This window comes from Amblyomma mixtum, chromosome 7 (genome assembly GCF_055824585.1).
Source record: "Amblyomma mixtum isolate Tamu chromosome 7, ASM5582458v1, whole genome shotgun sequence".
In the NCBI taxonomy this organism is placed as follows: Eukaryota; Metazoa; Arthropoda; class Arachnida; order Ixodida; family Ixodidae; genus Amblyomma; species Amblyomma mixtum.
In genome coordinates, this window is record NC_143018.1 from 97,103,493 (window position 1) to 97,173,929 (window position 70,437).

General features: G+C 45.0%; 1 protein-coding gene across 1 annotated transcript; it reads left to right on the forward strand.

Moving 5' to 3' along the window:
* The first annotated feature begins 1,291 nt into the window (after window positions 1-1,291).
* LOC149336922 (uncharacterized) lies at window positions 1,292-34,386 on the forward strand. Its single transcript, XM_089554276.1, has 10 exons — window positions 1,292-1,483; window positions 9,884-10,091; window positions 17,680-17,786; window positions 18,810-19,012; window positions 22,950-23,121; window positions 25,037-25,208; window positions 26,760-26,860; window positions 29,447-29,588; window positions 30,715-30,984; window positions 34,155-34,386. Exons 1-10 carry the CDS (start codon window positions 1,292-1,294, stop codon window positions 34,328-34,330), a joined length of 1,743 nt encoding a protein of 580 aa, XP_089410402.1. The 3' UTR covers window positions 34,331-34,386.
* Window positions 34,387-70,437: the final 36,051 nt, after the last annotated feature.

The window sequence follows — 70,437 nt, forward strand, 5'->3', positions numbered from 1 at the left end:
CTGCATAAAACACACTCAACAAGGTTTCCGAATTCGACCAACAATGCGTTGTGAATAGATCTAAATTTGGCGGGTGAGCTAAGTTGTAGACACTGAGTCCAGCTCAGCATATCTGACAAATCTTGGCTACTGGTTCTAATAGAACCCGCCGTGATGGCTCAGTCGCTTTGGCCTTTATCTGCCAATTTTTATGCCGTGAGATCAAATCCGGGTTACGGCAGCATTTCGGGGCTGAAAAAATGAAGAACACCCGTGTGCTGGGCGATATCAGCTCACGGTGAGTAACTACAGGAGATTTAAAATAATGCGTCCCTCCAATGCCATGCACTGATTGTGGACGTTAAATACCACGTACTACACAAACCGCGTTTACAAAGGCATTTGCAGAACTCAGCCTGTACAATCTCTCCGTGCTTGGGCGAAGAGTATATGACGGGTAACACCAGCTGGCTGTGGTCACCTGCGGCCAAGCGGCTCAACCTCAATAGGCAATGAGGAACCAAATTGTATATGTGCGTACTTGTTTTTTTGTCCAACTTTCTTCCGGTATTAGTCGCTGTTCGGTGATTAGCCGCGGTGAGTGATGTCTATAAAGCAGCAAGCGGTCGATAATAGAAATCAAAACGTAGCGTCTCCAAACGTTAACAGCCGCCGCTAAGGTCCTAAAAATAAACAGAAATCGAAATAAAATAAAATACAATGCAAAATCTGAGAGAAACAAACAATAAAATGAAAATGAAACGGAACGCATGATTTAATGAAACAAAGCAAAATTAAAGCAAGAAAAATTCTGGACAATTGGCTTCGGTAAGCAGTCAATGATAAGGTTCGGTCGCCAATCAGCCTACGGTTGGGACGCTTGCTAGAGACTATTGAAAGCCGCGGTCACGTAACCGAACCATAGTGACCAATGCCTGCGGACCAAGTGACGAATTGGAGATTTATAAAATGTGACCCTGGAATAATTCTTCGCAGTTATGACTCATTTCTTTCATAGCATCATTGACTTCTTTTTTTTTATTTCCCAGAAACCTTTATCCTGCAGACGTGTAGACCTAGGCTGGTCGGTTGTTTTCACAGCTGCGGCATAACCTCGACCTGCCAACTCACCATTTTCGAAAGACGTGGCATCCGCACGTCCCTCCGCACTGAATTCCCTCTTTCCACTTTGTCCTCCATGAGCATGCGTGGGACTTCAATTAGAGTAATATCCGGCACTTTCTAACTTTATTCGGTACAGTAGGAGCACTCCGCAACCATCTCTTTCAGAAAAGCGAGATAACTGCGCCCAATGTCTGAAAGCAGCTTCGAGCAAGAGATGCTCTCTGCGTTGGAAAACAAGAGACCCTGTCACTCAAGGGTGTCTGTGGTCATTGAAGACTGCATTGTCAAATCTCTTGTGACAGGAACTGTCCTCCCCAATGTAGATTTCGCAACATTCTTCACCGAGGCCTGGCAAAAGAATGCGGACCGAGCTGCGATGGTGAGTTAAGGGTTCTCATTAGGTCTTGGTGCTGCCGCTACGGGGTATAGAGATTTTTTTATAAGTGTGGTGTAAATAAAGGGACACGAAAATCAGTAGTATGTGCGGCTAAAAAAATATGAAAGAATTTAAAGGGCTTTAAGTTTGCGTACGCGCAGATCACTATATATATTTAACAATTTAAAACTTCCTTCGAGGAATACTGCTCACCGTTGGTGTCTTCTTGTCACTGTCTACAGCTTTCCACAGGGATTCAAGATCATCTGCCTGTTTGATCTCACACTTATACTCGGAACATTTTTTTATTCACGAAGCGACGCCAATTAGCTTTATACCAGAAACTCAAAAAGCGCGAAAAATTGTTATCCGCAAGGAGCGCAGCTTTATACCAGTTGTTTTAAAAGATTTTTAAATCATAGGTATTCGGCCCATTTCGTTTTGATAATAGTTTTCTACGAATGATTAATGTAGTAACAGCGCTAAAACCTAATTTACAATGTGTTACCTTCTGGATCTGGCTGCATTCATAAAACAATCTTATTTTAATATGAATTTCGAACGGCTTCCTTCAAAATGCGTGATAGGTAACTACACTACGACCATTATAGCTCGCATCTGTTCTCGTGTCTATACGAATCTAGTACCGAGTAGTTCAGATTGCTTTTACAGCGAGCATACTTACATTCAATAATTTTACGAGTAGTGAAGTCTTCCTAAGCCAGCGCTTTAGTTAATATTCTGGTAATTTAAGTTGTTTCTCTTAAAAAGTTACACATAAAATTGAATATGTGTTTAACAGAGCAAGGTGGGCAACCTAAGCAAAACCTGTTGTGCCTTCACAGCTCATGACGAAAAACATAGAGCAAAGCATACCGAGTGAAACATGTTTCTGCAAACTGCGTAAAAACTTCCAGTAAGAAGTTTCTCAGAGTGTTTTCATAACATTTAAAGATGTATGTATAAAGGTTTCTCTCATTACATAACATTCTTAAAGTATATGAGCTACAGGCCTGGCCAGATGCATAAAAGACGGATATTTCTCATTGTCGCCTGCACCGAAGACACCAAATATTCGTTTTGGAATCTTGCATGGAAGTGGAAGAATGCTGCTCAGTAAATCGAATGCTAATTTTGTCGGCCATTCAATATATCTATCTAGGCGCCGCACATGGAAGTAGCAGTTCAGCTAACGACCCTCTTCGATCACTTTTCGTAAGCGGAGACGGGTCGGCTCAGCTCCCTTGGATACCTGTCGGAAACGTTAGCGCTGTGAAACCGCTTCAATAGGTGAACATGGGGTACTTCTAGGTGGCTTTAAGCCTCTTGCACTCCTTTTCCGCTCCAGATCGCTGTCATGTGGGGAAACCAAAATATCTAAATTTCATCAGCGAAACTCCCCTGGTGGGCTTCACTCGCTTTGTTGCCGAAAATTGAGGATGTGAAGAGTACAGTAATTTTAACCAGTAAATATTCCATTTTATTTATTCTTATAACAGCGGTACATATTGTATGATGTCCTGTGGCTAGTTCCAAAGCACCTAACGCTGTAGCTGCGACGCGAAGCACGTTAGGCCTAGCAACGCCTAACGAGCGGCGCGCAGCCACCACGCCGGCGAGATCTCATGGTATTCTTCCAGCCCTCTCAATGGACAGCCAGTCTATTGAAAGAAAAGCAATCGTAATGGCATCGAGGCATAAAATTGATCATCATTACGCAGTCACAACATACGGACATACGTGAAACAGCGGGAAAGAAGAATCCCAAGGGCGAAACGAAGAAGCGGCAGCAAATCATATCGATGATTGATTATGCAATCTGAACACAATGATTCTTATATGTTAGCTTCGATGTGTTCGTATTGTGCTTGAAACTATCGCCGGCATTTTCTCTTCAGAGGGAAGAGACATTATTAGCACTGTTCTTGTGGCCACTGGCTGTCTGTGTCCCTGGAGAACCACACAAAATGGAGAACCACACTAGCCGCAGAATCTTTAAGTATTTTAAAACATATCCTAATACATTGTTCGAGTTGAGCGCCTTCAGCTACATCCAGGATGCATTGCCTGCATTCGCTAATCGCACCCACCCCATAGATTGACTCTTGACATGGCTGCAGACCAGCAGCGTCCTTATGTCACGTGCGGAAGTTCTTTTGAGAGTGGGTATTTTTGCCGTACATTACTGTGGTCAAAACAACTTATTTTACTATTGCTGCGAAGAAACATACTGCCCTATTGTGCATTCTTTACAGGATATTTGGTATGGTATAAAGTTTTAATGCACCTCCATGAGGCCTATGTAGAAATACTTTGTACCAGTCACCAACTGTTAGTCCTATATGCATTAAGGAAAATCAACGGCCAGTCCTGCATAGCGTTTTCACTGCCACTTGTATGTGTGCACTTTCAGGGGCATTTTGGCATACGAATCACTGACATTTACCACCGTTTTGTTTATTTTAATGTTGTAGATCAGGTATTTCGCATATCCATAATTCACCTTTATGTATAAAATGCACCGCTCAATACATGCGTATGCTCCCTTCCATGTCATTATTGCATAGAATAAAAACCTGTAAGATGATGGTGTGTTTGGTGTATTAGGGTTTAACGTCCCAAAGCAACTCAGGCTATGAGGGACGCCCTAGTGAAGGGCTCCGGTAATTTAGACCACCTGGGATTCTTTAACGTGCTCTGACATCGCATAGCTCACGGGCGTCTAGAATTTCGCCTCCATCGAAATTCAGCCGTCGCGGCGGTGATCGAACCCGCGTCTTTCGGGTCAGGAGCCGAGCACCGTAACCACTGAACTACCGCGGCGGGGTTCCTGTAAGATGATCGGAGGTAGAATTTCCCTGGTGAACATGGCAATTAAATTTACTCGGACTGTACTTCCGATTTCTCATCATGCGCCATGAAACAAAGGCAAATGAATGTCTTTTTTTTTCCTGCAAAAAAGAATAAATGGAAGGATGAACTAGCACCAATCAAGCGATCACCACCAGGGGGCAAACATGAATCATAAACATCCTCTTCCTCATGCTTTTCTTGCTTACCTTGAACTGAATGGCAGATAAGGAATGTGTTAGGGCAAGTATTAGTAATACATGTTTTATATAAAACACAATATTGGAAGCACAGCGAAGCACCTGGTTTTCTCCTGTTCCAGACAGCTTCAGATCGAAGAGCGTTGGCTACCAGTCATTTTCGCACCCTAGCTTATTCTCTTTACCGTCTTTACCAAAAGTAACAGAGCAGCCGAGTGGTGGCGCTGCTATCTTAGGCGCTGGGCGCTGCTATCTTAGGCGCTGGCCGCTGCTCCCCTGCTGATGGTCTAAACTGCCTGACCTAAGCCTGTACTCTCTCTCAGTCTGACAACACTCCAAAGGAACCAAATCACTCGCCACACTTACTACAAGCTTATTTCCTATCATTCAAGGAAGGACGGTGAGAGAGCGGGCTTACGTAACCCAGTTTACACTCGCAACCAGGGGGCAGGGGCCAGCGTCGGGGACAGCAGCGCCACCGCTCGGCTGAGAGCACGCTCCCGCTGCCGTCGAGGCTGCTCGGTTACCTTTGGTAAAGGCGGTACATGATCGGCAATAATGTATACAACTAACGCTGGAAAAGGCGACCCCTTTGTTGCATTCTGTTAGCCGTTTTAAAACGTTTCTCCCCTGCATCCGGAGTCGCTCCGGCTGTTTTCTGCGTCTCCGGGTGTAATCGCCTAGTTCTTTTTAACCGAATAAGAGCTTAAGTTAAGAACAACGCAGCGAGCTATGTAAAGAAAATGATAGGTGTAACGTTAAGAGATCGGAAAAGGGCGGTGTGGGTGAGGGAACAAACGCGGGTTAATGACATCTTAGTTGAAATCAAGAGGAAGAAATGGGCATGGGCAGGGCATGTAATGCGAAGGCAGGATAACCGCTGGTCCTTAAGGGTAACGGAGTGGATTCCAAGAGAAAGCAAACGTAGCAGGGGACGGCAGAAAGTTAGGTGGGCGGATGAGATTAAGAAGTTTGCGGGGATACAGTGGCGGCAACTGACAAAGGACAGGGTTAGTTGGAGAGACATGGGAGAGGCCTTTGCTCTGCAGTGGGTGTAGTCAGGCTGATGATGATGATGATGATACATGGAGCGTACTGGTAACGTAATAAATATTGGGTGTGCAATCTAAAATCGCCCTCCCTCATATTCTCGTACGAATGTATCCTCTCTAAATTGAGACCAAAATTCTTTCTATGAGCGGCAGAAACACAGCTGTGTTCATTTCACATATGGTCTATAGCATGTTGTGAAAACATTTCAGCTTTGACGTTCTGCGGTCTGTACAAAGAGCTCGGACGGAATCGGCGGCATTTCGAAAGCAATTAGAAAGTGGACACAAAGGTTTTTGTGGCGCATCTAGCGTGACAGATAATTACTTTTTCGGCGAACAAGCCCCTATCCTGTCACTTCATTTTATCATCGTGACAGAGAAGCAAAGATAAGTCTTTGAAACCCGGAATTCTTCGAAACGTCAACAAAGGAAACAGGCGTGGCATGCCGACATGTGACACTTGCGCGATCGATCATAAATTGTGAACTATCCTTTTCTAGTCTTTCTGTGATGTAGACTCTAGCGGTGATTGTTTTTCAAGACCTTCATTCCATTTATTTCATATGACGTAAATAAAAATATTGCTGCTATTGCCATAGAATGTCCCATTCTTCCGGCTATTGAAAACTGCCCAGGTAATTGTCGGAGTTTTCACAGATTTCATTTTATGCCACAACCCTTGCACTGTGGGCAACACTGTGTTATGCAACCAACGCTTTTGTTCTTAGAACCTGATCAAGGGAAGTTAAAGGAAGTGCGAAAAAGAATTTATTTCGTAAATAAACTGAGTCCAAAGGTCCCCATGGCAGCAGTGACGGCCGAATCCAGATGTAGCTCACGCGGCATGGTGAGCAGATGAACAGCGTCCCTGCGAAGTATAAATGAGGTGTTCTCTGCACTGTCGCCGCGTCCTTTTTCTACAGCGTCTTGGTTTACCTTCGTGATGGAAAAACAAAAAATACGGTAAAAAAATTAAAACGTACAAATGCCCAAAACCACACGATCTTCTCGCTATGAAGCTGCGTACAACTCAGCCCCGGATGCGTTGATTTCCGATTCCGAAGAGCTCGATGCCCCACGAGGGAATGCGGCTGCGCAAACAAAAATAAAAGGGAAGTTGGCCTTAGGTGTGAAGAAGTTGAAAAGAGACCGAGTAGTATCCCACTCAGAGGCCAGTACGCCCCGGAACTTGGGAAAGGCCGACAATCAATATCAAACAACGGTAAGTACGACTGACGGAACCGCAGAACACGGAACCCTACAAAGTGGAGGGGGGCTGGGCAGTAACACCATGTGGTAGGGTGAGGTGTGAACTGCGGGCATAAGATAAGACCCCAAGCCGCTGATGATTGGAGGTAGGCATCTCACGTACCATGTAAAGGGCGAACGCCGGTGTTGCGACACAGCGAAAACCGAGTAAGGTCCCCCGCTTAACTGCCCAAACAAACCCAAGCCCCCATGGCAGGGGTCAGGACATCAGGAGCGATCGGAGGCTGCCCTGCGAAGCTCGCTGTCGGAGATACAGCTTCTTGCATGGGCTGGGCCCGAGGGGTCGCCGAAGCACAACGGTGCCAGGCCATCTAGAGTGGCCCGAGGGTCCATCGTCATCCTGCTTCCTCATTTCCCCTCTTCCCCCTCCTCACTTGGTTCCTTCATAAAAAAATAAAGTTGTCACCTACCTACCTACTTCCCGCTAAGAGCGAATACCTTAGAGTAGGAGCTGAAGCACCCAACCGGTGTCACGAAAACTGTTTTCTCAGTACAATCGGGAGGTTCCGCTGGGGGAACCAGGTTTAGTAAGGAACCTTGGCCGACGACACAGTTAGGTTATTCCGTCTTCGATGGTCGGAGACCCCGGCAAACGTTTCCAGTGGCCCTAAGCAGGCTTGGTGGCCAAAGGCCGCGCATCCCGCTAATAGCGAGTGCTTGCCCACAACAAAGGCCTGAAAAGGAGCTCCCCTAAATCTCATTAATTTCGAGAAACCCCCACTCCCCTCATTCCTGCTCCAAGTCACATAACTCTACTCTGATAGCACACCTTTATATTATAGCCCATACCCCACCCATATATCTTTTCCCAAGCCGATCAGGGGAGTCTGCCCGAGCCTGTACTGCGGAATGCGGATTTGCTTCTATATCTAGCATTTCAATTGCTTTCAGCTGGTATACTTCTTTTGAACTACTTAATTCTTGCTATCGAGGTTCCCTTTCATTGCTTATATTGTATATAGTTCTAACGCTACTAGATGGCGCTAGTTTTATCAGCAGTTGAATGTTTTGCTCTCACGTGAACTGCTCAGAATTTGTCTACAGGCTGACTCTTATAAATCCCTGCATCAAAATTATAATTAGGAAAAACTGCTAAATTCCCTACTCCTAGCCGAATGAAAGTTTTACACCCAGTTGCTTGCAAAAGTAGCTACAACTAGCAACCAAATAAGGAAATTGGCATTACTCCCTGCAGCATGAAAAGTGCAAAAAATAAATTTCCATTCGAAAGCTTCTTTTCTGTTGATTTAAACGCATATAGAGTGTTTTAGCCTTCTAGAAGAGTGTGCCTTCTGCCCCAATCCAAATTTACTTACATTTTCCACAATTTTGCTTGTAAATCCCGTATTCAAGACAATAATGTCAAAGGATATGAGAGGAGGAACCCGTCGAACTACCGAAGCTCATGTAAATTTTGTTCATTTCTGGTTCTCGAGTGTGTGGGTTAGCAGTGCGGGTTTATGTACCGCTGGAATGGATACGTCTGTGCTGGTTTGAATATTTCTGTGTCATTTGTTGATGGCAGTGGATTCTGCGCTTTTATGCGAAGCATACTAAAATAGCCCAACCCAGCTCCTCGAGAGCGGCGGTGTCGTTACCATTGACATTTCGTGACCTTCATGTCATACCACGTGATGCGTGACGTCACAGCAGATGAAAAACGGGGGCCCGACTCGCGCCGTCGCGCGAGGCGTCGTGACCAAGGATGACCACGTGGTGCGTGACGTCACAGCAGATGAGAAACGGGGTCCCAGCTCGCGCCGTCGCGCGAGGCGTCGCGACCAAGGAGGACCACGTGATGCGTGACGTAACGACATAGGAGAAACGGGGCCCCAGCTCGCGCCGTCGCGCGAGGCGTCGCGACCAATGTGTTTCCTGCTTCTGCCGCTAGGTGCGCTGTAGTGAACACGTGATGCTGGAGCGGTGGTATACAAGGGGGTGCGCCTGCCTCTGCCAGGCGTACACGGGATAGAGATGCCTCCTGGAGACAGGGCTGCTCGTTGGAATGAGAAGCAAAAGTTGCGGCGTGCTACAGAGACTGATGAAGAGCGTGAAGGACGTCTAGCCAAGCGGCGTGCTCGATATGCAACTCGGCGACAATATGCTTCGCATCTGACTAGGCTTAACCTAAGCTAAGCCTCAGCCATTTTTTCTTTCACCTCTGCGTAAGTAATAGTTGTGTTACAGCAATCTGTGGTCCTGCGGTGTTCATGGCTGTTTGTCCTTTATGCAATCGTTCCCCCAAATTGTGCCATACATTGCTCTCCTCTACTCATTCTCGCCTCATGCCGCCCTTCAAGCAGAATTGGCCTTAAGCTGGGAATTGAGGTGTTCATGTTTTCTCGCCTATGAAGTAAATAGCCTATTCATAATAAAAGAAATTATTATGTTTCCTAATCATCTCACACACAACACTTGCGCTACTGCAGTGTCAAAACACTGTAATGCTTCTGTATTGATGCTAGGGTTTAACAATCAGTAAATGTGGTTCGTGCTGAGACTATTGTTTTCTGAATAGGTCATCGTCAATTTCTGGTACTCCGCTATCATATACGGCTGTAATAAGTTTCAAAATCGCTAAATTGTTTTTAGTTTTCTTCTGAGGGGACGGTGATCCACAAACTTTCAGTACATCGCCAGTCTTCTGAATCAGCGGGCGGACAGTTTTACATCAAAACCTGAACCGGAATAAATTCCACTAGTTCGTGTCAAAAACTAAAGTTGCTTTTCGCCAAATTTGTCCTGTGAGAGCGAACAACATACAAGAGTTTTCGATAGTTTTCGATTCCACCCTTTATAAGAGAAGGACCACTGAATAATTTCTGGAAAGTTCAGCATCAGCCTTATCATGCTGTGTGGAAGAGGCAGAATGTAGCACACGTTGGTGCGGACTGTCTGTGCAAGGAAATGGGCGCTCAGAGAATTCCCTTAAAATTCTAGGCGAGCAAGGCAGAAAGCTTGAGAGCGCCTATTTGCCCTGTGTCGTGCGGGCGCATCCCATGCCTTCAGCTATCGTCACTGCCTTCTCGCAGGTTGACACAAAGTCGGGCTCTCGCTACACCTTCGGCGAGATGTTGGATGCGTGTCGTCGGGTGGCGGCCGGGCTTCGCAGGCGGGGTCTGCGCACGGCAGACGTGGTCGCATTCCACGGTGCCAACAGCTGCGAGCTACTCGTCGCCATATGCGGCACTTTCTTCGCTGGCGGCACAGCCGCCTTGATCAAGACCAACCTTACCGAAGGTATGTGGCTGTCTACATCACCTTTGTTCCGCGAATAGACTTTACGGGCTCGGCAGTTTGAGGCTAGGAGAGTGTGAATCGTCGTGAAAGTAGATTATAGAATACTTGACCAAGAAAATAAATTATACTGTACCTTAAAGCTAGAGAAACGAAGGGTACACATTTTGCACCAATGAATACTCTATGAGTGCCGTAATTAGCCGCGAAGTTGGCAACAGTGGTGAAGATTTACTGTCATTACTTTTTAATAAAATCTCACTTTGGAGGGTCGGGTGCAAATTCTAGCTGCCGGTTGGAGACTGCAAGCGATGGAAATAGGACATTGAAGCGGTTTATGCGATGAGCAGATGACGAAAAAAATACGTTACAAGCACTCCATGATCACCGTAAAAAATTTACAAGCTGGTACCGGGACATCAAAGCCACAAGTGGCCTGAGATAGTGTCACCCGGCAGCAGCGACAACGCATGTACACGATGTTCAGCTGCAGCGGAAAAAGATAAGCACAAGTGACGGGCACCGGAGCGGCAGATGACAACGCTCGGCGTTGCGGCTTCGAACACTCTGATAACAGAACTGGCAGGCGCGTTCAAAAACGGTGGCGCCGCGTCAGCCACGCCGAGAGATTTCGACAATACGGTTAGGTCACTCGTCCTCCCGCTGCAGCTGTACTAAGTTTTCCACTGTAGCTGTCGATCGTACTTTTAAAAAACTCACCAAGAAGACCTAGCAATGTTCGTAGCCTTAGCGATAAAAATACACGTTAAGGATATAAAGCCCATTGGTGCTACATGCTGAAACATTCGCTTCTTCCAAACATCACCGTTTTCATATCCGAAGCTCGTACAAGCTATCCGATTGCCGTGGCCTCATTTCTTCCGCCTCCTCTTGACGGGGATGCACTCCTTTTGTTAGCCTAATAAGAATGATATTTTTTCGAAGACACGTCTATGGCCACCAACATTTCGTCTTAACATTAGCGTAACCTCAGAGCCATAAAAGGCTATGGATGTCTCAGTGCTTCTTCGGCGCAGAAAAAAAGTACACTTGCGATGCTACCCCAATAAACGGTTCGAAAAGGGCGGCACTGGCACGTATTTCTTCCTGACCTCGCATATGCGCTCAGACGAGCAGTGACAGTGTCCTAAAAATACAGAACGCAGCAATCACTCATAATAACGGTCACACAAACCCGTGCCTATAGCGTCCCAAGTGTCGCTGCCGAGCAACATGCCTTCATAGCCACAGTGGGCAGTGCAATCATTTCAACAGCGACGCAGGATTTGCTTTCTGTGAACTATCGAATGCTAAATTTCTGTCAAATTCTGGTACAATGTAAGTGTATATTTTATCGGGAGTTGTCTAGACACCCTAATCTGTTTGTCCCTTGCAATGGACTCATCGCATTGTACCTAAGTTGGTTGGTTGGTTGGCCTCAAGTAAAATGGCACATACCCACTACGGGGGAGTGGCCAAGACATAGGCGTTGTACCTAACTTTTTACAACCCCCCTGTCACTTCCTCTTTATTCTCTGCTCTGGGCAAATTCCTTCTCTCTCTTCCTTCTACCTCCCATCTCCTCTTTGGTGGTGACTTTAATGCCCCTCACACACTCTGGGGCTACCCACAAACCCTCAAACCCGGCCGCCTCCTCCATTGTCTGTCCCAGGAACGCCACCTCACCTTTCTTAATACTCCTCCCGACCAACATGTCCCCCGTCCTGCACGCCGGACGTCGTCATGCGGCCGCACAGCACCATTCCCCTCTCTTTGATACCCAGGGTGTAGCTTACACGGATGCCTCTTTCGTGGCTCCTCGAGGTTCCTGCGGCTACGCCCTGTACCATCCACACCTCCCTGCTCCTGAAACCCACACCAGCGGGCCGTATCTACACCCTCCAGACGCATTGTCCCTCGAGGTTCTCGCCATTGCGCATGCCCTCCAGTCATTTGCCCTACTTCCCTCTCTCCAAGAGTACACAGTCTATTCAGACTCACAAGCCGCTATACACCACATACAGAAACGCACCCTGACCCCTTCTCTCCAACAGGAGGTCGAACGAGCGGTCTCCGCACTGCAGCCTTCCATCGTTTTCCTCCGCTGGGTCCCTGGGCATTCAGGGATTGACGGCAATGAGCTGGCCCATCAGCTCGCCCGCGACACACTTTTCCGGGCACCGTTGATCCCCTGGCCCAAGCCCTCGGAGGACGGTGGGAGACTCACTCTTCGCCGCACCATAAAAGAGGTCTACCTTGAGCTCCGCCTCGACAAACGCCTTTACCCTCCCCCTCATCCATCACTCACGGTGCCGGAGTCTCGCCTTCTTCGGCACATTCAGATGAAGGCAGTTATCACCCCGTCCCGCCTCTTCCTCTATCGCTATCGATCGGACCCTTCCTGTCCCAACTGCCCCTGTATCTATGCGGACCTGGCCCATTGCCTCTTCTATTGCCCGGCTGCTCAGCAGGCGGGTTCCTTCCCCCCACCCTCTCTATCCATCACCACCTGGCTCGACTGGCTTGGCGCTGAAGGGGAAGAAGAACAGCGGCTTCTGGTAGTCCAGGCGGTCGAAATGCTCGGCCTATAAATTTTGGTCGAATAAAAGTTTTTTACTACTACTACTACTATGATAGCGCAGTTCCACAATCACGCCTGAGCCGCTGTTTTACTGGTAGGAACGGTAAAAAAACTGCCTAAATTCTAAAAACTGTGAAGCCAGAATTTCACGAACTTGAAAGACGACGATGAAGAAAGATAATTCTCTGCTTCTGTCTTTGCACCCTGGCAAATCCCCCAACGTGGTTATGCGCCATTAAGCCTGAGGACATCATCATCATCATCTTCAGTCTTTGCGCTAAGCTGATCAGTTCGCGCCGCCGCGAGTTCGAATCCCAGTCGCGAGGTTGTTTGATTTACTTTCACTTGTGTATTCCTCTTGGCACAAACCCATAAACATCGCCAGGTACTTGACACAAAGGCAAACATCGCAAGTCCTCGCCGGGGTTTACCCATCGGAATAGTGCTTTCGCTGAATATTATTCGGGGTTCCTTGTCCCAAAGCTCCCTACAAGCTATGAAAGACGACATAGTGCAGAGTTTCAGTACTTTCAACCCCATGTTGTTCTCTAACGAGCACTAACCTCTCACAACGCACTGGCATTTTAGCGTTTCTGCTCCACCGATTCACCGTTGCCTCGGTTGTTGTTATGATGCACTTCGCGATTTGACTAAAGCAATACCGTCCATAGAAAGATTTAATCTTGCAGGTTCGTCTTTGCTTCGCTTCCAAGAGGTGCACATTGGTTTTAAGTAGGAGGCGTCGTAGACATCCACTTGATGAAGTTGTACGGCCAACACATGGAGAAACAGTGTATATGAACTTTATGATAAAACTTCAACAATGATAAAGAAATATGTGCGCATTAAAGAAACAAGGAGTTTTCTTCCCTTTCCGCTGCATCAGATAATTATTTATTTCTTTGATTGGATTTTATTTATGAATACTGAAACCTTGTGTACGAGGTCATAGCAAGTGGAAACAGATTTAAAAATAAAATAATACAGGCACATACCAAAAACAAACAACCCTTCAAATGCAACCTCAAGAAGAGCAAAAATGGTAATAGCAGGCCTGAAACAGACTTTAAAACACACAAATACACGTACCAAACAACCTGTAACTGTAAGCAAACCAAACTTGCTCGACAATCCCCAGCTATCACAGCTGAGTTCAAATTGCGTCTATAATTAACGGCTCCCCACAAGCAGCGGTCCACTCACTTCTCTTAATGAAGGATGGCCAAGAAATCATATCTCGGATGTTTGCTCAGCTGCGCTAAAAAAATTGTGGTTCAAAAAGAGAAAGCTTAAAAACGCGCCTGTAAGGACTAAAATGTTAGCCTACAATGCAATAGTGAGATCGAAGTTAGAATACGCTTCCGAACTCTGGGACCCGCATACCATGAAAGACACAAAAGAACTTGAGCGAGTACAGAGAAAAGCAGTGAGATTTATACACGGGAAATATGCCAGGAAGGATTCGCCGTCCTCAATAATGTTACAAAATAGAATACAGACACTCGAAATACGCAGAAAAATTAACCGTCCTGTACTACTACGGAACACTCTTTCTGGAAAAAATAATATGACGCTACCAGCTTCCGTATGTCGGCCTTCTACGAGGAGAACACGACACTGTCAGTATTTTCTTGCACCGATCTTCGCGAAAATAAACGCTTACAAGTACAGTTTTTCCCCTCGAACGGTGGACGATTGGAATTCACTTCCAATTAGTGTATTTCAGTCTAACGATTTCATGGCTGCATTGCGAAGTCATTTTTGTGCAAGTTAGCGATGTTGACGTTCTCATTTGTGCTTCTTTTTGTGCATTACCTTCATTTCATGTTGCATTGTATACGCTTTTCTGTGCTTTCTTGTTTGTGATATGCCCCTCCTGCTTGGGCCAAAGTATTGGCCTGCAGTATTACTAAATAAATAAATAAATAAAAACCAATTAGGCGTTGCGCACTAATGAATTAACTCGTGCGTCTGTTCGTTGCGCTTTCACAAACACTCGCCTTCCACGCGCCGGCCTTCCCCTCCGCCCCATCGCCGGCCCGGAGGAAAGACAGTAGGGAAGCATCACTGTTTACGGGCGCAGGCTAAGATTTCGCTGTAACATTTCGAAACTGTGTGGTGGCGCTGAAGGCAAGTGTAATCTAGAGTTACTCTATATGCTACCAAAGGTAGCAGAGTTGCGCCTCTGCTTTCCCTCGCCGCTCCGAACGCCATTCGCCGAGATGCGATCACATGGTTTTCGTGACGTCATGTGTTGAACACTCCGCGGAGAAGCTTACTTCACAGGTGCAGCGCCGAGCGAACCCTTGTCTGCTCGACGCGTCATGTGAGCCCGCGCTGTCGGCTACATTCATTTGTTTTCCGTGCACACCTGTGGCGTCAGGTTTGGTGTTCTGAAGTGGCAGTGACGGACGCAGTCGTCGGCTATGACTGGGTGCAGTGCGCCAAACTGCAGCAACCGCACGGGAAAATGGCAAAGCGTTTTACTCAGTGCCATTTGGAAGGTCGGTGGCCGAAGTGCGTCGGCGCCTCAAGTGGCTCTTGAGAATGAACCTCTCCTGTTTGCGGCTGTGAAAGGCTTACAGTATTGATAAATAAATAAAGATTTTTAACATGTTCCAAGATCTACGAGTGCCATCACAACCAACATTTGCCTGTTTTGACAGCGAAATCAGAATTGCATTGGTAAAAACATTTTTCGTGTATCGACATTTGTTTACCTTGAACAAATCGCTAGTTTTTTTCTAACTTACACACATTATCCAATAAGGAACAGGCAACGAAAATCTTGTTTATCTATATCTTTCACTTAGTGTCCTTTTATGGATACTAGTTTGAGCCTATACCTGTACCTCGAAGCAGTATTTGTAGCATATCACTGCATTAAACTTGTACAGAATTTACAGTCTGCATCTGCAACTTTTTGGCCCTTCACTAGGGCAGGCTCTGCTTACCCTACTGCTGCTTCGAGCCTTCTGCAGTGATGGTTCGAGGTGAAATATAAGGGACAATGTTCAAGGGGAATGTTCAAGAAGCAAATTCCATGCAAAGTTTTGCTACATTTCGAAGCCAGTCTCACCTGCATAAACAATTAATTTGCCTACGCAGCCGCTGCGGTGGCTTGGTGGTTATAGCTCTCGGCTGCTGACCCGAATGACGCGGGTTCGATCCCGGCCGCGGCGGTTGAATTTCGATGGAGCCGAAATTCTAGAGGCCATCTGCTGTTCCCTGTCATAGCCTGAGTCCCTTTGGGCAGTAAAACCCCCCTAAACCATTTGTCTGCCTATGCTATAAAGTATTGTTCTTAGTAAAAATTTCCTTAAGAACCATCGGACAAGGATTGAGAGATGTGAGGATAGGATAGGCAAAAATCGAATGTAAGCAAGTGTAGCAAAATCTTGATGCCGCGAATAATTTCAGCGAGAAGACAGCAAATCCGCCTATAACCTCGCCTTTAAAAACATCCAGGAATCGCGAAATGCTTTGATACTGCGACCAAGCCGAATCTACGAAAAAGGAGTACAAAAATGCAAAGCGGAACATTAAATTAGTTTTTCCGAGCAATAAGTATGAAGCACGCAGGAAAACCTACCACAGTAATCAACAACTATAGTATTTTAATAACTAAGGTGAAACGATAGTGCTCTTCGATAAAAAATGAGGAAAGGTAAATAATATCTACGTGTAAGAGTACTTTCAAGGTCCTTTAAAGATCCGCCCTATCACTGCATTTAGCAACGGGGTACATTTTGGGAAATGTGTTGGGCAGGCAATTGAGTGTTAATTTTTTAGTTACGTCAGACTCGCCTCGTTCAATGCATTGGCGTTGCTTTAGTCTGCTTGCCTACAACAAGCTGCGCAGTTTCTTTAATGTGGTTCTAGAGAGATGCGTTTTCGTATTTTCCGCGCATAACTCGTACAGAACACGCGGCGGTGCTAGTTGTGAAAAAGTAATTCATTGCTATACTCTTTTTGTTCTTAAGACGCGCACGCAGGAAGACAGGATGGGACAGACGCTGTCTCATCTGGAACGGAACTGCTTGTTCTTCTGAAATTACTGCTTCCAGAAAGAAAAAAAAAATTCGCAGGCCATTTCCAGTCTTTTTTCGTCAGTTTGTCATGATTACGATTTGCTGTTAACCTTTGGCGATTTTTTTTTTCGTGCTGTATGCACACCCTCGGCAAATCACAGATTAGTTTTCAGCGTTACGTTCAGAAACTTGCCATCAAGTCAATCTATTTAAAGGAGAAAAAAAAAAAGCCCAAGCGCCCTACACAGCGAGCTACGCAGCCCCTGTACGTACGAGAAGTGGCTTTCCCGCACAGCTTGGAACATGATGGCGGACCTTCGCGCAACTCTGCTCCCTGCGGGAGCATATACAGGAACTCTAGTGTAATCATCGCGGAAGACGCGAATCTGTGCTGATTTCTCGTGTCTATAAGCCCGTTCACGAAATTTCGGCCGGCGCGCGCCGCATCATCATAGTCCACTGAGAAGGAAGGCTAGAGCAGGATGCGGAGACGGGCTCGCGGCCTTACCGCCATCGAGCAAGTTGGAGAAGTATATTCACTTTTTCTCTGGCAGTCACTTCGAAAACGCTCAACGTCAACCAGAGTGGCCTTGAGGCTCAGTATCAGAAATCTAGACTTCTTAGAATTCCTTACGGTGTCGTATTATTGGTTTGCTTTATTACCGTTTAACGTCCCAAAGCGACTCAGGCTATGAGGCACAGCGTAGTGGGGTCCGGAAATTTCGACAACTGAGGTTCTTCAACGTGCACCGACATCGCACGGTACACGGGCCTCTAGCATTTTGTCTCCACCGAAATTGGGCCGCTGCGGCCGGGACCGAACCCGCATCTTTCGGGTCAGCAGTCGAGCGCCGTAACCACTGAGCCACCGCGGCGGGGCCGTATATTGTCCTGTACGTTTATTCAAACTTCTGATCGGGTCCCTAACTAGTGTAAACTTGCTGTCTAGGTTGCTTACTCTTGCATTTGCTTTTTGCAGGGGAAGTTCATAACCAGTTGGCGGATGCTCGACCGAAGTTTGTTTTCTGTGATGCAGACGATATCGAAAAAATTCAGCAGTCTTGTCGAGGAATTTCATCAGTTGAGGTAAGAATTTCAGCTGGCTGACACATGCTTGATTTTTTTTTCATAATTACAACGCGCATGAATACATCTTATGAAAACCTTGCTGCCTGAACTCGTATCAGCTGCAGAATGCGGCAGTGGAAATTTGCAACACAGCAACACACCTCTGGACTACTGGAGTTGTTCTTTGAGGTCCTATACGCAGTCCAGCACGTGATGAATAGTTATTTGATGCTAATTTAGTCATTTCCAAGTTCTCGAACATTTCATACGCGTCGAGTTTTCGTCTAAAGCTGATCGCTAACCACTCGTCAGCGCATCTACTTTGTCCTTCAGGACAAACAACGCGACGCAGCCCTTGACCGCATTGTCGGTGCATATGGGAAGGCTGTGATGGCAGTGTGATATTTGCGATCATTCTATCCCTATCATTTGGATTCCGCATCTTAGGTGCAGCCTGAAAAGTTTGTTTTTTTTTGTCCTAAGAGGGGAAGAATTACACCAGCACGTTAACAGCGCCTATATTCTGCATGGCGCACATCACTTTGGTACAGTTTAAATACCGGACTTGATATAAAAACTCGGAGCAGTGCCCTATTATAGATATCAATTTTACGCGCGAACTCCGACGTCTGCAGCACAGGGAGCGAGATGTCAACCGAGCGGTTATCATGCTATGGTGAAACTAAACAGCGAGGACATACAGGTAAATAAAATCTAATTCAAAACCCGTGCCTTCATTTTTTCAGATATAAAAACGACTAAAATATAAAGGCATTCAATTCAAAATGATTGCAGCTTTTTTTGTGCTGGGAATAGATGCATATGCACATCTCAATTTTTTATTTTATTCTTGTCGAACAAAACCAACATGCGATGAATTCCTGCACTGCCGTAAGATTGCCATTCAGAAATAAAACACAAAACATGTGCTTAATTCCGTCGGCTGAAGTTCCGAAAGGCACAAGACTGGTCTGCTGTGGTTTAGGTATCTTGTAGTATTAATTACCAGGGCGGGTAATTTTGCATTTTACAACTTTCCAGGACATCATTGTTACCACCGGCGATTCAAGAGGAGCCTCGAGCCTATCACAGCTTAAGCAGACCCCTCCGGATGATCTTGAATCTCCAAGTAATGTATGCCCAGATACGGTTTTGGTGATCATTTACTCTAGCGGCACAACCGGACTTCCAAAAGGCGTCCAGATCACGCATCGAAACGTCGTCTCACATGTGGTGATGCACGGGTAAGCAATAAGCTTATGCTTTCACCGCTTATGCTTAGGAGTGTAACCAAACATTCTTAATTTGTCGGGGCTGTCCATGAGGTTTTGAGATGAAGCTCATAACGCAAATCTCAGGTAATCACAAATCGGGTTCTGGAGGGCCAGATCCGGAGTAAGTGCAAACTTGTTTTTAAATCGTTCCATTGGAATGACACCATAAACCCATGAGAGAAGCCAACAGCCAAAGAAACCAAGGGGCACAGGGGATCTTTAACTTATTATTTTTTTTTTATTTTGTGGTGTTGATCAATTTACAATATTACTGAATATGTGATCGCTTAAAGCTAATTGATTAGAAAAGCAGAAGAAAAAACAACCACATGCCGCCGGTGGGATCCGAACCCACGACCTCCGAATTACGCGTCCGGTGCTCTACCTCTGAGCTACGGCGACGGCTGTCAAACCTTCTGCTTTCGGGGGTATTTATGTTTACAAATAACAGAACCTTGGGAGTGTTCACCAGCGCCACCCACGTTCTTAAGCGGCGGACGTAGGACGTCCTGAGTTACCGGCTGATGTGACGTAGAACGTCATCGAATGGCGAGGGTGGACGCTGTGTGAGAACCCTCTTATGCTTCCTAAGGCATCAAGGCTGCCAGAAACGAGGCCCTCGTTAAGCAATTAAGCAGACAAAGAAAGGGGAATGAGGGGCTCGTTATAAATATGAGAGAAGCCAACAGCCACAGAAACCAAGGGGCACAGGGGATCTTTAACTTATTATTTATTATTATTTAACCCTTATTATTTAACCCTCGCCGTTCGATGACGTTCTACGTCACATCAGCCGGTAACTCAGGACGTCCTACGTCCGCCGCTTAAGAACGTGGGTGGCACTGGTGAACACTCCCAAGGTTCGGTTATTTGTAAACATAAATACCCCCGAAAGCAGAAGGTTTGACAGCCGTCGCCGTAGCTCAGAGGTAGAGCACCGGACGCGTAATTCGGAGGTCGTGGGTTCGGATCCCACCGGCGGCATGTGGTTGTTTTTTCTTCTGCTTTTCTAAGCAATTAGCTTTAAGCGATCACATATTCAGTAATATTGTAAATTGATCAACACCACAAAATAAAAAAAAATAATAAGTTAAAGATCCCCTGTGCCCCTTGGTTTCTGTGGCTGTTGGCTTCTCTCATATTTATAACGAGCCCCTCATTCCCCTTTCTTTGTCTGCTTAATTGCTTAACGAGGGCCTCGGTTCTGGCAGCCTTGATGCCTTAGGAAGCATAAGAGGGTTCTCACACAGCGTCCACCCTCGCCGTTCGATGACGTTCTACGTCACATCAGCCGGTAACTCAGGACGTCCTACGTCCGCCGCTTAAGAACGTGGGTGGCGCTGGTGAACACTCCCAAGGTTAGGTTATTTGTAAACATAAATACCCCCGAAAGCAGAAGGTTTGACAGCCGTCGCCGTAGCTCAGAGGTAGAGCACCGGACGCGTAATTCGGAGGTCGTGGGTTCGGATCCCACCGGCGGCATGTGGTTGTTTTTTCTTCTGCTTTTCTAAGCAATTAGCTTTAAGCGATCACATATTCAGTAATATTGTAAATTGATCAACACCACAAAATAAAAAAAAATAATAAGTTAAAGATCCCCTGTGCCCCTTGGTTTCTGTGGCTGTTGGCTTCTCTCATATTTATAACGAGCCCCTCATTCCCCTTTCTTTGTCTGCTTAATTGCTTAACGAGGGCCTCGGTTCTGGCAGCCTTGATGCCTTAGGAAGCATAAGAGGGTTCTCACACAGCGTCCACCCTCGCCGTTCGATGACGTTCTACGTCACATCAGCCGGTAACTCAGGACGTCCTACGTCCGCCGCTTAAGAACGTGGGTGGCGCTGGTGAACACTCCCAAGGTTCGGTTATTTGTAAACATAAATACCCCCGAAAGCAGAAGGTTTGACAGCCGTCGCCGTAGCTCAGAGGTAGAGCACCGGACGCGTAATTCGGAGGTCGTGGGTTCGGATCCCACCGGCGGCATGTGGTTGTTTTTTCTTCTGCTTTTCTAATCAATTAGCTTTAAGCGATCACATATTCAGTAATATTGTAAATTGATCAACACCACAAAATAAAAAAAAATAATAAGTTAAAGATCCCCTGTGCCCCTTGGTTTCTGTGGCTGTTGGCTTCTCTCATATTTATAACGAGCCCCTCATTCCCCTTTCTTTGTCCACCATAAACCCATGGTTTCTGATCCGCAAACACCCTCTGGTTAAAGGCGCCACTCGCAGTGAGATAGGTTATAGAGCTGGGCGGCTGATTTGCATTGCATGTTAATTCCATACAGATAGAGTGTATTGAACTTTCCATGCATTCGTCTTTTTTTTTGAGGGACTGTTGTTGTTGTGTTACACTCTGTTTGTTGCGCTCCATTTTTGTGCATGTATTCGAGAAGGTTTTGTGCATATATTGGATTCTTATCTGAATTCAGACGGCAAAAAATTAATGCCCAGCCTTGCCTACTTCCGTACCATAGAAAAGGTAGCGGCGAATAAGATGGTTGAATAAAAGCGTATTATATCTACAAGAGATTAAATATTTCACAAATGGTTCATGCGTTCTAGTAGCTTCTGCACACGAGGACGGCAAGCTGTACCAGTATATGTGGCTCATTCTGAAGGGCAACGGCGCCAGCGAAAAAAAAAAGAAAGATTTCTATAACAAAAAGAAAGCTCTCTGTCTGGTTACTGCAAGTATTTTTTTCTTGTTGCTTGCACGTTGGCTACCCGCTTTAACGAAGCTTTCAAACAGGTCCCTTCATATACTTATTTAGGTCTCGGCATCCGCAGCTGTGCCAGATTTTCGATCGAAGCCGCATGCATAATCACCTTGTTAAGCAGAAAACATGCGCCAGAAATGCTCAACTGATATTCACAGACAGGCAAAGAAGCAAAGTTTTGCAGCCCTGTCAAGCCGTCATTTTGAAGAGGAAAAGTCATTCATGTTTGCGGACCAAATCTCTGAGCTTGCCAAATAAACTGCTTTGCGACGCAAGAAAGATAACCCTAGCAGCAGACGGCTAAAATACACATAACTTAGTCCGCGTTAACTACAAACTATTTAATTTTCCTTGAAGTATGTCCAGTGAAACACTCGCCAAATTTTCAAGCCCATTTCATTTTTCGTTTTTCGGGCCATTTTGATTTTGCGTTTTTGTTGAGAAGTGCTTATTTTCGGAATTCTCTGTGCAACAATGCACCCCATGTGTCTACTAGGCCAGTGAAGGCGCACTCAATATTTCCTTACAAAAAGCAAGGCTGTTCGTTGGACATCTATGTTCCAACTGTTCGCCTGTTATCATTATATAGGTATGAAAGATTTCACATGTAAGCATAATATCGGCGCAACTCCTAGTTGTCCATAATTAAGTCTCACCGTGCAACCTCTTTGAGAGCCTGGTTGGCGCAGCTGGCAGTATGACAGATATTAGTGTGGGCTTAAAAATAAATAAGAAAAAAGTGCCCTGCCCGCACCGTCTTATGGCAGTATGACAGTATGAACGTTGAACTATCTCCAGGTGGCTTAGGAAACGTAGATATGTTTATTATATCCAATGTAAAACAACTTTTTGTAACACGCTGTGTCTGCTACACAGTATTCTATTGATTGCACTTTGGTGTGAAAACATGTAATCCGTGTTTTATTCTTTAATAGCACTGTCGCGAATCTGCCACCTGCAAAAACATCTGTCCTTGTGTTCAAAATTTAACTATCGTGCTCATTCTAAAACTAAAGAATAATGTTACTGTAGTAAATTCGCGGTGTACTTTTCTGCAACTGAACATTTTTTTTTTTGCACATTGACACCCACGGTAGTAAGCACCAACATCGGATGTCATAAACGGCGCCTTAAGTAGCATGATCTGGAAGATATGTATGGATTACCCCGTGCGACACTTTCTTTCAGGCTAAGTGACCCGTCAGCTTTTCACAAGGACGACGTATTCATGAACATAGCACCAGTCATGCACATTGGTGGATTTTCTCTTATTTTTGGCCACCTCGGCCAAGGCGCCTGTGTAGTTCTGGTTCATACACTGGACTTCGGAGTGATACTGTCCGGCATAGCGACGTACAAGGTAAGCATCGAGAAAAATTCATGTTGACAAAAAAAAAAAGCCTAAGATATTTAGCTTACATCGGGTTGCATTTGCACGCGTCGGCTAACATTAATACGAATAAATACTGCACACTGAAATTGGTTTGGTTTAGTTTACTTTATAGTGTTTAACGTCCCAAAGCGACTAAGGCTATGAGAGACGCCGTAGTGAAGGGCTCCGGAAATTTCGACCACCTGGGGCACTTTAACATGCACTGACATCGCACAGTACACGGGCATTCAGAATTCCGCCTCCATCGAAATTCGCCCGCTGCGGCCGGGATCGAACCCGCGTCATTCGGTTCAGCGGCCGAGCACCATAACCACCATAACCACTGGCAATAGACATCTTACTGATGGAGAAATGTGGCGCCAGAACGTTACACGCTCGACGGGGTGATATTTGTGGTGGCTGGACACATCGCAGTAGTCCCGATATGTTCCAGAAATATAAGAGACTGTACGGGTGTATGTCAGGTGCCTCAGAACAGTACACATAATCTTTTGTCTGATTTGCTAAAGCATACTATTTTTGTGTACACAATGTACCGATATTTTGGCCGAGACCTTAATAGGTCCGAGGCAGGTTCTGTACGACCCAACTACAAAAACGATTTAGCGCTTCGGATTTACATTCACGAACACTTGAATCTCAGATTAATACGGTAACCACTATTCGGCCTCGCTGCGTTGCCCTTAGCGTCACTTTAGAGTAAAAAATTCCGCCAGCGATTTTCGCAAATACCTGAGGCAATAATTATGCAGGGAAATTATTGCCATTATCTCAATTTTCCTCCAGAAAGCATAACACTTGGAGTCATTTGGCTGGCAGGTGCCGCAAACGAAGGACAAGCAGAAATTTCAGCAGTCATAACGTGGGACGCTAGCAGATTTTAAAACACATAAGAGAAACTGTCGAAAGGTTTGAAAGATGCGTCTTCTCCGTCAGCCTTAACCGAAACTTAGTTTGAGGTGGCTTGAGGAGACGCCAGAACCACGTAGCGCTGGCCACTCAGTTCGGTCTAGCACCATCAGATTCTTATCCCGCGCTTGTTGGCCGTAACCCACACAACTGCGGAGAGGAAAGTACGCAGTATAATGCCGCAGTTGAGCCTGTGGTGTTGATGGAGCTAAAAATGACGTCACCTTTTGCAGGGTAGGTTTCTGTCAGAGTTTTGTAGTAAACACTTGTAACCTTTGCTGTGGCATCGATTTTTGTCCAGATTTTTTTTTTTTTGCGAGACGTCTTAAAAGAGTGAAAGCGACTGCTTTATTTTATTTTTTTTATTGAATACGATCCCCACATGAAGACGAAGATAGCAGTGCGAAACACGACAGAGGGGGTCACGTGAACACAAAACGGAGCCGAGCGTGAGTTGTCCTGGGAGCTGCGTGCCATTGCTATGCTGTAAAAAACTCTGTGCAACAAATGCCTTCCTTCCTATACTGACTTCTGAAGCGCTGTATGCGATACAGCTCGCAGGGTGGAAGAAAACGCAATTGAAGCATCTGTTTTTTTTAATTATTTCCTCGATGTAATTTGCAAGGAGATTGCAGGAACCTGTAAGCATGTTTTCGGTATCACTGCAGAAAAATTCACTGCATGCAAAACTGCACGCACTGCACAACAAATAAAATTTGTTGCCAAGGTCATTAAAATTATCTAAATGTCAAACGCCAACGATGAAAAAATGGACAATGTAAAAACACATTCTCATATTCACTCTTTCACTTTCACACTTATTTAAGAAAGCGTATGTCATTGTCCTTTGAAACTCTCTCGCTTTTTGCATACTGCATCATAGTGCAGCTCTTGAAAGGTAAGTGGGTCAGACCCAAGCACTTCGCAAAGTATCATAGAAGAAATGTGCATTTTTTTTATGCTCGTTCTGCAGCCGACATCAACGCTGCTTTTTCCGACGTTTGTGGCAAAACTTGCGGAGCATCCCCTTTTGGATAAGGTGGACATGAGTAGCATCAAAAAACTTCTCATAGGAGGCACTACTGCGAGTTCATCTCTGCTGCGGGGCATCACTCGAAAGCTCGGCTTGAAGGGAGTCATACAAGGTACGTTTGAAATTTGTTTGCTCGAATCAAAGCCAGTGCATTTCACAGAAACTATAATTTCGAGTTTCGCGGGTGCTTTAAATTTTCGAATGCAGCTTCGTGCATGTCACCGAGGCTGCACCATTACTAAGCATGGGGCTGGCGCGATACGTATCGAGTAATGTTCTGTGTAGCAATGACGCTTGGTAAGCGGTATCATTAAACTCATAGCTAGAACTAGTCTCGCTGCATTCATGGCACGTATTAGTCCCTAGCTGGAAATAAATTGCTCTGATAAGCCGAATAATTTCCGCCTGTCCGCTGGGAACGCGTCAACTTCAATAAACTTTTATGACATGGTTGCTGAGCTCGAATGTCGATCTGTTGTAATTGAGGCTGCTTAATTATGGAGCATGTGAAATATTTTGCTGATATATTTGCCGGCACAATATCAGAAACTTTGCCCTCCTGCAGAGTGCTGCATACCTTTCTGCACCATTTGGAGGCGTTTCTTGGAAATCCAGCGACTGAGAGCAAAACATGCAGCTAAATACCTGCGAAGTGCTTAACCTTTCCTGGTTCCGCCCACTATTAAATTGGATGCGAATACTTTTTCTCGTCAATATTGCAAGAAAGCGGTTCTGTTATTTTTCCCAAGAAAAACACCTCAAAATAGTGCTTCACTAGCAGGCGACTACTTTTGGACTAAGTGCCCCAACGATTAGAAACCACAGCAGCGACAAGTCAGGATTTTTAAAATAAAAATCAGATGGTTCGTTAGATCCCTTATGGTTGGAAAGGAGTCGATCAGGCACGAAATTAAAGAAAAAAATTCTCTCTCCATCAAATTGTTCGACAACGTGTTTCCAAGGTAACTGTTTCTAAGAAAGCGTTAGACAGTGTTTAAATGTGGTTATACCCTAAGGTTGAGCGATGCCATTTTGACAATGTCTGTGGCCAATTTTGAAGGCCGCCATTGTATCAGGCGCAATCAAATTTGGTTGGACATCCATTGTGGTCCAAATGGGGCCGGGTCTAATTTCTCAGGGGAACTTTGGCTGCGGAATCAGTGCGAATGCACGCAGTTGTGTTGCGCAGAATACGGCTATGAGCGGGCAGTGCCGTCGTACAAAACAAATAAAAGTTGCTGAAGACGACGCTCAACCAACTCAACCAACTTTAACACGCATTCACATTGAGGGAGTTTGGGTTCTTTTTATTGCCAACTTACAAAAAAAAAGTAACAATATCAAAAGAATTGCCAGTGCCACCGGGTATTGTTTGAGTAGCCCTTCACGTCGCTCTGATGTCCTGCGTGTGTTTTATACATTCAGTAACTTACGAACTCTCCTCTAGCCATTCCTTCACAACTTTCTGTTGCGTCAGAATAATGTCGTTCTTTAGTTGTAGGCCCAGTTTGAAATGACTGTTTGATGTAAAGTCATTTTTAAGCTATTGCTATTAGCCAGAAATTGCTACATTTTTATCTTCTTTAAAAATATCTGAGTAGTAAACAAAGCACGTCATCATGTCCGCTAATTACTTTTTAATTATCTCTGCTTTGTATTGCAGTGTACGGTATGACAGAGCTCAGTGGCTGCATTGCATATTCAACTCCACGCATGGATGACTTCAAGAGCGTCGGACATCCTGCGCCTTTTGTGGAAGTTAAAGTAAGTTTTCTGCTGGAATGAGTCAAAATATCAGTAATATTTCTTTTACTGCTTTTCTTTTAATGCCGTGCGTGAAATACCGAACGGCAACAGCCGAAATATTGGATTCAGTTCAAACATTTTCTGGTTTATAAAGATTTTCACATTGCGGCTTTGATTTTATTTCTAAAATGTGAAGGGTAGCGCACTGCACATCAGTGTGTAGACACGAAATTTGAAGCACTGTGGTAACAATACATTCGAAAATGGTTTAAGCGGCACGCAGATTCACGAAACATAATCTGGGGCAGCCGGCACGGTACATCTCGTGACTAGTTCCGCAGCTTCAGTAGTGAGGTTTAGCAACGTTATTGCCCCTGAGTGCAGTTTCCATTACGCAGCAGATATTTCCTGCGTTAGAGCAAGATTTTTTAAGTTATTCCTAAAGACTTCCGCGTGGATATTAGTTCAATGTGAAGAAAATTAAAAAAGTAGTCGTCAAAGACGATTATGTGAAGAAAATTATGTGAAGCAAATGAAAAAGAAGTGGTAAAAGACACTTATGACTGCTTACGTGTGAGAAGCCATGAGTCCCCCCGCTCACTTTGTGACGCAGTAGGCGCGTGCTGCTGTCTGATGAAATCCAATACCAGGCTGCTGGAAATTCTACCTGTGCATGTTTCTACGTAGACGCCGCCGTGACGCCGCCGCACGCCCTAAGATCTGCGCGCTAACTTCGTGAAGCCAGTCGACGCGCTACCGCGGCCTGGTTTAAAGGTATGATACGATAGTGAAAACAGGCTAATGCCCCTATATGCAAAATTGGTCGTAACATAACGTGCATACATCCCTGAGTGTCCTCCTGCCACTCCTGGAGCAGTGGCGCAGCACTAATTTGGTGTGCCACAGACCTGGGATGGCAGGTGCTGCCAGCGGTGGAATTTGTGTGCCAGGTTGCTGTTCTCGAGGAATCTCCCGCGATCAGCGATTAATTTAACCACCCACAGTCACGTTGAGCAGGGACGCCATCTATTATGGGTACCACCCGGTGTTAACACGACACGCAAACATACACAGACAGACGGGATTTTGCTGAATCGGGCAAAAAATGATTACGCTTTAGAACTAGAAATTATAGAAGAAAATGGCTAGATATAGCATGGTTGCATAATTTCAACGCCTGAGTTTGTAAGTAAAAAGCCCAAGAAACTAGCAACATAATTATAAAAAGTTTTAGACGGACAACAGAATAAGTAGGCGTTACAATAAATGAAAAATGTAATGGAGCACGTTTAATCCTCATCGAGGTTACATTACTGCGTTTCAAACTTATAAAATGATGTCGCTTAGCTTAGTGTCATGGCCGAAATAACGGTAACCTCTACTACACCAAAAAAACGACCAATGAGTTCCGTATTTCTCGTATTAGAAATGCATATAACGCATTTTTCTCAATGTTTAGAGCGGCAAATCCAACTCAAAATACTTTGAAAAGCGCATCTTAGAGGCCCGACATTGCGGCCAACAATGGAGGTAAAAAATATTATAAAACTGGACTCACATGTGTTGACGCCTTCAGTTTCTCAATATTACCTTGTGGCCTAAAAGCGAAAAATAAAAAGTTGATGAGGTAATTTCCGGATGCTATACTAATATTAATTAATTTCTATTATGAACACAATATTACCACTGCTATAATATAATCAGACACTGACCACACTGACAGAACTGTTACCTGTTCTAATATAAAAATAATTTTCCAGTGTAAAGATGGCAAATTTTTTAACCTCCATTCTGCACGTGTCGCTCTAAATTTATCAAGACCAAGATGACCATTTCTTTCAGACTATCACTTTGTTTATGCTTTTTGCAAATAATCCTAGTCGGGGTTCTTTCAGCATTTTCCATCTTGGTAACATTTTTCTTCGTGAAAGGCTCTAACAGGCACAAAGCCCACTCCAGACATAACCTTACCCACGCATTATATGCTGCACGCCTCATATGAAATGGGACATTTTAAAACCCAATAGGGCATTTGGGAGGACAAGTCGATGCATGAAGTCGAAGGGAAAGAAACGACGCCAGGGCATTACTAGGCGCATTTTCCTATTCGGGCATACGTATGTATGTGCGTACGTACCATCATCGTGTTGACGATGGTGCGACCCTGACGCCTGCTTTGTGATGAGCGAACCACCACCTCCAGGCTGGGAGCAACCAGCCAGATATGTACACCTGACAGGACTTTACCAAGGTCTTTAACGGAAGGCCTTTAGGCTGAAGGCCTTCATGGTGAAGGTTTAAGGCGTGTAGGTAGAATTCCACAATAGTAAAGGTCTTTAGGTCAAATGCCTTTAGCACGGAAGGACCTTACGTTCCCCCAGCAACTAGTCCACGTTTTCCCTGGTTAACCAACTGCTATTTTTTGGTCACTGCCAAAAAATCATGAGAGGAAAATTCTTGGAGCTCCATCTTCGGTTGCATCTAAATTGGCGCCAGCATATTCCTTGTTGAGTTAAATAATTGTCTCCTATTTCTGTCTCTCGGATTCGATTTTCGATGGAATATTATTGTTTTGACAATTACATATTATTTTGCTTTCCATAGGTGGTGGACCAGACAACCCGAAAATCTTTGGGACCATATGAGCTGGGTGAAATTTGTGTGAAGAGTCCGGGCGGCTTCAAGGGCTACATAAATAACCCAAAGGCCGTGGCCGACACGTACGAGAACGGCTTCGTTTGCACTGGTGGGCCCTCCTTTCTATCTTTTTCTTTTATTTTGCGTATATAATCGCACAAGATATTAAAGAGTTGGATAATAGCTTAACAGCCCTTTTTAGCATAGAAGCCAATCAAACGCGGGTGATTCCTTCCTTCTGAACAATGTGATATCAAGAAGTGCATGGTTATTCCGACCAGTAGGCTCTAAAAAAACACAGAACCGCTTGTATCGTAGAGAAGGCGCCACCGGACCTTCCCCTAGTATTTTGTTATTTTGTTGTATTGTATATATCAGATAAGTCGGAGCTAACAACGGCTCTATTTTTGAGCCGCTATATTTGAGTTGATATAAGGCAATAAATAAAATAATATAGAACATAGCAAGTTAAGGGTTGCTGCAAGGAATACGGGTAATTAAGGAGGGTAATTACTCCGATAACAAGATTTACTGGACAGGCTCTTACGCAGCATGGGTGTTGTGTTCAATAAAGGCGCGGTCGGTAACGTGGGTAACTTTCTCAACCGGGAAGACCGGGTTCGTAATAAGGGAGTAATTACTCATTGACATCCACCCGAGCGCAGCCGTACGGCTACAAAGGAAATCTATACAGCTTTCTCAGAAACTTCGTAGTTAAAGAAAAATTCGTCCTCGACCGGGGTTCGAACCCGGGACCACCGCTTCACCGGAGCAGTCGCTCTACCAATTGAGCTAACCGGGACGGGAAGCTTATGCGAGGGCGAGAGCGAAATGATCAATAACTCAAAGTGGGAACTGTGTTTCCACTTCCCACCAACACAGTTCCCACCAACACGGTTCCCACTTTGAGTTATTCATCAATTCGCTCTCGCCCTACCATAAGCTTGCCGTCCCGGTTAGCTAAGTTGGTAGAGCGACTGCTCCGGTGAAACGGTGGTGCCGGGTTCGAACCCCGGACCAGGACGAATCTTTCTTTAACTATGAAGTTTCTGAGAAAGCTGTATAGATTTCCTTTGTAGCCGTATGGCTGCGCTCGGGTGGATGTCAATGAGTAATTACTCCCTTATTACAAATGTACTCCACCTTGGGGGATTCCCCTATACATTTGACCAAAGACCGGGTTCACGTCATCGACACCAGCCTTTTCGTGCCCTATCTTCTTGTTTCCTCTGCAGGCGATGTGGGCCACTACTCTCCCGATGGCCGTATCTTCGTGTGTGGCCGGCTGAAGGAGCTGATCAAGTGCATGGACCAACAGGTGGCCCCCGCCGAGCTGGAAGAGCTGTTGGCCGGCGACCCGGGAGTGCTGCACGCGGTCGTCGCCGGAGTGCCGCATCCGCAGTTGGGCGAGGCCGCCAGGGCATTCGTTTTGCCGCGAGAACGCCTGCCGCCGGGAAGTGTCGAGGAAAAGATGGAAGCCCTGAGGCTGCATGATCTTGTTGCCGGTAAGGAATGTTTCAAAGATGGGCGATGCTAACATGGCGGCAGATCACCCTCTCGCGAACATGCTTCCTATGTGTGAAGTATAGCCGCGAAAGATCGGCTGTTAATTCCGGCATGAACACTTTAGTTGTAGTGAGACTGCTCGCATACTCTTCGCTGAATGCTGTTGAACATCCGCGGTTAAACATTTGCACCTTCGGTAACCTGAACACTTTTGTGGCATATTTAATTAGCCGACTATCAGGTGAAAAATGACGGTATGAATGCATACCAACGGAAACGCCCACATGTGCGAGTGAACTTTGGAGAAGTAGAGACACCAAAATTTTCGATGCATATTTTTATTTTTGGTGGTGCGCAAGGCAATGGTATTTATGAGACACGCCGTGGAATTCATCAATGGAGGCGGTATTATGATAATTTTTTTTTTCTTGCATCATTTAGATATCGTTTGAAAAGCCCAACAAAGGTTTTGACGTAGACGGCGCGTTAAGGTCCCTTGAGGACTACAAAAACTTCGATGTAATCGCTACTTGTTCATATGGTATTATTCCAACCCCTGAGCAGGCTTGAGTAACAGTTTAAGTGAAGTAAACCCAAGAAGGCAGGTACTGTACTGGAGCCTTTGTACGCCGCACGTGGCCTGTACGCGTCTTGTGCGTCTCAGCTGTCGTTCGGCTGTTGCAACCGAGATAGCGTTAGAGAAAAAATACAATTATAAATTATTTACAGTTTCTTCGCGCATTCCACATGGCTCTCTATGTTTTCTAATGAGCTGCGTATCTTTATAAAAAACGAAGTACTGCTAAAATTTGGGGTCTCCACTAATTCTGTTGGTTGTAAAATGAGAAGTAATGAGGAAGAAAAAGCTCACAACTAGACCAAACACTGGTGAATAACTCCCAGTAGAAGATCCTAAATTACGCCAGTCATTCAGAATGCGCGCCTATTCGGTTCCCTGATTGCGTATTTTCAAGTTTTAAAACTGAAAGAACGTTTCTAGTAACACTCTGTTATGAGGAATAACTTTGTAGTTTCACAACTGTTGGTCGCCATGGTGGCCTCTGTGAAAAATAAGCTGGCCATCTATTCCACGTTCTCGCATTAAATGAAAAACTATGTGCACAACAGTATACCACATCCTCCTTATTCAGCTATAAATCACCGGACTCTAATTTACCATCAACACTTTACACGACGCTTGTCTTCCCCACCCATTTCATATCTCGAACATCAAATTAGTTGACTCTCTCAAAATGCTCTTCCCAACCCTCCCCCCTTCGCACCTGGAACTCCTTGCTGTCGTACACTATAAACGTGAAGCGTCTACATTGGAGTATAAAGAGTAACTTGGCCTATAGCGCACTCCATTTTAAGGGCAGGACATGCTGTCCAAGCTGCGGTGCAGATTTTGATCGCTAAATATTCCGAATGCTTACCCTTCACAACGTATTTGTAATCATACTTTAAAGCATACTAACTTGATTCAGTTAGCAATGGGAGGAGGCTCTTAAACGCTTCATCGCAGTTCTTGACGCAAGCAAGTAGAGCAGCCTGAAACTTTGGTTAAAATCTTCGTAAATGCTAGAACTTTCAATGTTTTGGAACTGAAATTTTTCCCGTTTCGATATGTAAGTATCCCGTTTTTTGTGATTAAAATCAACCCCATGGCTTAGCCAGCCCTCCCTTCCCCTTAAAAAACTTGCTCTAGCGGACAGCGTGCTCCCGTTTAATTCCTGTCGTGTCCTCAGTGTGAGACCAATTTGCGCACCAGCCATCTTTGGTGCTCCAGGGCCAGGATTTTTTGAGCGTTTAGTCTGTAGCTGTTTAGTAAAGTGGTTTCTCTCTTTTTCTATTGCTTATATTTACCAGCGACTCTCATTTCCGGCACAGATCGAAATAAAACAAAGACTTTTTATAAGCACTCCACTGCATATTCCGCATTTCGTAGCCAAGCGCTAAATTTTATGTGCGGTAGTAAAGATATGTCAGATTCGTCACTGTGATGTACTCTGCCCGCTCTGTATGACAACTCGGCAAGGTGAAGGAATAGTTGTGTTCTCTTTCAACAAATTCGAACCATTACGGCCGCGCCTGATGCCGGTCAAAAATATGACTGTGAAAGACGAAGCGCCGCAGTGCTGCACGACGTCGGTTGCGTTGCACTGCCTACTTTTTGCGCTGACCGCCCTTCTGCCCACCGTTTTCCGTCGCCCGCCTTGAATTCAATCCCGAGTTTTATTTGTGCACAGATTCACAATCCCCATTTCAGCCCGTTAATCCATGCTGCGAACTCTATTCTGTTTTATTTTTAAGTAAACATGGATTATACTGCTCATTCTCGGTAACTTGACGTTTGTTCTGCAGTAAACAGTGGGTTTATTGCTGTGAAAACGCCAATTCACAATGTTCCCGGCGCTCAGTTCAAACGCTGGACGCAGATACCGAAAAGGACTCCGCAGTTATCATTTGACGACAATGGTAGTCTAGCCTGCCCTCCATCAGGCAGGCTACATCACTTTGTTACCAGAGGCTAGGCCAGGCTAGGCTTTAAACCGTCCTAGAGGACAGTCGTCTAGAGGATCCCGGTTGGCAAACGTCTTGCCTTCACCGCCATTTACTTGCGAAACCGGCGATTATCGGCTAAAACTGTACTTTAATTTTCGGTGTTTTCAAGCGTGTCAAAATTTTCTTCTCCAGAAATCAACATTATTTGCCGTTAGAGTTCGGTAAGCTACCCATACGGGCCAACTTCGATTTGGTTTTAGTTTTCTTTTAAGGAACTTCAGTGTATAAAAATTTTCGGAGCCCTGAACTACGGCGCCTCTTCCGCTCTCCTTCATTCCTTCTTTCACGGCGCGGTTCACATCAGAGCTACCGTGCTTTTCCTTAACTCACAATAAGTCTTTCGTTATGTTGTTCACAAAAACATTCACTCTTCCAATCCCTGTTTCGACTCTGAAATGTCGCTCCCAGTAGTATGTTACACAGAAGTGTCATAAACGCCATCCTCGATCATTTACCTGCCCCCCCCCCCCCCCCCCATTCTCCCCCCCCCCCCCCCCCGAAATTTGCTGTTCACTCTCAATGCACTGTGAACATGTACTCAGGGGTATAATGAAAAAATATTCATCTGCTGGTGCGCGTTAACCTTATGTTTGCCTTATTCCAGGGAAGCTAGCTGCCCACAAGCACTTGCACGGTGGTGTGGAGTTCCTGGAGAGTGTCCCTCAGAACTCAGCCGGCAAAGACCTTCGCGGCACTCTGAAAGAGATGTACATCCAGAAGCACTGCAAAGACTCCACGAAAGAAAGTGATTTGAAGAGTGGAATAAGTGTCGAGCACTGATTTTTTTCACACGTTCTGATCGGGATTTCACTCTCTTCCGTGCGTGGGCGGGTTTGTTATATCTCTAAATTTTTTATCAGTATGACATTGTAAGCTATGTTTTGTCGTGTATTGGCTTGCGGCTGATTTTGTCATTTACTTCCTGTTACATGATGTTTCCAATAAATTCTCTTTTTTTAATCAAAATCCATTTTTTTCATTTTCACTCCCTTGTCAACTGCCGCTCTGGAACTTTACACAATGATAACCGACTTGCTGAGCTATCTGTACTCCTGAAGTATTTTTTACAACCTCATTCGCAAACCTGTATTAGATACTGGGAAAAATTTGAGTAGAGGCATCGTCCTCTACTGATTTGAAAAGGCAGTTTGTTCATATTTCGCTTCGTTTTTAATGCAAAATCTTGTAGGTTGTCATGTCACTAAAAAATTTATGACTGCTATGTCAAAATGGTGCCTCATTGGCCGAAACAGGTCTCGACAAGTTTAACGTCATCGCATCCAGCCTTTCCTTCGAAGCAGTTGGCAACCTGCCAGCCAATCTGTGATCAAACTGCCCACTGTTACCAAATGCGGTTGCAACCTACCGACCACTCAATTACTAAATCACCACATGTTTGCGGGAGTTATTCGAATAACTGGATCCACGAGGCTATGTGTAAGTGTGATGTGAACTAAATTTAGTAAATTTCAATTTGCCGGTCACATGGCCCTGCTGCACAATGAAATGGACGAATTAAACCCCATGATCGAGGACCTAGAGAGGCAGAGGGAAATGGTGGCCCTCAAAGTTGATATTTTCATAGATGTAACTCGAATGCAGTTAAAGAAGGCAGTCTGCGAAGCAAGCAACAGTTTACACAATTAACAACGATGAATTTTTGTTGGCGAATACATCTACATAGGCAATATATGGTCGCTACACATCTTGACAAGGTGAACGACATTTCTAGGAGATGAAGAAAGGCGCCGAGTGCGTTCGGCAGATTCTCGAAGGTCATCAATATCAAGTTTGGAATAACCGTCTCGTTCAGTCATGTCCCATCATGTTATGGAAAGATTTCAGCGCTGTAATCGCCTGTTTCTGTAGGGTGTGCTTCGGCCATGTACCTAATACATTTTAAAGACTGAAAGCGCTGTTATCAAGGGTGGTCGAGTCACTAATTAGTTCGGTCTTAATACTGTCATGTACGCGCAATCCAATAGCGGGTCAAGCATAACCTCAACCTCGTGACCAAATGCACATCGTCGGCCATCCGCACGTCCAATTCTATACAAAAAAAAGTGATTTGTGTAGGTTGTTCCCAATCATAAGCGGTGAATGAGAGTTTCTAGAAAACCCAACGTCTCGCAATGATTAGACACCACGACATCAATTCACTGGCAGCACTAGAATCAATCTAAACCATTCATTCATCACAACAGTACGCATATGTGTTTGTAAACACCAAGATCTACTAATGCTTTATTTTTAGCAATACGGGATAAATAGTGAAAAGCAGTGTGCTTAAAATGCTAAAGCAGCTTTCCAGGGAAACGTTCGCACGGATAAATATAAGGTCAGCTAGGAGGAGAAACTTAAAAGGATCAAACATACATCTGACAGCAGTCGAGTGCTCAACGGTGCTCACGTGAATGTTTCTGCAGTCATGCTTAAGACAACGTGATGCCGGTTCTCTAAGGGAGGAGTGAGTATGACACGGAGAAAAAACGAGCTACAGAACCGACATTCGGAAGCCTACACATTTAATATATGAAACATTCATATTGTTTCGTTTCTGAAGTGCGCCAAATCATTATTTTTTTAAATTATGGGTTCAGCTTTGCTGGGACACCCAGCACAAGATTTTTGGTTTTATACAAGGAGGGGTGAAATGCCTGCTTTTTGGTCTGTGGAGACGCTTGGAGAAGCCTGATGCTGTTGCATTTCGGAGATATTTGCACACGCTCGCAGAACCCAGCGCCAATGCTGTATGAGGGACGCGCAGTACTCTCCCATTACACTTGTTTAGAACCCCAGTAGCGCCTTGTAGTGCGAAAGCTCTCATACGCTTGCCAATACCGACCAAAAATCTTGACATCTTTAGATCTTGTGATCCTTGGATCTTGTGCCGTTGCCTAGCAAAAGCGTCGTCACCTTAAGTTAAGAAATCACTTCTATATCCATGACTTTGAGTCGAACCCGCGGCGTTAACGAATCAGCTTCAAAGTCCTACTGCTATCACCACAGCGCGAACAGACGCTTTCGCATATTTACTCGCTTCAACTACGTTAAATCCCTACCAAGTTTGTTTTCTTCACTCGCGGCTATCCACTAAGCACCAGTCAGGAAATTAAATTGTTAATCGCTGAAACAAATGGGTTAGCACTCTGTAGTGCCGCCTTCATAGCGGTTTGAGCGAGGATGTAGCATACGTTTTAGTGCTCCCTTCCAATGTAAAGTGGGATATAATTTCCCGAAGAAACGTTCCGCTGCCTTATTCCCTCGAGGGCCACGCTTCTCCCGTAATTCAGGCGTAGAATAAAAACTGTCAGTAACAAATTGCAGTTACAATAACATAGAATTTTGCACTAATGCCAGCTTCTTACTTACAAGATTTCGATATTCGCGTGGCAATTGAAGAACATCTGCACAGAAGCGCGACGCATATTCATCGGCCTTTTCTATGCGCGATATCATGTTGCAGCGACTTCACTAGCGTGGTGTACTCTTGTCACCCTTTTATGTGCCACCCTGCAGTATTTTTTTTGTGCGGTATGAAGCACTGCCACGCATAATCAGATTTCAAGGTCGCTTACAGGGTGATAATTAGGCTTGACGCCTAAGAGTACGACTCATCTGCAGAGCGTTATCCAGGACCTGACTAAAAATGTACCATTGTTGTAGCTTAATAACCGACAAAAAACGCCCTTGTTATCGTTTACCTCGGGAATGCAGAAAACACGTTTTAGTGATACACACTTGGTCATAAAGAAAAAGTTTTAGTCACACCCAGATATCCATCATTCCGCAATAATACAGCGGCCCTAACACGTTATTAACCAATTCACGAATTCACTATTACCTCCAATGGCACAACTGCACCATATATATTTCTTTCTTTTATCACTTACGCAAGATTTATGGAGTTCTTTCCCTTGCGCGATAAATATTTGTCAACATAAAGAACAGCACACGCTCCCCTCAACGAAAACGAAACATTAGAATATAGGGCGCCACTCGCTTGATCTGCAGCGTAGCGGTTGGGTGAGAGCCCATTGCTCCTAAGTCAGCAGTGACTTCTACGGTTCAAAAGACATGTTTTCCATCTTCAGATTGTTCGGTTTGGCCCCACGTCCTCAGTAAGTGTAAAAGAGTGTAGGGCGGGTCTGGCACCAGAGACATGTGCCGGTGTTTAATGTTGGTTGTATGATATTTAGTTTTGGAAATCTGTTCGTGTGTATCTGTCACCGAGAGATGGCATGTGGGTTGTCCAATTTCCTGTGAGCTTAGCGGAAGTGTCTCCTTTGAGGATGATGAAATTCTAGACTTTCATTATACCTGGAAGGTTGAGGGTAAAGCGGGCACGGTGTGTGTGGTCCCGTTCGGTTAATGGTGCCCTCTCGTTTCCCTGCACTATCTCGTGGCCTGGAGTCCAGGTGATTTGGTGGTGTTGGTCAGGGGTGTAGCGCCCATGAGTCCGGAGACGTGGTTGGGAACTCGGCCTCTCATGGTTTCCACACACGTGGTGTGAGCCTGTTATGGCGTGACCGCTTTGGTCTTGGGACTCGTAATGCCTAATGGCAATGGCCATGGCGGTGGCCTCCAAGCCGCTGGTGTTTCGGCTCTTACAGAAGCCGTCAATAAAACGGAAAATCGCTGGTCCCTGCCGAGACTGCGTACTTATCATGGTCCGGGAATGCTGCGGTGTCCACATAAACCACGTTCGTTGAATTCGCTAGGCGTCGGCGCAGGCAGGATACTAGTGCTCGTCGTATATGCGTGTGTGAACGTCTCTAAGCATGTTGTGGTATCGGAGCCACGCTGATATACTTGTGTTGTTTTTCTAGAGATAACTGAGTACCCAGTGCGTGGCCTTCCGCCACTGTGTCTCCTCGGTGTAAGAGAGCTCGTCCAGCGTTGGTGGTCTGAAGTCGAAGAGATGCGCGGATGACTTCCGTTCCGTAAATGGTTGAAGACTCCTAGGGTGGTCAGACGCTCCGTCGAGGTGTTTGTATACCTGCTGTCTTGTATAGCCCCTCTTGATGGTGTCAACTTGCTGCTCTTCTATATTTGTTAGCGTGTGAAAGGATGGTCTTTATGTGATTTGGCTATGCACCAGTGATTGACGAGCCGAACAGCGTCTTCTTGTTTCATTCCTCGGCAATGCTTTCTAATGCCGTTGGTCATGCAAGCTATCGGATTGGATTGGAAAACATTAATTGTGTCAAAAATCCAGATGCAGACGGTCCGCGCTAGATGGCTACCAAACCATGGCTGGCAGCAACCTGAGCGGCCCACTCGGTGGCCAAGGCTTGAATGCCCGGGTCCGAGCTGACCAGCACGGCCTCCCATCGCTCAACAGAAGGAATTCGTACTAGATCCTCCGGTGGAGGTTCTTCTTTACATTGTCATAGTATGTGGTCATACGTGGCTTTTTCGCCACAGAACCTGCACTCGGGGATATAGTCATCCGGGTACATTTTTGATAATTGATAGGGGGTAAGAAAGAACCTCGTTTTAGTCTCCTCCAGGTGGTCTCTTGTGCCTTATTAAACGTTTTGTCAGGTGGTGGAAATTTGTGTCTTTCCAATTTGTAATGAGTTGTAACATCATGAAAAGATGCCAGCGCCTCGTTGGAGTAATCCATGGATACGGACGACCCACCGACTCGGTTGACGAAACCTCGAGCCATGTTTGGGCCGCCTCGTTTCCCGGATTCCCCGAGTGAGCCGGCAGCCATATCACCTCAATTTCTTTGTAAGGTTCGCAGGTCAGTTTCAGTATTCGCTGTGCCGCATACGGGATTCTGCCCGCCGCAAAACTACGGACGGCCAATTTGGAATCCGAGAAGATCGTTTCCGCGTCAGTGCTAGCTATGGCTAGCGCCACAGCCGCCTCTTACGCTCTTTCCGAAGATTTTGTAACTACCGACCCCGAGGCCCGCAGCCGCCCGCGCGCGTCCACCACCGCCAGTGCGAACGCTCCGCTTGATGTGTATTGGGCCGCGTCTACATAGACAGCTCCTGCGTCCGTTTCGTATTTTTTGTGCCGAGCGAGTACCCTAGCTTTCCGCCTTCCTTCGTGGTGGGAAGGGTGCATATTCTTTGGCAGTGGTTTGATCCTCAGTCCCTTCCTAATGAGTTTGGGTATCTGTGTTTTTGCGTCCGCGGGTGGAGGTTCCACGCCTATGCCTAGGCGCTCTAGTATGGTTCTGCCTGCCTTGATGCGCTTAAGTCTTTCTGTTTGCATCGTGAGATGGGATTCCTTGAGCTCCTCCAGAGTGTTATGCACTCCTAATCCCAAGAGTCGGTTGCGAGCTATCGGATTTGTGTTGGTTTTGTGAGCCTGGATGGTGTGGGTGACACGGAAATTGCTCTACATCCAAAGACAAGAATGATCATCTTAACTTCCGCGATGGTTTGAACCTGGAGAGCCGTATCTCGGCCATGTACTCGTATTACCTCCGATTTCCCTGGGGCGCACTGGAGGCCGCCTTGAGAAGCGAAGTACTGGACAGTCGTGCTTCTAATTGTAGGGTGGTTTCTTTTGATCCAGGGCACCCGTTGTGGCCCATATTGTTATATAATCCGTGTATACGGTAAAGCCTAAACTTCAAAAAGCTTGCAGCGCACGCAACAGCCTGAGCATAGCGATGTTGAAAAGTAGGGATGATTGATAGCTCCCTGCGATGTGCTTTTGTGCGGCATTTGTTCCACATCGGAGCGGGTTTGGCAGATGCCTATCGTAGCCCTTTCAGACACGCATTATGTTCTATTATAAGGAAAATTCAAAATTTGTGCATGCATATTTGGAACCCCCTAGTTAACAAAAATCGCACGAATGGCTCAAAAACTCCAGCAATTCAGGCACGCTACACACTTCCATGCTCACGGAATAGCAGCCCTGTTAATAACAAAAAAGCACATTTATGCCAATTAATTATTTTCTTTAACATCTGAAGCTGCTTCCACAATAAAAACTCAGCTACAGTGTCTCTTAGTAAAACATTCCAAGTCACAGCAGCAGGCAGCACTTCCTAGGTGCACCGTGCAACTTTGCAGCATCCATTTTTATTTCTTGTTTTTAAAAAGCGATAATTTTTTATAGGTGCTAAATGGCCTTACCATTCTGTCTAGCTGGGCTTTCAGAGGTAGGCTACATCACTGATGAGGAAGTTAGAGCGCAAAAAAACACAGACAAAGTGGAGAAGTGGACGGGACAAGCGCTTGTCCCGTCCGCGTCTCCACTTTGTCTGTGTTTTTTTGCGCTCTAACTTCCTCATCATGAACTACCAACAGGCCCAAATTACTACTCTGCTGAACTACATCACTGATTTTGTGAAAACAGCTCTTGATGCTTTAAAAAAAAAGTGTGAAAACTTGTGCGCACAAATGTAAACCCCATGCTGCAGAAGGGAACTTTCGCGGCCCGTGGGGAACGCACTCACGTAAGCAAAGAACGTTTCGCCGCCGTTAAGGCCATTTATGCTTGAAGGATCGCCTCGTGGGATATGTTGTCGAAGGCGCCCTCTCAATCTTAGGCCATGGTGAGATCTTCTTGACCTCTGGGGATGTTGATGAAGACCTCTCACAGCAGCAGGAAGTGGTCTTGCACCGAAAGCCCTGGCCTGAACTGAACCATAGCAGGGGGAAGGGGTCATTGTCTTCAATATAACTTTAGAGGCTAGTTTTCATGACCCGTTCATAGAGTTTTCCCAAACATGTTTGGTAAAGTAGGATGTTTGGGATGCTAGCGGCTTTTCCACTTTAGTGCGATTGCTTTCAATGATATTTATCTAGTGAAAGAGTACAGTAAGTTTACATCCAGAGTGCTTGTGAATCATATGGAAATATGTCAGTCACAAAAGCAAGCCGTCGCATTTTTAAACATGGCACCACAACGCTGCCAGCAAAACGAACTTTTGAATCCGCGCTGAAAAGTACAAAAAAAAAGCCCCGCCGAGGTGGCTCAGTGGTTACGGCGCTCGGCTGCTGACCCGAAAGACGCGGGTTCGATCCCGGCCGCGGCTGCTGAATTTCGATGAAGGCGGCATTCTAGAGGCTCGTGTACTGTGCGATGTGAGTGCACGTTAAAGAACCCCAGGTGGTCTAAATTTCCGGAGCCCTGCACCACGGCGTCTCTCATAGCCTAAGTTGCTTTGGGACATTAAACCCCAATAAACCAACCAACCAAAAGTACAAAAAGCAAAACATTTTCGGGCTGCATCCTCCGATGAGCCGCTTGCATTCTGGTACGCAACACTTCGACAGGCTATACCACCATTGTTTCCCAAACGTATGACCTCTGCTTATCCAGAAGACGTGTCATACCCGGCTATGTACTCAACAAGCGCTTAGGCACTTTCTTTATTCCTCACTGATGTGCAGCACAGCTTTATTACCCCGTTCTAAGCACTGGCGATTGCCGTCGTGGAAGGATGAATTTTTCAGGCATTGGGTACCTAGGGTCGATGCAGAACCCCTTATGGGGGTGTCTTTCCTGTTGAAAGCAGAAGCATCCAAACTGGCATTGTGGTTTCCGTGAGGATGGATTGCACTGGGAGGGGGGACAAAGAAATAAAGCTAAATACATTCGAAGTGAACAACCCGAAAGTGACAAGCATTCGCATAGTCATACTGTGTATCGCTGCTTGGTAGCTTTGAAGTTTAAAGCAACCGCACGCGCAGCAAGTGATTGTTTCCACTGCTACTGATGTTCAGGCCAGTAAATAAACAAATTAAACAAATGGGGCGCTGTCGAAGCTATCGCGACGTTTCCTTGTCCATAGACAATATAACTCTACTATTGCACAATAAAGTTGTGCCAGCATAATAAAAAACAAGTTTATTTATTCAGTGGTAACCTGAATGCAAAAATAATGACAGCGAAGCGCAGCAATTGGTTACGTGTAATGCACTTCTATTCCTGAACTTTGAAAAAGTGTGGATCACCTTAAAATATCGTCCACTTTATAATTTTTGACCACAAAAGAAGAAAAAATATTTGCGTATCAGACAGTTCACTTTTTCTGTCTGCAGGCCGCCGAATATTCACGACCACACCACAAAATAGGCGTCTGCTAGCAATTTTTCTCAATGCGCGAGGCTCCTTTGCATGAAACTGGCCCTAATTTTGTCCCAGTTTTTACTCATTTTGATTTCACATTTTTTAGGCAAGGACAAAGGCGTGGCGATAAGAGGAATTTGTATTTTCTGTCTTCACTGTGATTTTTTTAGTAAAAGTATGTGTTTAGGTGTTGGAGCAGAAAAGCTGATCGCCACTGGTACCCGCCAAAACTCATCTCTTTTAGGGTCTTTACTCACCGACGTACGCCCGAAATTTCTTTTTCAGAAAATTCCTGTTCACACAAGAGAGAAAATAGGATCTTGCCACCTCACAACTCCTTTTTATTAAAAGAAAGCGTAAAGGGCCCTCCCTGCCTTTAAGCAGAATAGCGAGTGAAGCTGAACATTTCTTCGCGTTTTTACTTTCGACAATCAAGGAAAGATACTTGCCAACACTTCAAGAAACGGAACAAATTTTTAAACAAGCGAGCAATGCGTTCTTCGCACAGAAAGGTCTCTGCCATTGTTTTAACCGATACAGGAAAGTCTTCGGCAACGCAAACTTAACCTAGCCAGTTTCTAAACCACATTTTCTACATGAGCTGTCAGTGGCCCACGGGCGCCTCTGGATTCTTTCGCATATGTGCCATTAGTTAGGACATTGTCAGTTTGTTCACTGACTTCTGCCATTCATATGTGACAACTTTGTTTCGTAATAACTTGGACTTCAATCACTTCGGGATGCTTTGAAATTCAAATTTCTACAATTGGAATTCATATCAATACGAAGGTGGGCTGCCTTTGATGTAATTTCTTTCCTTTCATTGCTCTCTTCATTTTAACCGTGCACGAAAATAAGAACACCAATAATCATGTCAAGCTACTCCCAAACTACTCCATTTGTTTGAGAGTACTAAAAAAACATGCAAAAATTTATTGTCATTCTTCCAGATGATTTGAGTTCTAGTAGTAGTAATGCTATCTTGAATAGCCTATCAGCAGTCGATTTCATCCTACCTACATGTAGATTGCTCAAAATAGTGAAGTTTCAATAAACACTTTTTGCTAAGCTGTTATTCAACACATTTCTTTGCAATATTGTTATAAATACCCAGTACCCTTTCATAATGCCCACCACCTACTGACGTGTACGGAATTTGGTTTTGTTGTGATTCCTATTCACAGTGGTTGCAGCCAAGGTGTCCCACCAATCGATAAGTCAGCGCACGGTAAGTTTATTTTAGAAATTGAGGAATTTGCGGTAGACGTAACTATTACAGTAGCGATCAGTTATCACTGCTTCTTGAACATCTGAAGTCACGAAGCTCTATCCGTAACATGTACCTTTCCTAGCCCGGTATATCTGCCATTCTAAAACCTGCATTTAGTTGATCCAATCTCGTCACTGATTCGCGGTGCATTTTAGGAAAGCTTAGACTGCTTTTTCATTCAAAAAGAGAAAGAGTTGGTTTTCAAGGGATATTTCCTGCTCCAAAACGACTTTCTTAGCTATGGAAACGCGTCAGACAACCTAAACAAAAAATCACTAAATGCTGCATACAGCATCAGGAGCGTTTTATTCCATGTACCGATGCAGTGGTTTACTCTATTTCTTTGCAATGCGGAAAGTTGTACATTGGACAGACAGGTAGTTGTTTAAATGAAAGGCTAAAAGAGCATGACTATAGCATCAATGATGAACGATGTCGCCATAGTGGCATCCATTGTCGCGGACAGCATAGCAAACAGGCTGCTCGACTGAATTAAAAAAAAACGGCAATCAATGCTAAGGACAAAAACACGCGCCCTCGAGAAATCATTCAAGCAGCCGAGATGATAGCGTTGAAACAACAGTGTATAGGTAAACTTTCAGTTTGACTAGTTCTAATAAGAACTTCCCCATCTGTCATCCGATTACCGATTTCAGTTACGCAACCTAGTTTTATTGCATGCTTTATAACACTTACCTTATTTTCTTCATATTTCGTGCCCTTCATTAGTTGTTCTCTTGGCTTTTAGTTCATTGTACCTTTTATGTTTTTAACTTCTTGCTGTGCTGCTTGCTCGATATTTAGCTATTTTTATTTTATTATTTTTAGCATTTAATATAATGCCTTTCAATTTTATCACCGTGCGTTTTTGCCGTGTTCCTTGCAATGTCTGGTTTTCGCCTTGTTGCATCATGAGAAAGAGCAGCTTCGCAGGTTTTGTTGGAAAGTGCCTCTCCTTGTTCTTCCACGAAAAGAAAAATATGTTTCCTGCTTGTTACGTTGTTTTATGATATATTGAATTCACCTCACACTTTTTCGAGATCAAAAAATGTTCTTACAAACTAGCGGCGATTGAGGGACTAATCACTGCATGTATGCGGATGACATTACCTTCTTTATTGCCAAACGAGCCCATGTTCTAACAGAGGAAACTCTACAAATGGCCACAGTAGAAGTTAAAAAATTGCGTTAATGACGGGAGTCTTAGATGCTCCCCGCGAAAATCGGAAATGCTTTTCTATCAACCAAAAAAGTAAACAGCAGTCAGATCTTCCGCGGATCTCTCTCAAGGCTCAGGGACCCGATATCCCTAAAGAGGACGGGATTAGATTCTTATGGCTGTACATTCAAAACAAAGGTTTCAATGGGGATACATTAAACAAATTGAATATATGCGCACAACAGACTATGCGACTAATCCGCATAATTGCAAATAGACGATATAGCCTGAAGGAAACTAATCTCACCAGATTGCTTCAAGGCTTTGTAGTAATCAGGATCGCTTCCATAGCTCCCTTCCTTAAGCTTAAGGTGAAGACCAAGCTTGAAGATCACCCGCTGAAGTGTGAAGCAGGCGCTAGGTTTACCAATCCGTACCTTACCCCCCCCCCCCCCCCCCCACCTTCCTCGTAAAACTAATAGAACTAGGTCTCCAGAACACATTAGGTGAAATTTGAGGGTCCGAAGAAACATCGCATCGCATTACCAAAGGCTTCCGGGAAGTGTCACAGAGAGGAAGATCCTAGTGAGCCTTGAAATAAACTACGAGATTCAGTGCGGCTACAGAATGGATATGATTAAGAGCGTGCTTGAGAGGATCTCGATCCAGCCACTACCCATAAAAAGGCATCCCGTTCAAGAACAACGGGCTGAACCCTCTGCAGGCGTTTCAAAAACTACCGGATCGAAAACGTTTGCCTACATGGACGCGGCTAATTGCGAGAAGGGCAGAATGGTGATAGCGGTAGCCGGGCCGAAACACATCTTCAATCTAAACATAATATGTAAGAGCATCACTGTCGGACAGTTTGCGAAAGAGCTATAGCGTTCGTTTTGATGCGATTGCCGCACTAGCAATAAGACGCGGTATTTAAGAAAAAAACACATCGTAAAAAGCCGCATACCTTTTTAAATTATTGAGACTTACGTGATAAATTTTCGAACTCCTTGATACTGCACTACGGGTAGCATTGTCGACGTCTTGTTCGTTGCAGCCTTTGTCAGTCGGCACTACTTTGGTTGAAAAAAAAAAGTACCAACTGCACCGAGTGGCTGACGATCGCCTGACAACTACCAGCAGTTGTGCTTGGGAAGCAGTAGTCTACATCGTCGGAAATTTGATCGCTATGTACGCTGCGCTCTTCATTGAATTCTTTCCATTAAAAATTCCTCGCTGGAGATGCTCCCTTTTTTGTTGTGCAGTTAGGAACTAATGAGCATTGCTTCTGAAGGGCCTAACAAACCTGCAAAAATTACCCGCCTTGGTGGCTCGAGCGCTTTAACGTTTCCTTACTGAGCTCAAGGTTTCGGGGCCAAGTCCTGACCGCGGCGATCTCATATCGACGGAAGAGAAAACGCAAAAGCATTCCCGCGGTGTTCAAGTTATCGGTTGAATCGCAAATATTTCTCGCTACACAATATGCGACGTAAAATTTGATCTTACCGGATTGAGGCAGTCGAATTGTTTCTGAATTTGTATGGCGCGTCTCACTTCTGAAGCGCTTGGGCTGCCTGGGTTGCGTGAGTTGCCTCCAGTTTGTGTATTCATGGCACTGAAATGAAAATATACAGGAAATTGGGTTCCCAATATGATTAAAATGTATCAGTTAAAAAAAAAGCCGACACGTACCGCCTGTATAGAGAAACCGAAACGCCACATTATGTGTCGATAAAAAAAAAACATTTCGGGCTCAAAACGACGCAGCCTGTGCGCATTCCTGAGGCAAAACAAAGTAGTGACCACAAGCTCTGTCTCTGCAGCTGGCTTCGAGGTGATCGCAAAGTTATAAATTAGGAGGTTGCGAGGTGTGACCTTATTGTTTTGGATAATGTGTGTAACGTGTCCAAAAAGTAATTTGCGAACTTGTAAAGAACAATAGGGAACGTAGCAGGTTGTGCGCGAGTCCATTTGAGCATGAAAAGGTTACCCTGGCTGGGTAAGGCGAAAAATAATTAAATACAAAAGTCGAAAGACTCAACCAAGGCATCTGCTCTCATGTAGCAAAATAAAGTCTCGATTCGGAGTTACAAGGTTTGGTATAAAATAAAATATACTGCATTGCCGCCATTTCTTATAGGCGTATTCCTAACACAAAAGTAAATTTAAACGTTAGGCACGTAAGCAGGAAACAGCGGTCTTCATTACAACAAATTTCCCTGGCACGACTTACGCAACCCATGTTTTGTAAACTAGCCTATGAAGTGTGGGCCCCAGTAAGTCCGATGTGGGCAGGCAGTTTGAGCCCCTGTAGGACTAACGTTGAAGGTGTTTTTTATTTTGGATACCCCTTCCAATACCGCGAAAGGACAGATGTGGATTTTATAGGGAGAAACTCAATTTTGCCGTGCCCACAGCTGCACCATAGGGGTCCAGTGTGGGTGTTTTAGGCGTAGCTCCAAACAAAGATGCCCACACCGGATCCTTAGAGCATAACATCGCGCCCTAAGTTTTACTTTGTCACCCTGACCTACGCAGCTCGCCTGAAATTTTCTTATGTGCACCAGGGCAATGAGGGCAACGTGGGCTTCCCACACTGATCCATGTTGCGTCTAGTGCAGGCAGCCGATGCGCGCGTTCTTAAGTATAGCGAAGTGGTTTAGAGTGGCAGGTTTCCTGTGCATTCTGTAAGCAGGTACAGTCATTACCTCCCTGACATCGTAACTTTGCCCCATTTACGTGAGTGCGAGAAACGAAAACATGTACTTATTGATTATAAACTAAATATGTCTAGAATTGTTAAAGTTACCAATAACAGTAAGTCATGGGCATGTATAACAGAAATAAATGAAAGGGTGGAATGCTTGCCCTTTAGCACACCTCCAGCTTCTCTGCGGGAAATCTAGGACTGAGGGAGGAGTTTTCACTGCCAGCCCCATTTGGGCCTGCCGAATTTTTTTCCCTGATTAGAGCCCAAATTCAAGTAGAATCTGCCGAGAAGTTTCTGACAAGGGACCTATGAGGGCACAATGCGGAAACGCGCTTTTCTCAGCTCCGCCACAGCCGATGTGTGACCAACAAGGGATTTTATTCCGGCAGCTACTATTTTGTTTGAAGAGGGCCTTCCCACATAGGGATATCTTCATTCTCCATCTTCCCATAAGCAAGCGACAAAAGACTGACTTTTGCTGGATTGCACGCCTTTGTCTGGGGTCACAGTAGGCAATAAAGCGGTTCCCCATCCCCTTTTGATCATATCGAGCCCACAGATGCACCACATCGAGGGCATCTTCGGAGGAAGCTTTCATATATGGCACTAGCTAAAGCAGCGACGCAACAACAACGGCGGGAAGATTTACCGGATAAAGAGAGTGGCAGCCAGGCAGGCACATTGTCGTAAGGCCAAACAAATAAGCCAAAAGAGGCACCCATGGACGCCCCGCCCCTGGCTTCCCTTCATTGCCCAGAAATGCTGTCGCCAAGAAGAGCTACTGAGACCATCTTTTCTAACGATACCAAGGCCACCAGGCCGGTATGCAACCCTGCACAGTATAGTTCAAAAGTACTTTCTCTGTGCGGCATAAACACTCACGATTACAAAAACTTCAGATAAAAAACGTAATCGCAATATTTATTTAATTTTCGCGCAAGACTTTGCGCCGGGAAAGGGAAATGGCACTGATTATAAGATTGCGTGAGTCCTCGCTATAAAGCACGCTTTAAGACAATAATAGATCTTTTCGCGGAAGTTCCCTATAATAGGCATGAAGTAAAAATGAAGTAAATAGTAAAAATGGCGTCGAGGTGCCATCTTAGTTCGAAGGCATAAATGTCAACCGATTTCCGGTTTGTATTCAGAAGCCAGACATCTTGCCATAAAAAGGTTAGCACCATTCTTGTCTCTTCTCAGCCCATGTGCGGCGCACGTGCCGCTTTTGCCTCAATTTTAAAACGTGCGGAATGTGCTGGAGGAGTTTGTATTCCTAGCTGCTCAAAATCTTTAAGCCGGTTCTTGCATTCACGGTTGATAGATGGCGTAAAGTGTGATGCTGAGCATCATTTCGAGAGTTTCAAAATGAGGGACTCCATGTATAGCCTGCTAAGATGTGCCGTTTTCCTTGCATACAAAGCTCACTTCCTGTTATATATAGTCGAAACATTAATATTTGTTTTCTTGGAACTTCGCAAATGTATTAAAGCAGTGTTACGATCGCACCGCTCCTCCTTGGTAGTGATTTGAGCTCGTTTGCATTAAATACACGCTTGTGAAACTGTGAAAGCTGGAGCCTATCATTCCAGAGAAAAAAAAAACAGCGAGATTTCTTCTGGCGAATAAATCAGAGTATTTGCGGCACCTTAGTTTCCTTGAATCAGAACCTTCAAAGCTTTTACCTAAGTGCCTCATGAGTAGGAGTGTTCATGTTCGAAAAATGTTTTTTTGATATAAAGGCAACGCCAGCCTGAGGAGGAACAGCAGAGCGGAAGCAAGGAGGAAAATTCTTGACGATTTGCACTGCGACGACGACTACACGCTGACGGTGATATTATGGGCACTCAAGACGTTAGATCTATAGGCAGTGAGCAAGTGGTTCAGGTGATGTCAACTCAAAAGAAAAGAAAGAAGAATGATAGACGATTACGATAGTCGGTAACGAGAAACTTGAGCGCAGCTCTTCACAGGCCACCTGCCACTCCTAGCAGTTAGCGTGTTACTGCTAAACACCCTTTGTGTCTTCCTGTCTCAGCCATCTTCCGGTTTTCCGTTCCTCCGCTCTCGCCGTGGCACATGGTGTTACGCTCTGCAACAGCTGCCAAGGTTTTCAGGCTGCCTGATCCGCCATAAGCCGAATACGACACGAAATCCACGAACAGGCTCCTAAGATCTGCTTTTTAAAGTGAGGCAGTGGGTGAATAATATCGTCCTGATGAATAAGGTTTAGGAACAATATATTTTGACGTCAGCACAAGGGTAACAAAGAGGAAAGACCAGCTTGAGAATGTTTTTGAAGCGAAATCAACAGACACGTCATTATCCGACTTTAAGTTTCAGGAGGCGCATGAACTGATGCGCTTTCTGAGTGGGATTTCGGGGAGTGAACCCGTAATTTATCGACCCCGAGCCCGCTTCTTTTGATTCAAACACCAATTCACTGCAGGCGGCAGGTTGAATAAAAGCGGTTGTTTCGAGGCAAGCACTTCACGGAAGACTGTCCGTATGGCCTGACAATGTTTGCCACTGGCCCAGGCAAGAGGCGCGAAATAAAAGACCTCATTTACAAGTTCAGCCTATGCAACAGGAGCAGACTGTTGTACTGCATTAAGTGTGTGTATTTTTGCGGTGACAGAGCGAAAAAGTCTTTAATTCTATGGCTGCTGAGGTAACCAAAAACGCTATTTCTATTCCCACACTGCTGCTAGCAATAACAGGAGCGCAATAGAAAGTTGCAGAAAATGTGGAGGTATTGTTTGAAGTTTTTAGTGGCTCGTCCTTTAAGCAATAACTTTATAAAAATTCAGCTTCGGCCATGTTTGTCGCATGTGATGCCTGCGAGCACAGTGGGTTAGAATGTATATTGTGCCTTTCAAGCGCGAATAAATTTCCACCTACTAAGTCATGACAGTCCCCATCATCTTCATACATGTCCCTTGCTGATTTTGTCTCTAGCTTAGGAAGGATTTTGATCTGTTCAGAAGATTTTATGAGGTAATATCAGGCCTACCTCCGCGCGTGTGTAGCGGGGGCATAGTCCATTCTAGTGTGACGCACTTCTTTACATGCAATCTGATAGCAGTTAACCAATGCCGTCAGCTACCGCGCAACATCGCATTTTTAAACATAGCAAAAACATGACGCCACATCTCCACATCGGTCGACGTCAAGCAGATACAAACTATCCCCGCACAGAGACCACATGTATGGTGATACACACGGACGACATGCGGTCTAATATGGGTCATACGCACATGCAGTATGTGCACCTCGACAAAGAGGGACAATCACCCGCACAGCTGGGCCATTTTCTAAACCTCACAAAATAAACAATCTTGAAACTCGTGCGATTATGTATGCCGTACGGGAGCATCTTTCCTTACTGAACACCAGACCACTAACGTCAACACCTACGCCGCCTCCAGCAAAGTCATCTGCGATACACAACGCAGACTACTGAAAACCCATCGGCATGACATTGTAGTAGAATCCTATAAGAGGAATACGACTATTAAAACCACCCTGCGTTGGATACTTGGTCTTGCTGACATATATAAAATGAGTTGGCTCATCAACTGGCCCGCCAATCAAGATCCGGGCGCCTTCGATCCCTTGGCCAAATGCAGCATTAGTGGAAGACGCCGGAACATAAAAAGAGCGAATAGGTGAATGCTACCAGAACACCAGAGAAAATCGAAAATTACAAGGAACTTTAGCGGCTAAAGTGATGAAAGGCGAAAGCCTGAGAGCTGCATTCTGCTACGCGATTGTTCACTGCACATTGTGTTGGTGCATTAATTAACTGCCAATTAATGACGCTTAAGCTTCGCATTTAGGAGTGGAACGCGACAGCGTGTTTTAGCGCTGCCACGGAGTCCAAGGAACGCCGCCACCCGTTCGGCGCGATGCGTTGCCCTTTGAACGCAACGCTTTTTGAGGAAAGGAAATGGGAATGTAATTCTCTGTCATCTCGGTGGACACCTGAGCCGCACCGTACAGGAAGGGAGGAAGTGTGAGTGAAAGAAGAGGGGCCGTAATAAAGAAAATGAAAATTGTATTTGAGGAAACGAAATTACGCATTAACTGTCGCACATATCTCAGTAGACACTAGTAGAAAATTGTATTTGAGGAAAGGAAGTTGCGCAGTAACTGTCTCACATATTTCGGTGGACACCCGTCAAAATTCGCGCGCGGTGACGTTACGACAATTTGGACCAATCTGAAACGCAGACAAATACGCCTTGCTCATTGGTAAATTGGTTTTTGAGGAAAGGAAATGTATCTGTCTCTCATATCTCGGTGGACACCTAAACCTCGCCGTAACGGGAAGGGAGGAAGATGGGAGTGAACGAAGACACCGTATTCACTAGACGCACCTTTGTTCATTCCAAACCATCGAGGTGGCATGGCGGAGTGGTAGCGTGCTACACTCGCACTCCGGAGACCGGGGTTCGATTCCCAAGCTCGGCCAATTTCTTACTCGATTTTATTTATCTGGTCTGACTAGAAAGGTTAATTCGACTAATTGGTTGAGTAACCAATTAACTAAACTCAGTCAAACTTTCTTGGAGGATCACTATACGATCCCTTTAATTAATTGCTTGGTTAGTAGCCAAAGTACAACTGGCCCCGTTTGAAATTCGCGCACTATGACGTCACGACCGTTTCGACCAACTGAAAAGCGTGACATTTCTGTCGACAGCTCCTGCTTACAACGATGAGGCATTAAAGGCTTCCGCCTTAAAATCGCACAATTTTGGCCCAACCACACCCATCACTGAACACGGAACAAGCGCACGTTCTTCGCAAGGTTCAAACTAACACTTCCTACTCGAATAAATTCCTACAAGTTCGGACGGCGTGACACAGCTCTCTGTCCCAACTGTCCAGACATGACAGACACATGAGGCATTCTCCACTGAAATAACACTGCCATTACCTCCAATTATTTTCCTTGCCCTCCCCCTCATTCCTGGAGCGTTTGGCTTCCCTCGAGCTTTGCAGATTATCAGCGGACCTTGGAGGAGGAAGCACTATTTTACACAAGGCCTTAGTGCTGGCCTCGTATAAAGTTTTATGCGAAGAAAATTACTAGAGCTACACTACAGCCCGTTGAGCGCGGCGGTGGAGCTACCATTGACCTTGAGCGTGACCACGTGACACCACGTGACAACATGACATCACAGCAGAGGAGAGATGGGCTGCCGGCTCGCGCGGTCGGCCGCGGCGGTGGAGGCTCCACATCAGAGGCGCTGCAGCTGACCACGTGACGCTACAGCAGCGGTATAAAGCTGAGCTTGCCTCGCTCTCGGGGCACTAACGAGGCGGCCAGGTGTTGAGATGCCGCCTAGAAGCAGGGCTGATTTGAACGAGAAGTGAAAGCTTCAGCGTGCCACAGAGACCGATGAAGAGCGGGATGAACGTCAACCAAGGAAAGCCATGTATTACCAAGCCTAGCCATCACTATGCTTCGCATCTGACTAGGCTTAACCTTAGCTAAGCCTCAGCCATTTTTTTCCTCCTGCTTTCTTAAATACAATAAAAGTAGCGATCAACGAGTACTATGCGATACTTGTCCCGCCACAATATTCCCAAACAACTTCTCTCTCTACATGAATGTGGACATGGACAAGGGGCAACTTTTATAAGGTTGACAGAACGCCAGCAAGTTGACAAGGCACCTTTGATAAAGGAAGCGCTTCCTGCAATTGGTGCACTCAGCAGTGGGAGTACTCGCATCGCCAGTTCAGAACTCCCTTGTTTATTCAGATTTTACCTTCGTTTTCTTTTCAATATCTGTATAAATTCGGTTTTTGCCTTCTTTTTTATATTTTAGTTAATGGCTTCTACGGATGCGTGTCTGTCAGCGCATATTCGCTACGATCAAAAGGAAGACATGACGGAGAGTCGGTTCCAACTTTGTGGTTCGCATATTTATTGCCAGCGTTTTAACTTCAAAAGTTCCCTCAGTGTGAAAAAATTAGGTGATCCCAGAGATCAGAAACCGTGCTCTTGCAGGATATTTGTCAAAGTGATTCATCATTATCATGATCTCCACTGCGCACCATTTTTCTGGCTGCTTTCCGCGTTTTGTAAGCCAATGTCTTATGTTGAAGCAAATGCACAGAACTATTTTATGGAGCTGTCGATTTTAAAATAGCAATTTGGCGTCCGTCTGGTCCTCTGCAATTGGTCACTCAGGTACATCGTGGCTTTCAGGCGTCTGTGGAAAGGGACCTGGCTATTAGCGCGAAGGCGACCAGACCTTATTGTTGGCTGCATATAGTAGCCAATGGCAGCCAGTGGGCAGGCCCGGTTGCCTGCTATTCACAAAGCGCTGCGATGCATCTCACCAGTCGCTGCATATCGCAGCCAATAGCAGCCAGTGGTGATATCCGGTTGCCTTCTACCCAATGTCCTGTCACCTTCCACAGACACTTCAAAGCCGCGTGTATATCTGAGTAACCAATGACAGAGGACCTCACGCCCTCGTTCAGCATACAGGGGTAATTCGGGTGGATTCTGAAGTTGACAATGCTGCCGGTGCCAAAGATAAAAGAATAGACACAGCGCCAATGCGTGCATGGAAGAGCATCAATCAAAGAGTAATGGAAGAACAGCAAGGCAACAAAGCATTTAAATAAGAGTTCGCACCACCGAGTCAGTATTACTAGTCAGTCTCAAATGCTGCAAAGAAAAAACAGCGAGCGACCACGAAGCCACTGCGATTTTTGCAACAACGAGGCTTTTACCTTTAAAACATATATGCTTAAGATCAAATTCGCACCCGTGTAGAACACTGATTTGGGGTGGAATGTTCAACGCGCGCTTTTACATAAACTGCAAACGTCAGTGTTTTTTTTTTCTTGAGGAACAGAAATTTCTATTGCTGGTCGAAGGGCCGCTTGTGCTGATCATTTCCGAAAACAAAAAACATAAAACAGTGCTACTAGGCAGAATTACGTGTACCTTTCACACTCAGACAAACAAAATTGGTTAAAAGGAAACCAACAATACCAAAACTTCTAAAATCTTTCCTTTATTGGCTGGGCCAAGCTTTTGTGCGCTGTTTAAAACTTTTGAACAACGAAAAACATGGCCTGTGGCTGCAGTACAATAAGGTGACTTTTATGCGCAGGCAATTGCCAGTTGAATTTAACTCTAGCCGTAACTCATAATATAAGTTACTAAATGTTCCCACTCTTCTACGTATTTCATGGCATCTCAGAAATGAAACGAAAAAGGCTCAGAAACGAACAAATAACATTCTTGGTGCGGATGTAGCGATACAGGCTTTTTCCGACGTGTTTGATGTTCCTTTGATTAAGAGGTGCAACTTAAGCCAACAAATCAATACTCAGGTATGAAGTCTTGTGCGACATTTGTAAACATACCCTTAAATCGATTCATCATATTCCCAAAAGGTAAACTGCAGATGCAATTGGAAAAACTAGCACCCATTTGTCGACCTCCCTTCGTACAGCGTTGTGGGAAAGTCTGAGGAAATAGTGCCCTTGTAGAGGTTATGGAATAATCATCTTTACGCGAACCCATTAATGAGTCATACTTTAGAATAGCGGCTGATGAATAATACTCACTCCGCGGTAAAGACGTCCATTACAAGGAAAAGCGCGCAGAACGCAAAGTATTTCATCTGGTCCTCGAAACCGCAGTTTCTATCGTGCTTAAACATCGTTAGTGGAACGAACGGTGGTTTCAAGATATTTATAAGAGCTGGAAAAACTTGCGCGAAGCGGCGAGATTTAAACTTAGTTGGCTTAATTCAATAATTAGCATCTTGTGGTCAGAGAAGCTCTCATAACTAGTATTGATGACATACTCTTAGTGAGGCCCATAAACGTGCAGATTGGTACTTTTCCCACAAAAAACATGGAAATTCATTGTAATGATAATTGATAATCATCTGAGAATGAAATAAAACAAGCATATTGTAATGCGAAGGCAAGATAACCGCTTTTCCTTAAGGGTAACGGAGTGGATTCCAAGAGGAAGCAAACGCAGCAGAGGACGGCAGAAAGTTAGGTGGGCGGATGAGATTAAGAAGTTTGCGGGGATACAGTGGCGGCAACTAGCAAAATATAGGGTTAATTGGAGAGACATGGGAGAGATTCCAAGAGGAAGCAAACGTAGCAGGGGACGGCAGAAAGTTAGGTGGGCGGATGAGATTAAGAAGTTTGCGTGGATACAGTGGCGGCAACTAGCAAAAGATAGGCTTAATTGGAGAGACATGGGAGAGGCCTTTGCCCTGCAGTGGGTGTAGTCAGGCTGATGATGATGATGATTAAAACCACGCATATATCTGGAAACTACACATTAAGTGGGTAAAATAGAACAGCTGTCACCAGCTCCTTGTAACGCTTTGGACCAATTTGCTTCAACAATGTCCACAATGTGTTGTCGAAAAGCGAAGCTGGTTATGCATACAAGCACTCGTGAACGTTTGAAGGCGCTATTTTGAAATAACTTTGTAACTTCGTTTCTTACTCCTCCTTCAATACACAGTTCCAACAATCATAGCTCTCTGTCTTGAATGAACCAGAATGTGAATTTAGGAAAAGGCGATAGTTCACCTGCTGTCCGGCAATGATCAAATTACAAAGCTTCGCCTTACTCCCGGCGCAGGATCATCTCTCCTATATACTCACAGTCTAATCACTCGGATGGCCCTTTCGTTTCCTTATTCTGAACTGGTGCACTTCTCTACATGCTCTAGTTTTGCCCGTCATCATCAATCAGCTGCTTATCTGTAGATTTTAGTGCTGTCGGATTTAGTGCGTACCTCTACAGCTCACATTCATAGTGCCCCATTGACCTTTATTAGGTGCTGGATGTCGCACTCCAGATATCCGAGGCCCATGCCAATGAAGCCGTTGGACGTTGGACGGCCTGTCGTGGAAGTCGGGTGTCTGCTCTGTATTACACTCCAAAAAGTCGCGTGTTTCCTCCTTTGGGGCGTTGTTCTTCTGCGTTGTTGTGTAATATCTGCTTTTATATCAAAGGAATGAGCCGGCTGAGCGCTAGAATTGTGATCATCGTTTGGAGAGAGAGCAACCGAGGCAGACAGACATGCACGTTTCATCCTGCCGCGGTAAAGTGATATGTAAATATTTTATTATTCATGATGAAGTTAGCGGCAAAAACGAGGGACAAAGTAGGAGAGAAGACACAACACTCGTGTTGTGTCTTCTGTCCTTCTTTGGGCCTCGGTTTTGCCGCTAACTTCATCATGAATAAGATTCAACTCGCCCAACTTTCCACCTTACTGTTTTATTATGTTATTTTCTTATTCTTCTCTTCCGACTGTAAAGGAACACAAGTAGGACCAAGATGAGGCAACGGTCGTCCTAAAACGAAATTTTCGCGCAGGAAAGAAAAAGCAAACAACGGCTGAAACCCTTACGCTTGCCTCTCACAGAGACGGTCGTTAAACGGCTTCTGTAGTTTCAGATTCGATATGCAGGCAGCGGATGTCGCGTCTGATTGATGGCATTCTTTATTTATCGCTTTAAGCCGTCATTTATTTTGCAGGCGCACCTAGCTGCACAGCACAGCAACTTGTGAACGGCTACACCTAAAAGAAGCATGCAAAACTTTTTAAGGCTTGTCAGTACTATATTTAGGGAAGCTCAGCGCGAGAGAAACCACTGACAAGGACGAATGCTGTAGCACGTGCCGTTTTCCCAGTGCATGGAGCAGGAGTAGCAGTGCGTGAGAAAGAACAGCGGACGACAAACGCTGTTAGAAGTAAATTGCAGCAAGCGCAATTAATAAAAACTCATTCACGCATATTATGGCTCAATACGAAATAGCAGTATCTTATCTTTTGGAGGTGCTGATGTGAACCAGAACATCGTCGGCGCCTCATCAAGTACTAGCCGCGCATTCCGTCTGGTTCAATCGAAATACAATTCGTTAAAGTGGACGGCTGCCCGAAGGTTTCCTCCTGTTCTTTGTTAAATCTATCCAACATTTATGGTATAACATGGGCTTAAAACGTGGTAACCTGCATCACAATAAAGCGCAGCGTTTGCGATGCCTGCGCAATGAAACAAGGCATGGCCTAATAGACTAGGCTCCGTACGTGCTGTGTACTGCCGTTTTCTAGTGTCGTCCCACTCCAATGCGAAGGACCCTTTTTCTGAAACGCCTTCCCCGAAGACTTCGTCGGTCTCCTCATGCAGCTGACGGTGCAACGTATAGGCATTGGAAAGCTGAAATGCTATGGAGAAAAGAGAAATTGAAACTGAAAAACCATGCTGCTGTCCCATTTCTTGAACTGCCAAAGGTTGACGTCCAGGACGAGGTTCCTTACTTCAGGTGGCTTCACATTCGGGTGCAGTATATGCGATCTAGAACTCAAGTGAAAATCAGTGTAGAGGCCAATAAGACCTCGTAGTGGCTTCGATTCACAGCGGCGTAATCGTGAGTAACACAATTCATTCTGGATTGCACAAAAACGTGTTGATGAACAGAGATCTCGGCCTATGAAATGACAATCAACAAAATATATTTACTCATCTTGCTTCGCAACTTCCTTCAGCTTTCACTCCGTTGCCTCGCAGGTGGCATATCACAGTTTGAGCATCGGCGTGCCGTACATCGCCTAATCAGTAGCACTCTCACTCTGGCGCCCGAAGAATCCACAGAAGACGGTTCTTTTTTTTCCCGAAAGCAGCGACCAGTCGCTCGTTCTTTTGCATTCTTCGATGCAGTAGTAGAGCAGCCTGTGTTTTGAAAATCATGTGGCATCAAAAGAGAAATTACGCATGCAAGTAAAGCAAGCAAATTGGTGCCTATGAATCAAGGTAGAACCCAAGGAAACCTTCCGAAGGGTGTGCATAAAAAGTTGTAATGATTTGCCGGGTATTTACAACAAAATGTAGATTGGCAGTAAATCACGGACTAATCATAAGAGCGATGTTTTTCTGATGTCGTATGCTGCACAATCGAGTGTAAGAACATTCAGCGTGCATTATGATTTCCACTACTCTGCTTAACCGCATTTTTCGCGCCAGCTTTGCAGGGAGCGCCTTTCGCAACGGCGGAACTCCAGCAGCTTTCGCCGCAACTGAAAGGTCGTCCTTTCACTTACATGTGCTTCGCGTCACAATGTACAACTCCCCTGACGGCACATTTCTCCCACTATTCAAGCGCATAGAAGTGATGGAAGGTGTGCCCAACTGCTAGAGATTCGAGCACGAACTGCAACTCACCGAAAAAGTTTCGATCCATTCGGCTTTGGCTTCTTTGAAATTAGCCCTAAATATCTTCAGAAACTGAACACCTCAAAGCAGTGTATATTACACTGTGAAACAAACTAATTATTTCTGAGTTTGTGCGATCGTCACTTTTAGACTGTTGTTTACAAAGTAGAACACCAATTCTTTAGGCATACTAATGCACACTTATAGCCTTAAGCGTTTCACGAAACTGAAATCTGTTTAATGATGCGCAATGCAGCCATAATGCACTTATTCACCAGACGCCCTTCCCATTCATTTTTTCCTCTGAAAAAATTTCAGGACGAAATTTGTCGGCGCTGCTGTTTCAAACATTTTATATAGATACGTAGAAATGTTATGTCGTGGTATGTTTCCCTATTCTCAATAGTCTCAATGCTCGCAGAAATATATTAATCCTAAACTGTTGATTACCCGGTAAGGGCATCACAGTGACTTCCTGGTACTTTTCTTCGTACGTGTGTACATCAGGAAAGGTAGGAGCTTTTGTAACTTCTTCGCATTGGTAAGTACAGTATTTGTCAAATGTTTAGAGCCCAGGGGCTTTGCTTCTAAGCCTCGCATTGGGACTCCTGTAGTATTCGTGGTAGTCCTACCCATTGGAGGAGGCAGGGCCAGAAATCTTCTTACCTTCAGCAAATTTGGAGCGCTGGGGATGCATTACGAACCAGACAGTGTGCTTCAGAAACAAACCCCCTAGGCTCCAAACTTTTGACAAAGGCTCTACATGCATTGCTAAAAACTAATGAAACAAGCTCAATACCACATACTGCGTTCTGATCACCCTTCTTCCTGCGCTAAGCAGCACATCTTCAGTGCGCACGCTGTTGTAATCCTATATGATATGCGGCATGTCTAACTCTGGAGAGGTTGAAATAGTCTATGTTCGAATGTGCCCTATCTGCGCACAGCCGAGTCTTGCATTATAGGCCCTGCTAACAAGTAAAACAGTGTGACTTTATGCCCACGTTTGTTAGCATGAATATCTTCCATACGCGTTTAATGCAGGTTTCTGAGGTTTCGAACTGCTATCGTATATTTAACATCCGGCACAAATTTTTTTCCGAACCACTGGTTCGAGAAAGTTTGGTGGTGTTTTATCGTCTTCCTTTGCGCATCTTTTTTCTATGCTTCTAAGCACTTCGTCTTACAATCAAACTCATAAGTACCAACCAGGGCCCCAGGTTGTTGCTCAGGCTTTATTCATTAATGGTCTGCAGTGCATTTAGTCAACATGGTGGCCAACGAGGATAGCCTAAGCTTACAAAGAATAATTGCTAGGTTGGCAATATATTGTCAGGCAAAATTAGTTTCGAGATACAGTAGGTAGAGCTGGGCACTGCTAGCGAAACCTTTCCCAGAATAGAAGGGATAATATCAAGGGGCGCTTGAGTCTCTAAAATCTAATAAATAAGATACCACTGCCAAAGCTCTTAGCCTCAATAAGAATTGTACAGGGGCACGATGAACATTGTGAAGAAACATTCCAAGAAACCTCAGAGGAGAGCATTAGCATTTGGGAGAAATGAAACGCGGTCTCCAAGAGACGCAAAGCGCTATGTAATTAGCTGTTCGGTAGAATGCAGGAAACGCTGCAGAAAGTTTATTTCAGGGCTAGTACAGTAGGCACATTTGTAACATTATCAGGCTTAGTCAAGAAATGATATAATTTAGGAGAAAATTTGCAATCTGGTTTTTTTATATACAACGTCCTACTTTCAACTTTCAACTTTCAACTTTCAACTTTCAACGTGCCAAAATTAGACGGAACAAAGTTATCATTCTACCGTCGGAATCATCATAGATGTTGAGTCGTGTCTTCGCATGGACACCGTGTAATTCAACAGTGTTCCAAGCGTCAGCGTCTCATTATTCAAGCTGTGAACAGTTTTATCATAAAAACTCGCTATGTAAGAATTAGTAGCAATAAGATGCTGATGATTCGATTCGGTTTTAGGGGGTTTAAGATCCCAAATAAACCCAGGATGTGAGGGACGCCGTAGTGAAGTGTTCCGGAAATTTCGACCACCTGGGTTTTTTTAACGTGCACTGACATCACACAGTACACGGATGTTTCAAAATTCCAGTGAAAAGAGAGTCACAAGGGCACCATCAGAAGGAAGGCGCGTCCTACTAATATAATGGTTTGCCTTCTTCATTCATTGTTGACAGCACATATAGCCATGAGCCATTGCTCAAAAGGTCAAATGAAAAAGCTGCGCGCGCTCTGGCCGTGCTATTCAACCGCAAAACGAGTAGCGGTCCTTAGAAATGGGAGACTATAGTGATAAAGCAGGTTTGGTTCACTTTTCGAGATCAGCCTCAAAGCGACCCACGCTATGAGGAACGCCGCAATAGTGGGCTCCGGGTAATACCGCCGCATTGAGTACTTTACCGAGCATGACATCGCAGCAAAGTACAATGGTCTCAAACATTACGCCTCTATCGAAGTGCGATCTCCGCGGTCATGATCTGATCTGCGTCTTTCGCGTCAGCAAACAAGCACTCTAGCACTGAGACAAGGATGCGCCTGGATAAAGTAGAAGGAAGTAGAGACAGGGACACATCCATTTCATAGGCATAAATTGGCAGCCTAGAATTAGGGCAATAAGGAGTTGCTTAAGGCGATGCAGGTAGGGTTAAAAATCTTGCTGCCTCTATCCACATAACATACAAGGTTAATCTTGCACAAGTGCATTAAAAATATGGAATAAATATCCCGGCTTGTAATGCATGACGTGAAACAGGTTAAAAACAATCCGGCAGGTAACATATTGGCCATTGCTTTAGGAGATGTAGAAATGTATAAGGGTTTATAGCGCAAAGAAAGGCACGGACAAGAGAGATGAAACACACACACAAGCGTTTCTGCGTGTGTTCCGTCTCTCTTGTCCGTGTCTTTCTTTGCGCTATAAACCCGTCTACATCGAGATGAACTACCAACTCGCCCCAACAGAAAGTTTTAATGATGTACATATGTAGTGAACGATGATACCAGAACGTTGTCTGGTCTTAGTGAGGCATTTCAACATGCTGGTTTTCCAAAAATAGTTGTCAACGTTAGAGAAGAGCATTCAGAACATAGAAGCGTAGGATAAATTAACTGTTGTCTGGTTGATGACCTATTATATTCCAAAAAAGAATATGTTTGCTGCACTGTAAACATCGCCGTGCTGGAACGCTTTGCGTAGCATGCATGTGGACTAGACAAGTCCGAACATTCCTTAATATGATTGCCTTCCCTTGAAGTCCAGTCCATTAGTTTAAACGGACATCGCTTATTTTTCGTTCGCATTGCACACCCTGTACATGAGTCAATTCTTCTATATTTCAAGTAGAATGTCTCTAGCGGGTGTTTTCCCTTAATCACATTGTTGTCTTCCTGCCGATTAATGTAACACCAAATATGTTTTTCCGGAGGAAGCATTGTTATCTTTATTATAAATTTTGCCATTTTCTTTATCCTACACCTTTCTGCTCCAACGACGAGTACCAGTGTGATACGGCTGTTATAAACTGTTGTCTTGGGGAATTCTGTTGAACTGCCGTTCATGATCTATGAGTACTTCTAAAAGGTGCTCTGCACCAATCGTATTCATGTCATCTCACTATCGTTGTGCGGATGTGCGGTCATTAGCTGCTCTGAGTGGATGTATTACTTTGCGACTTCCAGCGCCTCGCTGGCAGTCGTAATCAGCAGTTGCCTTCCGAGACTGTTGAATTTAACAGTTTCCGGCATACTATTTTGATCCAGTCGTTCAGCTTTCCTTGTCTGCGTATTTGATCATGCTTTGCCATCTGCGCGTTTCAGTAATACAGCAAGGCTGTGAGTCTAGCGAATCACAGATGGCTAAGTATTTCTTCATTAACACTTGCTACCAAGCTTCGCAATCCAGATCTCTGAATACCCACTGGAAATACCCAGCGAATTCTTACTTTCACATTAAAGGAATATTTTTGTTGTTCAGGCACTAAGCATATTTTTAAGTACATTTACATATGCCTCTTTCACACCCTGGTGCCGTAAAGCCTGCATGAATGCTGAAGTTTCCGATGAGTAAAATGGCTTGTGGCGTTGTGTGAAGACTATAAATCGTTGTTTGCTACATTCACGGAAAACTTTATAATTGTTTGTTCTTCTTCACATCTGCCCTCACGCGCTTTATCGGTTTGTTTGTGGTGGAAGACACGACCAGATTTATCTCAGTTGATGGCATCCTGGTGTAGCAGGTTCTGTTTTGGTACAGATTGTTGCGGCTACTTTCGTGAGTGTATTATCAGCTTTAAATTGAGTGCTACAAAGAGCGGCGGACACTGTTCGACGTTCGCCGAACATGCCTGTTGCTGCACCGCCGCCGAGTCAATCATATCTTTGTGGAATTGAATGACCCGTTAAACAGTTTTTTAGAAGTCATTTCTACTGTATTTCTAACTGCCTCCAACACTACGCGACAATAAGACGGTAGGTTATCACCAGACTTATTTTTCCTGGTCAAGCTATATTCTTAGGCGAAATCCCTGACGCGTCTGCCTGTTTGCTCAACGTATGCTTTCCAGCAAATCAAAGGAATCTTGTAATCTACAATAGAGATCCATTCTATGAATGTGGTTGCATGCGTTATGTAACAGACATTTCTTCATGCTCTTTGGACCCCATTCGATATAGACTAGCCTACGTACAGGGTGCAGAAAAAACAAACTGTACACCATTTCTAGAAGCAACCTTTAACAAGCTGTAATGCAGGCTTTGCAAAGAATATGGGGCTTGGTTTCATTTACATGGTTGAACATCCCAAAGCCACCCACGCTGTGAACGAAGCCGTAGTTGAGGGCTCCAGAAAATTTTGACCCCCTTAGGCTCTTAAACATGCACTGACACAGCACAGTACACGTGCCTCTACCATTTCGCCCCCACCGAAATGCGACCTCCGCGGCCGACATCAAGCCCGCGTCTTTCGGGTCAGCAGCCGAACGTCATTAACGATGACTAGCCGCGGCGGCTCTATGCACAGAAAAGGTTACCTGCACAGGTTTGTTCTGTAGGCCGTGCTTCACACTATCAGATGATTTTATGTTTGAAGAAAGCTTTCACATGAGCCGGCGGCCGACTACGCTGGGTAGCCTGAGTTAATTAATCTCTGAATCTTGCTGCTAAAAACTTTAACCCAAGTTATGCGGGGTTGACTTCTCTCGGGTTGACGGCATGCAAAAAGAAACAATTCCGCATTTTACCAGCTTGTAATGCTAGCAGTCACAGGGCAAGAGGGATTTTTCCGAACGAAGATGATGCATGCAGCACGTGCTCGCGTTCTAAAATAATAGTGGCACCGCAAGAAACTGATGATGGTCCTCGTCTGGACACTCATGAGGGATTTTAAGAATACTATACAAAGCTTCAAAGACGCACAGTTGTGAAGCCATCATGTTGTTTCTGTCGGCAACACAACGCTGTGGCCAATTCAGATCACTTCGAAAAAGTCAAGTGGGGGACCCGTGACCCTCGACCCTTCAGGCTATTTCCACATGATAATAAAACGGATGGCCTCGAATGTATTTTTATTGCGAAAGCAATACTACTTGCACGTTCACGCCTTTGCCGTGCCGCGGCGGTGACCCCCATTGACCTTCGTTTGACCTTGATTGCATTATATTTGATTAGATTGGATTAGATTAGATTAGATTAGATTAGATTGGATTGGACTGGACTGGACTGGACTGGATTGGATTGGAATGGACTGGATTGGATTGGATTATATTAGATTACATTAAATTAGAGTAGATTACATTGTATTTGATTGGATTGGATTGGATAGGAGTGGATTGAATTGGATTGGGGTGAATTGGATTGGAATGGATTGGATTGGTTTCGATTGGACTGTATAACCGATGCATCACCACACGTCTAACCACAAGCACCACCACCAGCTACAGTACCAGCTGTACCATGGCGTAGATACGAATATTGCTTTCGCAATTACCGGGCCTAACCAAGCTAAGCCACAGCAATTTTTTATTATCCTGGATTATGCCGAGAGAGAACAAATTATTTGTTGAGTGATTTGGCTCAGACATGTCTACAGTATTTAGACACTCGCATTTTAAAGAGGAATCCTTCTAGAAGGGATTAAACCAACAGTTGAAGTGCCGGACAGGAACGCTGCATTACATTTTTATGCGAATGTCATAGATTAGTGTCACAAAACTCGGCGCACATTTGGGAAACTAGAGCGTCGTGAAAGGAAACTCGCCAGCGCGCGCCTATACACTGATCGAGAACCTTAGAGAAACGACCTCCGATCGCCGACGGAGAGCGCGTAACCTTGAGCGTACTAAGTTATGCCCTTTCTACGTTCGTCGCGAGCGGCAGCGGCGGGTTCAAAAGACGTGAATCCAGCTTTCTGGAAGCCTCCCTCCACGCAGACCAATGGCAATGCGTGCTTTGGAGGGAGGGTCAGAGCAGTTGAAATGTTAGTGCTGTGTGTGTATGCGCGCCTGCATTGGCACGAGGTTATGAACATACGCGGCGCACTCTATACAAGCAGGACGTTTAGCGCAGTCTGTCAGCCCATGTTGTAGTCCTAGCATCGAACAAGGGATACCGCAGAACTCCCGGGACAGTGCCTCCGACGCCCAGCCACGCACCAGCGAGGGAGCACGCTCCATTCTTCGGGGCAACCTAATCGTGATATTCCGGTCGTCGGACTCACGTAGAGCGCAGTGAACAAATACAGTTTACGTAATTGCCCCTCTCGCATATTGTCACTTTCGTCAAATGTTTAGGGGAATTCCCCAAGGCGGAGTATATTTTTAATCAGGAAGCAAATTACAAATTGGCATCCACCAAAGAGCAGCCATGCGGCTACACAGGAACGCTGTACAACTTCCACGGAAACATGGCAATTAAAGAAAATTCGGCCTGGTCCGGGGTTCAAGCCTGGGGCCACCGCTTCACCGAAGCAGTCGCTCGACCAATTGGGCTAACCGGTACGGCTAGCACATCGTATAGGACGACAGCTAAATGATCACTCATTCGAAGTGGGAGCAGTCTTCGTGAAATGTTTATGCCAATGAGTAATTTCCTTCCTTATTACAAATTTACTCCGCCTTGGAGAATTCCCTTAAACATTTCACGAACAGCGTTCCCACTTCGAGATAACTGATCAATTCGCTCTCGATCTACCATATGCTAACCGCGCCGGTCAGTTGGTAGTGTGACAGCTCCGGTGGAACAATGGTCCCGGGTTCGAACCCTGGACCAGGACAAATTTTTATTCAACTCCCAAGTCTCTGTGTACGCTGTGTGGCTTTATTTTGTAGCCGTATGGGTGTGCTTGGGTGGATGTCACTAAGTAATTTGGTCCCTTATTATGACGTTTTAGTTGCATGATGTTTCTTGTACTGTAGCCTCGGCAACTACTGCGTTGCATTTTTTCTATTGGTGTGGAAAACATTGTGCATGAGCGCGGTGTACATCCTCTGCATCATGCCTTGCCTACAAAAAGCTTGTTAACGCGAGAGTGTTAAAGGCCTCGTTCCCCAGTCGGCTTTTGGCGTTCTCAACGTCGGCGTTGTGAGCGAAAAAATCAAGAGCATAGCAAAAGCAGTCTATCCCCAGAGAGCAACCTAGGAGGCAGTTGGGCCATCTAGGTCATGTGACCTTGTGGCGTCATCACAACCTGCCCACCGGATTGTGAGAAAACTGCTCAACGTGGCAGGTTGCAGTTAATCATTGGCCACTCGGGAACAGCAACTGGGGCCGCACAAGGCGCAACGTTGGGAGCACCTGCCATCACAGGGCAGTGGCGCATCGCATAACCACCGCGCCACTGCGCGGTGGTTATGCGATGGAATCATAATTTTGAAGCTTTTTTGTGATTTTACTGTACAAGGCATGAGGTAGAACGCGGTCCGTCTATGTAAGCGGGTAATACTCAGGAGACTGCAGAAGTTTGGAAAGTACTGAGAGGGAAACATCGCCTTTGAGCAGGAAACCACCTGCAACACCTGGAATTTTTTGTGACATTCCTAAAAGTACGAAGAGATGCTAGCTGCCGCATTGATTCTCTGCCGATTTAAATAAACAAATGCGCAGCAAAATTCAAATGTCATTTTCTTTAAAAGATACAGTGCAAATCGCTCAGAGGTGAAAAGCCTTTACCTTTTACGGTCATCACACTTATCCGTAGTGTTTATAAGACTGACTTGGGCGCTCTATTGAGGTTGTACGAAAATATACTATGTGGAGATTGGGCAAAAAACAGCGTAAAGGAGGAATAATATTGCACGGGTGTCTGAAATGCTATGTGAACTCAAGGGGTTTGAAATATTTTTCCTTAATATTCCGCTAACGATTATAAGCGTTAGCGGAATTATGCACGCGCAATCTTCAGCAAAATTTACACCTTGCTCGGGCCATATCATTCTTTACATCATATGGACCAGCCACCGTGGTGGCTCAGGGCTTATGGCGCTTGGCTGGTGACCAGAAAGACGCGGGTGCGATCCCGGCCACGCCGGTCGAATTTCGATGCAAGTGAAATTCTAGAGGCCTGTGTACTGTGCTATGACAGTGCACTTTAAAAAAACACAGGTGGTCGAAATTTCCGAAGCCCTCCACAACGGCGTTCCTCATAGCCTGAGTCGCTTTGAGACATTAGATCCCTCATAAACCAAACCAAACCAAGCATCATATTTACCTCAACATTCCCACTGAAGTAGAGGTAACTGTACCTCTTCTACCCAGTAAAAAGTGGCCAGGTATGAACCAGAACTCGATGTTTATTTTCTTAGGTTGCGGCAGTGCTCGTAGTCCCCATTTAACTCACATTCTAAACTGATCGCAGCACCGTCGAAAATTTATCTTACTTGGAACTAATAATTGCTCACTGAGCTAACCTGTGCATTTAAACCGAATGTGCCACGTACTGCGCAAAAGCCGTCGGATACTTTATATCACTCGACATCACTTTTGATTGTTCGCGTCTTTAATAGATTTATTCTTGAAGAATAGAACAGGGGAAATTTTTGTCTTTGTTAGTGTCTTTTGGCTTATGATGCTTGTTATCTCACCGGCACATCACGCATGTTTGGAGTGTGGCATCTTGATTTAATGGGCAGTAGTGCACCACAGTCCAAGCTGGAATGTCATATGTAGGCACTAAAACTATGCAAATAAATAAAAGTAAGTCTATATTTAAAAGCTTTTTGCGTGCTGCATTACTCATGTCATCATTACTCCTCATTACTCATCATTACTCATCCTGCATTACGCAACGACTCAAGAGAATTCACTAAAAGTGTTGAACACTGCAGCAATGAATTTGATGATATGCTCGCTAAGGTTTCATCATTGCAAAAGGAAACAAGGCATTGGAATCCGAAAACGCTGCAATTTCATCTGAATGTGAGGAACTGAAGAAGCGATGTTCCGACCTTGAGCAACGAGTCATAGGCCTGGAACAGTACTCCCGAAATAAAAACATTGAGATAAAGGGACTTCCATCACAGGAAAATGAAAGCCTGTCAAATATGTTGCAAAAAAATGGCGAAATGATCGAAGAGCCAATACTGGAAAGCGATGTTGATGTTTGCCACCGTGTTCAAACAAAGAAGAAGACTAGCTCGAATGTGGTTGTCCAGTTCAAAACGCGAAGAAAGCGTGACACTATGCTGGCGAAAGCGAAAAAGACAAAGCTTGCAGCGGAAGACCTTGGTTACGGTGGTTTGAATACTGTTTATCTGAATGAGCACTTGTGTCCCCTGCTCAAAAAATCGCTGGGCTTGGCAGTAGCTCGAAAGAAGGAGCAGAAATGGAAATTTGTTTGGACGAAAAATGGGCACATTCTTGCTAGGAAAACAGTCATCGACGATTGTGGGTATCGCCTACGAGCGAGATCTGGATATGATAGCATAGATCTGGCGTTCTATTTAATACCAAACAGTAAAATGATGGCCCAAGATGTGCACTATAGTTTTGCCTTCTGACCTTTGTGCATTGTCTGCTCAGAAAAAGAATGCTGTATCCTTATTTTATCTTAACGCGCAATTTTTGCGATGCAAGGGTGATGAGTTAGAAGCATCTTTTACTACGCTGAACTTCTGTTTTAATGTAGTGATGATTACGGAAACATGGTATGAAAGCAGTAACAAAGCTTGGCGCTTTCCCGGTTACAACACGCATGTGCACAACCGTACTGGTAAACGAAGCGGTGGTGTTCTGATAGCAACCGAAAAAACTTTCAAATGCGCCATTCTTACCGACTGTTCTATAACCCAGGAGGACTATGAAATACTGTCGTTGCAAAGCGGCAGTATCGCCTTCTCCGTTATATACCGACCTCCTAAAGGCAGCTTTTGTAATTTCATCTGCTTTCTTGATGAATATTTCAATGAATCGCAGAAAACAGGCTTCATCTAGTTTTAGGTGGTCATATTAACATAGACTTTCTATCCCAATCTGCAAATAAACGTGAGGTCGACTACAGAATGCACAGCAACGAATTTGTGAATAATAGTGTGTTAGTTTAGTTTAGTTATAAATAAACCTACACGGCCGAAGGCAGCGACCGCCTTTGACGACTTCATTAGTAACTGTTCAGTTGACTGTCTTCATTCCGGATTCATTATTGCCCAGATAAGTGACCATCTACCCATATTCATGTTTGTAGACTGCTTAACTCCACCAAACCAACACAAGCTTCCTGTGGTGAAATATTGGCGTATAAACCAGAGCACATTAAATTCCTTTCGGGCAGCACCTGCAGGCGTGAACTGGCATCATGCGATCGGCAAAAATGATCCAGAGGACGCATATGGTGCCTTTATTACTACATTTAACAGTATCTATGAGCATAGCTTTCCACTTAAGACTTATAAAAACCTCACAAGGCCCGCAAGCCCTGGATAACAAAAGAATGCCTTCAAATGATAAAACAAAAAACGAACCTTTACAACTGCTTTATCAAAAGCCGATCCCTTGACCACCTAGCGCGCTTTAAGGTGTACCGAAATCAAGTCACTTCCTTTCTTCGCCAAGCAAAGCAATAATATATGGAAAAACTATTTAATCCAGACGTAATTAGGTGGAGTGACCTTGTATGGAAAACAATAAATGAAGTTTTGAACCGAGGTGGACATGCCAGCGGCACACTTGAGGTCTTGGTTGATAACACACCAATGAGTGGGAAACTTCTGGCAGAAAAGTTTAATGATTTCTTCTTGCCACTGGTCGATGGTAACCACGGCCCCAAGACTATGAAACACCTCGACTCGCGGGTTTCTTGCACGGCATTCTTGATGCCAACAGACGCCAATGAAATCAAGACCTGCCTCTTGACTCTCCGCAATAGTAGGTCACGAGACGTAGACGACCTTAAACTCTAACCAATAAAATATGTAGCCGATGTAATTACTCAAGTTTTAGAGCACATTTTTAATTGTTGC

Excerpts from the sequence above, each read along its gene's own strand:
- LOC149336922 (XM_089554276.1), top strand. The coding sequence starts at position 1,292 with ATGTCTGAAAGCAGCTTCGAGCAAGAGATGCTCTCTGCGTTGGAAAAC. Across the intron at positions 1,484-9,883 it reads ATGCGGACCGAGCTGCGATG|GTTGACACAAAGTCGGGCTC; the intron begins GTGAGTTAAGGG and ends GCCTTCTCGCAG. Across the intron at positions 29,589-30,714 it reads GAACGGCTTCGTTTGCACTG|GCGATGTGGGCCACTACTCT; the intron begins GTGGGCCCTCCT and ends TTTCCTCTGCAG.